The 72,089-nt window shown below is 38.6% G+C and overlaps 1 long non-coding RNA gene across 1 annotated transcript; it reads left to right on the plus strand.

Moving 5' to 3' along the window:
- Window positions 1-25,790: 25,790 nt before the first annotated feature.
- LOC138712578 (uncharacterized) lies at window positions 25,791-37,017 on the plus strand. The gene is made up of 7 exons (XR_011335746.1): window positions 25,791-25,895; window positions 27,614-27,722; window positions 29,038-29,181; window positions 29,371-29,480; window positions 30,821-30,929; window positions 31,124-31,219; window positions 35,438-37,017. It is a non-coding gene; the product is annotated as an uncharacterized lncRNA (long non-coding RNA).
- Window positions 37,018-72,089: the final 35,072 nt, after the last annotated feature.

Here is a 72,089-nt window from a genome sequence, read left to right on the forward strand (position 1 = left end):
GAAGAGAGGTGACAGTTAGAGCATGGACATGATATGAAAAGTACAGGGGAAACATGGAGAGTCACAGGGAGAGCACATAAGGACTTGGGATAGAAGAGAGGGAACAGGGAGAGAAGAGAGGTGACAGTTAGATCATGGACATGATATGAAAAGTACAGGGGAAACATGGAGAGTAGAGAGAGGTGACAGGGAGAGCACATAAGGACTAGGGAGAGAACAGGGAGAGATGAGAGGTGACAGTTAGAGCATGGACATGACATGAAAAGTACAGGGGAAAAATGGAGAGGAGAGAGAGGTGACATAGAGAGCACATAAGGACTTGGGATAGAAGACAGGGAACAGGGTGAGAAGAGAGGTGACAGTTAGAGCATGGACATGACATGAAAAGTACAGGGGAAAAATGGAGAGGAGAGAGAGGTGACAGGGAGAGCACATAAGGACTTGGGATAGAAGAGAGGGAACAGGGAGAGAAGAGAGGTGACAGTTAGAGCATGGACATGATATGAAAAGTACAGGGGAACATGGAGAGTAGAGAGAGGTGAGAGGGAGAGCACTTAAGGACTAGGGAGAGAACAGAGGAAACAGGGAGAGAAGAGAGGTGACATTTAGAGCATGGACATGACATGAAAAGTACAGGGGAAACATGGAGAGGAGAGAGAGGTGACAGGGAGAGCACATAAGGACTAGGGAGAGAAAAAGGAGAGAAGAGAGGTGACAGTTAGAGTATGGACATGACATGAAAAGTACAGGGGAAAAATGGAGAGGAGAGAGAGTTGATAGGGAGAGCACATAAGGACTAGGGAGAGAAGAGAGGGAACAGGGAGAGGAGAGAGGGGACAGTAAGAGAATGGACATGACAGGAAAAGTACAGAGGAAACATGGAGAGGAGAGACAGGTGACAGGGAGAGCACATAAGGACTTGGGATAGAAGAGAGGGAACAGGGTGAGAAGAGAGGTGACAGTTAGAGCATGGACATGACATGTATAGTACAGAGGAAAAATGGAGAGGAGAGAGAGGTGACAGGGAGAGCACATAAGGACTTGGGAGAGAACAGAGGCAACAGGGAGAGAAGAGAGGTGACAGTTAGAGCATGGACATGACATGAAAAGTACGGGGGAAGCATGGAGAGGAGAGAGAGTTGATAGGGAGAGCACATAAGGATTAGGGAGAGAAGAGAGGGGACAGTAAGAGCATGGACATGACAGGAAAAGTACAGAGGAAACATGGAGAGGAGAGAGAGGTGACAGGGAGAGCACATAAGGACTTGGGAGATAAGAGAGTTGACAGTTAGAGCATGGACATGACTTGAAAAGTACAGGGGAAACATGGTGAGGAGAGAGAGGTGACAGGGAGAGCACATAAGGACTTGGGAGGGAACAGAGGGAACAGGGAGATAGGAGAGGTTGCAGTAAGAGCATGGACATGACATGAAAAATACAGAGGAAACATGGAGAGGAGAGAGAGGTGACAGGGAGAGCACATAAGGACTAGGGAGAGAACAGAGGGAACAGGGAGAGAAGAGTAGTGACAGTTAGAGCATGGACATGACATGAAAAGTACAGGGGAAACATGGAGAGGAGAGAGAGATGACAGGGGAGCACATAAGGACTTGGGAGAGAAGAGAGTGAACAGAGAGAAGAGAGGTGACAGTTAGAGCATGGACATGACATGAAAAGTACAGGGGAAACATGGAGAGGAGAGAGAGGTGACAGGGAGAGCACATAAGGACTTGGGAGAGAACAGTGGGAACAGGGAGAGAAGAGAGGTGACAGTTAGAGCATGGCCATGATATGAAAAGTACAGGGGAAACATGCAGAGTAGAGAGAGGTGACAGGGAGAGCACTTAAGGACTAGGGGAGAACAGAGGGAACAGGGAGAGCAGAGAGGTGACAGGGAGAGCACATAAGGACTAGGGAGAGAAGAGAGGGAACAGGGAGAGGAGAGAGGGGACAGTAAGAGCATGGAGATGACAGGAAAAGTACAGAGGAAACATGGAGAGGAGAGAGAGGTGACAGGGAGAGCACATAAGGACTAGCGAGAGAACAGGGGGAACAGGGAGAGAAGAGAGGGAACAGTTAGAGCATGGACATGACAGGAAAAGTACAGGGGAAACATAGAGATGAGAGAGAGGTGACTGGGAGAGCACATAAGGACTAGGGAGAGAACAGAGGGAACAGGGAGAGAAGAGAGGTGACAGTTAGAGCATGGACATGACATGAAAAGTACAGGGTAAACATGGAGAGGAGAGAGAGGTGACAGGGAGAGCACATAAGGACTAGGGAGAGAACAGAGGGAACAGGGGGAGAAGAGAGGTGACAGTTAGAGCATGGACATGGCATAAAAAGTACAGAGGAAACATGGAGAGGAGGGAGAGGTGACAGGGAGAGCACATAAGGACTTGGAAGAGAACAGAGGGAACAGGGAGAGAAGAGAGGTGACAGTTAGAGCATGGACATGACATGAAATGTACAGGGTAAACATGGAGAGGAGAGAGAGGTGACAGGGAGAGGACATAAGGACTAGGGAGAGAACAGAGGGAACAGGGGGAGAAGAGAGGTGACAGTTAGAGGATGGACATGGCATGAAAAGTAGAGAGGAAAAATGGAGAGGAGAGAGAGGTGACAGGGAGAGCACATAAGGACTTGGGAGAGAACAGAGGGAACAGGGAGGGAAGAGAGGTGACAGTTAGAGCATGGACATGATATGAAAAGTACAGGGGAAACATGGAGAGTAGAGAGAGGTGACAGGGAGAGCACTTAATGACTAGGGAGAGAACAGAGGGAACAGGGAGAGAAGAGAGGTGACATTTATAGCATGGACATGACATGAAAAGTACAGGGGAAACATGTAGATGAGAGAGAGGTGACAGGGAGAGCACATAAGGACTAGGGAGAGAACAGGGAGAGAAGAGAGGTGACAGAGAATGAACATGACATGAAAAGTACAGGGGAAATATGGAGAGGAGAGAGAGTTGATAGGGAAAGCACATAAGGACTATGGAGAGAAGAGAGGGAACAGGGAGAGGAGAGAGGGGACAGTAAGAGAATGGACATGACAGGAAAAGTACAGAGGAAACATGGAAAGGAGAGAGAGGTGACAGTGAGAGCACATAAGGACTTGGGATAGAAGAGAGGGAACAGGGTGAGAAGAGAGGTGACAGTTAGTGCATGAACATGACATGAAAAGTACAGGGGAAACATGGTGAGGAGAGAGAGGTGATAGGGACAGCACATAAGGACTAGGCAGAGAACAGGGGGAACAGGGAGAAAAGAGAGGGAACAGTTAGAGCATGGACATGACAGGAAAAGTACAGGGGAAACATAGAGAGGAGAGAGAGGTGACAGGGAGAGCACATAAGGACTTGGGAGAGAACAGAGGGAACAGGGAGAGAAGAGAGGTGACAGTTAGAGCATGGACATGACATGACATGAAAAGTACAGAGGAAACATGGAGAGGAGAGAGAGGTGACAGGGAGCGCACATAAGGACTAGGGAGAGAACAGAGGGAACAGGGAGAGAAGAGAGGTGACAGTTAGAGCATGGACATGACATGAAAAGTACAGAGGAAAAATGGAGAGGAGAGAGAGGTGACAGGGAAAGCACATAAGGACTAGGGAGAGAACAGATGGAACAGGGAGAGAAGAGAGGTGACAGTTAGAGCATGGACATGACATGACAAGTACAGGGGAAACATGGAGAGGAGAGAGAGTTGATAGGGAGAGCACATAAGGACTAGGGAGATAAGAGAGGGAACAGGGAGTGAAGAGAGGGGACAGTAAGAGCATGGACATGACAGGAAAGGTACAGAGGAAACATGGAGAGGAGAGAGATGTGACAGGGAGAGCGCATAAGGACTTGGGAGAGAACAGAGCGAACAGGGAGAGAAGAGATGTGGCAGTTAGAGCATGGACATGACATGAAAAGTACAGAGGAAACATGGAGATGGGAGAGAGGTGGCAGGGAGAGCACATAAGGACTTGGGGGAGGAGAGAGGGAACAGGGAGAGAAGAGAGGTGACAGTTATAGAGCATGGAGATGACATGAAATATACAGAAGAAACATGGACAGGTGAGAGAGGTGACAGGGAGATCACATAAGGACTTGGGAGAGAACAGAGGGAACAGGGAGAGAAGAGAGGTGACAGTTAGAGCATGGACATGACATGAAAAGTACGGGGGAAGCATGGAGAGGAGAGAGAGTTGATAGGGAGAGCACATAATGACTAGGGAGAGAAGAGAGGGAACAGGGAGACAAGAGAGGGGACAGTAAGAGCATGGACATGACAGGAAAAGTACAGAGGAAACATGGAGAGGAGAGAGAGGTGACAGGGAGAGCACATAAGGACTTGGGAGAGAAGAGAGGTGACAGTTAGAGCATGGACATGACTTGAAAAGTACAGGGGAAACATGGTGAGAAGAGAGAGGTGACAGGGATAGCACATAAGGACTTGGGAGAGAACAGAGGGAACAGGGAGAGAAGAGAGGTGAAAGTAAGAGCATGGACATGACATGAAAAGTACAGGGGAAACATGCAGAGGAGAGAGAGGTGACAGGGAGAGCACATAAGGACTAGGGAGAGAAGAGAGGGAACAGGGAGAGAAGAGAGGTGACAGTTAGAGCATGGACATGATTTGAAAAATACAGGGGAAACATGGAGAGGAGAGAGAGGTGACAGGGAGAGCACAGAAGGACTAGGGAGAGAACAGTGGGAACAGGGAGAGAAGAGAGGGGACAGTTAGAGTATGGACATGACATGAAAAGTACAGGGGAGACATGGAGAGGAGAGAGAGTAGACAGGGAGAGGACATAATTACTTGGGAGAGAACAGAGGGACCAAGGAGAGAAGAGAGGTGACAGTTAGAGCATGGACATGAGATGAAAAGTACAGAGGAAACATGGAGAGGAGAGAGATGTGACAGAGAGAGCACATAAGGACTTCGGAGAGAACAGAGGGAACAGGGAGAGAAGAGAGGTGACAGTAAGAGCATGGACATGACATGAAAAGTACAGAGGAAACATGGAGGGGTGAGAGAGGTGACAGGGAGAGCATATAAGGACTAGGGAGAGAACAGAGGGAACAGGGAGAGAAGAGAGGTGACAGTTAGAGCATGGACATGACATGAAAAGTACAGGGGAAACATGGAGAGTAGAGAGAGGTGACAGGGAGAGCACTTAAGGACTAGGGAGAGAACAGAGGGAACAGGGAGAGAAGAGAGGTGACATTTAGAGCATGCACATGACATGAAAAGTACAGGGGAAACATGGAGAGGAGAGAGAGGTGACAAGGAGAGCACATAAGGACTAGGGAGAGAACAGGGGGAACAGGGAGAGAAGAGAGGGAACATTTAGAGCATGGACATTACAGGAAAAGTACAGCGGAAACATGGAGAGGAGTGAGAGGTGATATGGAGAGCACATAAGGACTAGGGAGAGAACAGGGGGAACAGGGAGAGAAGAGAGGGACCAGTTAGAGCATGGACATGACACGAGAAGTACAGGGGAAACATGGAGAGGAGAGGGAGGTGACAGGGAGAGCACATTAGGCCCAGGGACAGAAGAGACGAGACAGTTAGAGCATGGACATTACAGGAAAAGTACAGAGGAAACATGGAGAGAGGGAGGTGACAGGAAGAGCACATAGGGACTAGGGAGAGTACAGAGGGAACAGGGAGAGAAGAGAGGGAACAGTAAGAGCATGTACATGACAGGAAAAGTACAGAAGAAATATGGAGAGGAGAGAGAGGTGACAGGGAGAGCACATAAGGACTTGGGAGAGAACAGAGGGAACAGGGAGAGAAGAGAGGTGACAGTTAGAGCATCGACATGACATGAAAAGTACAGAGGAAATATGGAGAGGAGAGAGAGGTGACAGTGAGAGCACACAAGAAGTAGGGAGAGAACAGAGGGAACAGGGAGAGAAGAGAGGTGACAGTTAGCGCATGGACATGACATGAAAAGTACACAGGAAACATGGAGAGGAGAGAGAGGTGACAGGGAGAGCACATAAGGACTTGGGAGAGAAGAGAGGGAACAGGGAGAGAAGAGATGTGACAGTTAGAGCGTGGACATGACATGAAAAGTACAGGGGAAACATGGAGAGGAGAGAGAGGTGACAGGGAGAGCACATAAGGACTAGGGAGAGAACAGAGGGAACAGGGAGAGAAAAGAGGTGACAGAGCATGGACATGACATGAAAAGTACAGGGGAAACATGGAGAGGAGAGAGAGGTGACAGGGAGAGCACATAAGGACTAGGGAGAGAACAGAGGGAACAGGGAGAGAAGAGAGGGGACAGTTAGAGCATGGACATGACATGAAAAGTAAAGGGGAGACATGGAGAGGAGAGAGAGTAGACAGGGAGAGGACATAATTACTTGGGAGAGAACAGAGGGACCAGGGAGAGAAGAGAGGTGACAGTTAGAGCATGGACATGACATGAAAAGTACAGAGCAAACATGGAGAGGAGAGAGAGGTGACAGGGAGAGCACATAAGGACTTGGGAGAGAGCAGGGAGAGAAGAGAGGTGACAGTTAGAGCATGGACATGACATGAAAAGTACAGAGGAAACATGGAGAGGAGAGAGAGGTGACAGGGAGAGGACATAAGGACTTGGGAGAGAACAGAGGGAACAGGGAGAGAAGAGAGGTGAGAGTTAGACCAAGGACATGACATGAAAAATACAGAAGAAACATGGAGAGGTGAGAGGTGACAGGGAGAGCACATAAGGAATAGGGAGAGAACAGAGGGAACAGGGAGAGAAGAGAGGTGACAGTTAGAGCATGGACATGACATGAAAAATACAGAGGAAACATGGAGAGGAGAGAGAGGTGCCAGGAAGAGCAATTTAAGACAGGGAGAGAACACAGGGAATAGGGAGAGAAGAGAGGTGACAGTTAGAGCATGGACATGACGTGAAAAGTACAGAGGAAAAATGGAGAGGAGAGAGAGGTGATATGGAGAGCACATAAGGACTAGGGAGAGAACAGGGGGAACAGGGAGAGAAGAGAGGGAACATTAGAGCATGGACATGACAGGAAATGTACAGGGGAAACAGGGAGAGGAGAGAGAGGTGACTGGGAGAGCACATTAGGCCCAGGGAGAGAAGAGAGGAGACAGTTAGAGCATGGACATTACAGGAAAAGTGCAGGGGAAACATGGAGAGGAGGGAGGTGACAGGAAGAGCACATAGGGACTAGGGAGAGTACAGAGGGAACAGGGAGAGAAGAGAGGGAACAGTAAGAGCATGTACATGACAGGAAAATTACAGAGGAAGCATGGAGAGGAGAGAGAGGTGACAGGGAGAGCGCATAAGGACTTGGGAGAGAACAGAGGGAACAGGGAGAGATGAGAGGTGACAGTTAGAGCATGGACATGACATGAAAAGTACAGAGGAAACATGGAGAGTAGAGAGAGGTGACAGGGAGAGTACATAAGGACTTGGGAGAGAACAGAGGGAACAGGGAGAGAAGAGAGGTGACAGTTAGAGCATGGACATGACATGAAAAGTACAGAGGAAACATGGAGAGGAGAGAGAGGTGACAGGGAGAGCACATAAGGACTAGGGAGAGAACAGAGGGAACAGGGAGACAAGAGAGGTGACAGTTAGAGCATGGGCATGACATGACATGAAAAGTACAGAGGAAACATGGAGAGGAGAGAGAGGTGACAGGGAGCGCACATAAGGACTAGGGAGAGAACAGAGGGAACAGGGAGAGAAGAGAGGTGACAGTTAGAGCATGGACATGACATGAAAAGTACAGAGGAAAAATGGAGAGGAGAGAGAGGTGACAGGGAGAGCACATAAGGACTTGGGAGAGAACAGAGGGAACAGGGAGAGAAGTGAGGTGACAGTTAGAGCATGGACATGACATGACAAGTACAGGGGAAACATGGAGAGGAGAGAGAGTTGATAGGGAGAGCACATAAGTACTAGGGAGATAAGAGAGGGAACAGGGAGTGAAGAGAGGGGACAGTAAGAGCATGGACATGACAGGAAAAGTACAGAGGAAACATGGAGAGGAGAGAGAGGTGACAGGGAGAGCACATTAGGACTTGGGAGAGAACAGAGGGAACAAGGAGAGAAGAGAGGTGACAGTTAGAGCATCGACATGACATGAAAAGTACAGAGGAAAAATGGAGAGGAGAGAGAGGTGACAGGGAGAGCACATAAGGACTTGGGAGAGAACAGAGGGAACAGGGAGAGAAGAGAGGTGAGAGTTAGAGCATGGACATGACATGAAAAGTACAGGGGAAGCATGGAGAGGAGAGAGAGTTGATAGGGAGAGCACATAAGGACTATGGAGAGAAGAGAGGGAACAGGGTGACAAGAGAGGGGACAGTAAGAGCATGGACATGACAGGAAAAGTACAGAGGAAACATGGAGAGGAGAGAGAGGTGACAGGGAGAGCACATAAGGACTTGGGAGAGAAGAGAGGTGACAGTTAGAGCATGGACATGACTTGAAAAGTACAGGGGAAACATGGTGAGGAGAGAGAGGTGACAGGGAGAGAACAGAGGGAACAGGGAGAGAAGAGAGGTGAAAGTAAGAGCATGGACATGACATGAAAAGTACAGAAGAAACATGGAGAGGAGAGAGAGGTGACAGGGAGAGCACATAAGGACTTGGGAGAGAACAGAGGGAACAGGGAGAGAAGAGAGGTGACAGAGCATGGACATGACATGAAAAGTACAGAGGAAACATGGAGGGGTGAGAGAGGTGACAGGGAGAGCATATAAGGACTAGGGAGAGAACAGAGGGAACAGGGAGAGAAGAGAGGTGACAGTTAGAGCATGGACATGACATGAAAAGTACAGGGGAAACATGGAGAGTAGAGAGAGGTGACAGGGAGAGCACTTAAGGACTAGGGAGAGAACAGAGGGAACAGGGAGAGAAGAGAGGTGACATTTAGAGCATGCACATGACATGAAATGTACAGGGGAAACATGGAGAGGAGAGAGAGGTGACAAGGAGAGCACATAAGGACTAGGGAGAGAACTGAGGGAACAGGGAGAGAAGAGAGGTGACAGAGCATGGACATGACATGAAAAGTACAGGGGGAACATGGAGAGGAGAGAGAGGTGACAGGGAGAGCACATAAGGACTAGGGAGAGAACAGGGGGAACAGGGAGAGAAGAGAGGGAACATTTAGAGCATGGACATTACAGGAAAAGTACAGCGGAAACATGGAGAGGAGTGAGAGGTGATATCGAGAGCACATAAGGACTAGGGAGAGAACAGGGGGAACAGGGAGAGAAGAGAGGGACCAGTTAGAGCATGGACATGACACGAGAAGTACAGGGGAAACATGGAGAGGAGAGGGAGGTGACAGGGAGAGCACATTAGGCCCAGGGACAGAAGAGACGAGACAGTTAGAGCATGGACATTACAGGAAAAGTACAGAGGAAACATGGAGAGAGGGAGGTGACAGGAAGAGCACATAGGGACTAGGGAGAGTATAGAGGGAACAGGGAGAGAAGAGAGGGAACAGTAAGAGCATGTACATGACAGGAAAAGTACAGAAGAAATATGGAGAGGAGAGAGAGGTGACAGGGAGAGCACATAAGGACTTGGGAGAGAACAGAGGGAACAGGGAGAGAAGAGAGGTGACAGTTAGAGCATCGACATGACATGAAAAGTACAGAGGAAATATGGAGAGGAGAGAGAGGTGACAGTGAGAGCACACAAGAAGTAGGGAGAGAACAGAGGGAACAGGGAGAGAAGAGAGGTGACAGTTAGCGCATGGACATGACATGAAAAGTACACAGGAAACATGGAGAGGAGAGAGAGGTGACAGGGAGAGCACATAAGGACTTGGGAGAGAAGAGAGGGAACAGGGAGAGAAGAGATGTGACAGTTAGAGCGTGGACATGACATGAAAAGTACAGGGGAAACATGGAGAGGAGAGAGAGGTGACAGGGAGAGCACATAAGGACTAGGGAGAGAACAGAGGGAACAGGGAGAGAAAAGAGGTGACAGAGCATGGACATGACATGAAAAGTACAGGGGAAACATGGAGAGGAGAGAGAGGTGACAGGGAAAGCACATAAGGACTAGGGAGAGAACAGAGGGAACAGGGAGAGAAGAGAGGGGACAGTTAGAGCATGGACATGACATGAAAAGTAAAGGGGAGACATGGAGAGGAGAGAGAGTAGACAGGGAGAGGACATAATTACTTGGGAGAGAAAGAGGGACCAGGGAGAGAAGAGAGGTGACAGTTAGAGCATGGACATGACATGAAAAGTACAGAGCAAACATGGAGAGGAGAGAGAGGTGACAGGGAGAGCACATAAGGACTTGGGAGGGAGCAGGGAGAGAAGAGAGGTGACAGTTAGAGCATGGACATGACATGAAAAGTACAGAGGAAACATGGAGAGGAGAGAGAGGTGACAGGGAGAGGACATAAGGACTTGGGAGAGAACAGAGGGAACAGGGAGAGAAGAGAGGTGAGAGTTAGACCAAGGACATGACATGAAAAATACAGAAGAAACATGGAGAGGTGAGAGGTGACAGGGAGAGCACATAAGGAATAGGGAGAGAACAGAGGGAACAGGGAGAGAAGAGAGGTGACAGTTAGAGCATGGACATGACATGAAAAATACAGAGGAAACATGGAGAGGAGAGAGAGGTGCCAGGAAGAGCAATTAAAGACAGGGAGAGAACACAGGGAATAGGGAGAGAAGAGAGGTGACAGTTAGAGCATGGACATGACGTGAAAAGTACAGAGGAAAAATGGAGAGGAGAGAGAGGTGATATGGAGAGCACATAAGGACTAGGGAGAGAACAGGGGGAACAGGGAGAGAAGAGAGGGAACATTAGAGCATGGACATGACAGGAAATGTACAGGGGAAACATGGAGAGGAGAGAGAGGTGACTGGGAGAGCACATTAGGCCCAGGGAGAGAAGAGAGGAGACAGTTAGAGCATGGACATTACAGGAAAAGTACAGGGGAAACATGGAGAGGAGGGAGGTGACAGGAAGAGCACATAGGGACTAGGGAGAGTACAGAGGGAACAGGGAGAGAAGAGAGGGAACAGTAAGAGCATGTACATGACAGGAAAATTACAGAGGAAGCATGGAGAGGAGAGAGAGGTGACAGGGAGAGCGCATAAGGACTTGGGAGAGAACAGAGGGAACAGGGAGAGATGAGAGGTGACAGTTAGAGCATGGACATGACATGAAAAGTACAGAGGAAACATGGAGAGTAGAGAGAGGTGACAGGGAGAGTACATAAGGACATGGGAGAGAACAGAGGGAACAGGGAGAGAAGAGAGGTGACAGTTAGAGCATGGACATGACATGAAAAGTACAGAGGAAACATGGAGAGGAGAGAGAGGTGACAGGGAGAGCACATAAGGACTAGGGAGAGAACAGAGGGAACAGGGAGACAAGAGAGGTGACAGTTAGAGCATGGGCATGACATGACATGAAAAGTACAGAGGAAACATGGAGAGGAGAGAGAGGTGACAGGGAGCGCACATAAGGACTAGGGAGAGAACAGAGGGAACAGGGAGAGAAGAGAGGTGACAGTTAGAGCATGGACATGACATGAAAAGTACAGAGGAAAAATGGAGAGGAGAGAGAGGTGACAGGGAGAGCACATAAGGACTTGGGAGAGAACAGAGGGAACAGGGAGAGAAGAGAGGTGACAGAGCATGGACATGACATGAAAAGTACAGGGGAAACATGGAGAGTAGAGAGAGGTGACAGGGAGAGCACTTAAGGACTAGGGAGAGAACAGAGGGAACAGGCAGAGAAGAGAGGTGACATTTAGAGTATGCACATGACATGAAAAGTACAGGGGAAACACGGAGAGGAGAGAGAGGTGACAGGGAGAGCACATAAGGACTAGGGAGAGAACTGAGGGAACAGGGAGAGAAGAGAGGTGACAGTTAGAGCATGGACATGACATGAAATGTACAGGGGAAACATGGAGAGGAGAGAGAGGTGAAATGGGGAGCACATAAGGACTAGGGAGAGAACAGGGAGAGAAGAGAGGGAACAGTTAGAGCATGGACATGACAGGAAAAGTGCAGGGGAAACATGGAGAGGAGAGAGAGGTGACTGGGAGAGCACATTAGGCCCAGGGAGAGAAGAGAGGAGACAGTTAGAGCATGGACATTGCAGGAAGAGTACAGGGGAAACATCTAGAGGAGGGAGGTGACAGAAAGAGCACATAGGGAGTAGGGAGAGTACAGAGGGAACTGGGAGAGGAGAGAGGGAACAGTAAGAGCATGTACATGACAGGAAAAGTACAGAAGAAACATGGAGATGAGAGAGAGGTGACAGGGAGAGCACATAAGGACTTGGGAGAGAACAGAGGGAACAGGGAGAGAAGAGAGGTGACAGTTAGCGCATGGACATGATATGAAAAGTGCAGAGGAAACATGGAGAGGAGAGAGAGGTGACAGGGAGAGCAGATAAGTACTTGGGAGAGAACAGAGGGAACAGGGAGAGAAGAGATGTGACAGTTAGAGCGTGGACATGACATGAAAAGTACAGGGGAAACATGGAGAGGAGAGAGAGGTGACAGGGAGAGCCCACATGGACTAGTGAGAGAACAGAGGGAACAGGGAGAGAAGAGAGGTGACAGAGCATGGACATGACATGAAAAGTACAGGGGAACCATGGAGAGGAGAGAGAGGTGACAGGGAGAGCACATAAGGACTAGGGAGAGAAGAGAGGGAACAGGGAGAGAAGAGAGGTGACAGAGCATGGACATGATATGAAAAGTACAGGGGAAACATGGAGAGGAGAGAGAGGTGACAGGGAGAGCACATAAGAACTAGGGAGAGAACAGAGGGAAGAGGGAGGGAAGAGAGGGGACAATTAGAGCATGGACATGACATGAAAAGTACAGGGGAAACATGGAGGGGAGAGAGAGTAGACAGGGGAGGACATAATTACTTGGGAGAGAACAGAGGTACCAGGTAGAGAAGAGAGGTGACAGAGCATGGACATGACATGAAAAGTAGAGAGGAAACATGGTGGGGGGAGAGAGGTGACAGGGAAAGCACATAAGGACTTGGGAGGGAACAGGGAGAGAAGAGAGGTGACAGAGCATTGACATGACATGAAAAGTACAGAGGAAACATGGACAGGAGAGAGAGGTGACAGGGAGAGGACATAAGGACTTGGGAGAGAACAGAGTGAACAGGGAGAGAACAGACGTGAGAGTTAGAGAATGGACATGACATGAAAAATACAGAAGAAACATGGAGAGGAGAGAGAGGTGACAGGGAGAGCACATAAGGAATAGGGAGAGAACAGGGAGAGAAGAGAGGTGACAGTTAGAGCATGGACATGACATGAAAAGTACAGGGGAAAAATGGAGAGGAGAGAGAGGTGATATGGAGAGCAGATAAGGACTAGGGAGAGAAGAGGGGGAACAGGGAGAGAAGAGAGGGAACATTAGAGCATGGACATGACAGGAAATGTACAGGGGAAACATGGAGAGGAGAGAGAGGTGACTGGGAGAGCACTTTAGGCCCAGGGAGAGAAGAGAGGAGACAGTTAGAGCATGGACATTACAGGAAAAGTACAGGGGAAACATGGAGACGAGGGAGGTGACAGGAAGAGCACATAGGGACTAGGGAGAGTACAGAGGGAACAGGGAGAGAAGAGAGGGAACAGTAAGAACATGTACATGACAGGAAAATTACAGAGGAAACATGGAGAGAAGATAGAGGTGACAGGGAGAGCACATAAGGACTTGGGAGAGAACAGAGGGAACAGGGAGAGAAGAGAGGTGACGGTTAGAGCATAGACATGACATGAAAAGTACAGAGGAAAGATGGAGAGGAGAGAGAGGTGACAGGGAGAGCACATAAGGACTTGGGAGAGAACAGAGGGAACAGGGAGAGAAGAGAGGTGACAGTTAGAGCATGGACATGACATGAAAAGTACAGAGGAAACATGGAGAGGAGAGAGAGGTGACAGGGAGAGCACATAAGGACTAGGGAGAGAACAGAGGGAACAGGGAGAGAAGAGATGTGACAGTTAGAGCATGGACATGACATGAAAAGTACAGAGGAAACATGGAGAGGAGAGAGAGGTGACAGGCAGAGCACATAAGCTCTAGGGAGAGACGAGAGGTAACAGGGAGAGAAGAGAGGGGACAGTAAGAGCATGGACATGACATGAAAAGTACAGGGGAAACATGGAGAGGAGAGAGAGGTAACAGGGAGAGCACATAAGGACTTGGGAGTGAAGAGAGGGAACAGGGAGAAGAGAGCTGACAGTTAGAGCATGGACATGACATGAAAAGTACAGGGGAAATATGGAGAGGAGAAAGAGGTGACAGGCAGAGCACATAAGGACTTGGGAGAGAACAGAGGGAACAGGGAGAGAAGAGAGGTGACAGTGAGAGCATGGACATGATATGAAAAGTACAGGGGAAACATGGTGAGTAGAGAGAGGTGACAGGGAGAGCACTTAAGGACTAGGGAGAGAACAGAGGGAACAGGGAGAGAAGAGAGGTGACATTTAGAGCATGGACATGACATGAAAAGTACAGGGGAAACATGGAGAGGAGAGAGAGGTGACAGGGAGAGCACATAAGGACTTGGGATAGAAGAGAGGGAACAGGGTGAGAACAGAGGTGACAGTTAGAGCATGGACATGACATGAAAAGTACAGAGGAAAAACGGAGAGGAGAGAGAGGTGACAGGGAGAGCACATAAGGACTTGGGATAGAAGAGAGGGAACAGGGAGAGAAGAGAGGTGACAGTTAGAGCATGGACATGATATGAAAAGTACAGGGGAAACATGGAGAGTGACAGGGAGAGCACATAAGGACTTGGGATAGAAGAGAGGGAACAGGGAGAGAAGAGAGTTGACAGTTAGAGCATGGACATGATATGAAAAGTACAGGGGAAACATGGAGAGTAGAGAGAGGTGACAGGGAGAGCACATAAGGACTAGGGAGAGAACAGGGGGAACAGGGAGAGAAGAGAGGGAACAGTTAGAGCATGGACATGACAGGAAAAGTACAGGGTAAACATGGAGACGAGGGAGGTGACAGGAAGAGCACATAGGGACTAGGGAGAGTACAGAGGGAACAGGGAGAGAAGAGAGGGAACAGTAAGAACATGTACATGACAGGAAAATTACAGAGGAAACATGGAGAGAAGATAGAGGTGACAGGGAGAGCACATAAGTACTTGGGAGAGAACAGAGGGAACAGGGAGAGAAGAGAGGTGACAGTTAGAGCATGGACATGACATGAAAAGTACAGAGGAAAGATGGAGAGGAGAGAGAGGTGACAGGGAGAGCACATAAGGACTTGGGAGAGAACAGTGGGAACAGGGAGATAAGAGAGGTGACAGTTAGAGCATGGACATGACATGAAAAGTACAGAGGAAACATGGAGAGGAGAGAGAGGTGACAGGGAGAGCATATAAGGACTAGGGAGAGAACAGAGGGAACAGGGAGAGAAGAGATGTGACAGTTAGAGCATGGACATGACATGAAAAGTACAGGGGAAACATGGAGAGGAGAGAGAGGTGACAGGCAGAGCACATAAGCACTAGGGAGAGACGAGAGGTACCAGGGAGAGAAGAGAGGGGACAGTAAGAGCATGGATATGACATGAAAAGTACAGGGGAAACATATAGAGGAGAGAGATGTGACAGGGAGAGCACATAAGGACTTGGGAGTGAAGAGAGGGAACAGGGAGAAGAGAGCTGACAGTTAGAGCATGGACATGACATGAAAAGTACAGGGGAAATATGGAGAGGAGAAAGAGGTGACAGGGAGAGCACATAAGGACTTGGGAGAGAACAGAGGGAACACGGAGAGAAGAGAGGTGACAGTTAGAGCATGGACATGATATGAAAAGTACAGGGGAAACATGGTGAGTAGAGAGATGTGACAGGGAGAGCACTTAAGGACTAGGGAGAGAACAGAGGGAAGAGGGAGAGAAGAGAGGTGACATTTAGAGCATGGACATGACATGAAAAGTACAGGGGAAACATGGAGAGGAGAGAGAGGTGACAGGGAGAGCACATAAGGACTTGGGATAGAAGAGAGGGAACAGGGTGAGAAGAGAGGTGACAGTTAGAGCATGGACATGACATGAAAAGTACAGAGGAAAAATGGAGAGGAGAGAGAGAGGTGACAGGGAGAGCACATAAGGACTTGGGATAGAAGAGAGGGAACAGGGAGAGAAGAGAGGTGACAGTTAGAGCATGGACATGATATGAAAAGTACAGGGGAAACATGGAGAGTCACAGGGAGAGCACATAAGGACTTGGGATAGAAGAGAGGGAACAGGGAGAGAAGAGAGCTGACAGTTAGATCATGGACATGATATGAAAAGTACAGGGGAAACATGGAGAGTAGAGAGAGGTGACAGGGAGAGCACATAAGGACTAGGGAGAGAACAGGGAGAGATGAGAGGTGACAGTTAGAGCATGGACATGACATGAAAAGTACAGGGGAAAAATGGAGAGGAGAGAGAGGTGACATAGAGAGCACATAAGGTCTTGGGATAGAAGACAGGGAACAGGGTGAGAAGAGAGGTGACAGTTAGAGCATGGACATGATATGAAAAGTACAGGGGAAACATGGAGAGTAGAGAGAGGTGAGAGGGAGAGCACTTAAGGACTAGGGAGAGAACAGAGGAAACAGGGAGAGAAGAGAGGTGACATTTAGAGCATGGACATGACATGAAAAGTACAGGGGAAACATGGAGAGGAGAGAGAGGTGACAGGGAGAGCACATAAGGACTAGGGAGAGAACAGGGAGAGAAGAGAGGTGAGAGTTAGAGTATGGACATGACATGAAAAGTACAGGGGAAAAATGGAGAGGAGAGAGAGTTGATAGGGAGAGCACATAAGGACTAGGGAGAGAACAGGGGGAACAGGGAGAGGAGAGAGGGGACAGTAAGAGAATGGACATGACAGGAAAAGTACAGAGGAAACATGGAGAGGAGAGAGAGGTGACAGGGAGAGCACATAAGGACTTGGAATAGAAGAGAGGGAACAGGGTGAGAAGAGAGGTGACATTTAGAGCATGGACATGACATGTATAGTACAGAGGAAAAATGGAGAGGAGAGAGAGGTGACAGGGAGAGCACATAAGGACTTGGGAGAGAACAGAGGCAACAGGGAGAGAAGAGAGGTGACAGTTAGAGCATGGACATGACATGAAAAGTACGGGGGAAGCATGGAGAGGAGAGAGAGTTGATAGGGAGAGCACATAAGGATTAGGGAGAGAAGAGAGGGGACAGTAAGAGCATGGACATGACAGGAAAAGTACAGAGGAAACATGGAGAGGAGAGAGAGGTGACAGGGAGAGCACATAAGGACTTGGGAGAGAAGAGAGTTGACAGTTAGAGCATGGACATGACTTGAAAAGTACAGGGGAAACATGGTGAGGAGAGAGAGGTGACAGGGAGAGCACATAAGGACTTGGGAGGGAACAGAGGGAACAGGGAGACAGGAGAGGTGACAGTAAGAGCATGGACATGACATGAAAAATACAGAGGAAACATGGAGAGGAGAGAGAGGTGACAGGGAGAGCACATAAGGACTAGGGAGAGAACAGAGGGAACAGGGAGAGAAGAGTAGTGACAGTTAGAGCATGGACATGACATGAAAAGTACAGGGGAAACATGGAGAGGAGAGAGAGGTGACAGGGGAGCACATAAGGACTTGGGAGAGAAGAGAGTGAACAGAGAGAAGAGAGGTGACAGTTAGAGCATGGACATGACATGAAAAGTACAGGGGAAACATGGAGAGGAGAGAGAGGTGACAGGGAGAGCACATAAGGACTTGGGAGAGAACAGTGGGAACAGGGAGAGAAGAGAGGTGACAGTTAGAGCATGGCCATGATATGAAAAGTACAGGGGAAACATGGAGAGTAGAGAGAGGTGACAGGGAGAGCACTTAAGGACTAGGGAGAGAACAGAGGGAACAGGGAGAGCAGAGAGGTGACAGGGAGAGCACATAAGGACTAGGGAGAGAAGAGAGGGAACAGGGAGAGGAGAGAGGGGACAGTAAGAGCATGGAGATGACAGGAAAAGTACAGAGGAAACATGGAGAGGAGAGAGAGGTGAGAGGGAGAGCACATAAGGACTTGGGACAGAAGAGAGGGAACAGGTTGAGAAGAGAGGTGACAGTTAGTGCATGGACATGACATGAAAAGTACAGGGGAAAAATGGAGAGGAGAGAGAGGTGATAGGGAGAGCCCATTAGGACTAGCGAGAGAACAGGGGGAACAGGGAGAGAAGAGAGGGAACAGTTAGAGCATGGACATGACAGGAAAAGTACAGGGGAAACATAGAGAAGAGAGAGAGGTGACTGGGAGAGCACATAAGGACTAGGGAGAGAACAGAGGGAACAGGGAGAGAAGAGAGGTGACAGTTAGAGCATGGACATGACATGAAAAGTACAGAGGAAACATGGAGAGGAGGGAGAGGTGACAGGGAGAGCACATAAGGACTTGGGAGAGAACAGAGGGAACAGGGAGAGAAGAGAGGTGACAGTTAGAGTATGGACATGACATGAAAAGTACAGGGTAAACATGGAGAGGAGAGAGAGGTGACATGGAGAGCACATAAGGACTAGGGAGAGAACAGAGGGAACAGGGGGAGAAGAGAGGTGACAGTTAGAGCATGGACATGGCATAAAAAGTACAGAGGAAACATGGAGAGGAGGGAGAGGTGACAGGGAGAGCACATAAGGACTTGGAAGAGAACAGAGGGAACAGGGAGAGAAGAGAGGTGACAGTTAGAGCATGGACATGACATGAAAAGTACAGGGTAAACATGGAGAGGAGAGAGAGTTGACAGGGAGAGCACATAAGGACTAGGGAGAGAACAGAGGGAACAGGGGGAGAAGAGAGGTGACAGTTAGAGGATGGACATGGCATGAAAAGTAGAGAGGAAAAATGGAGAGGAGAGAGAGGTGACAGGGAGAGCACATAAGGACTTGGGAGTGAACAGAGGGAACAGGGAGGGAAGAGAGGTGACAGTTAGAGCATGGACATGATATGAAAAGTACAGGGGAAACATGGAGAGTAGAGAGAGGTGACAGGGAGAGCACTTAATGACTAGGGAGAGAAAAGAGGGAACAGGGAGATAAGAGAGGTGACATTTATAGCATGGACATGACATGAAAAGTACAGGGGAAACATGGAGATGAGAGAGAGGTGACAGGGAGAGCACATAAGGACTAGGGAGAGAACAGGGAGAGAAGAGAGGTGACAGAGAATGAACATGACATGAAAAGTACAGGGGAAATATGGAGAGGAGAGAGAGTTCATAGGGAGAGCACATAAGGACTATGGAGAGAAGAGAGGGAACAGGGAGAGGAGAGAGGGGACAGTAAGAGAATGGACATGACAGGAAAAGTACAGAGGAAACATGGAAAGGAGAGAGAGGTGACAGTGAGAGCACATAAGGACTTGGGATAGAAGAGAGGGAACAGGGTGAGAAGAGAGGTGACAGTTAGAGCATGGACATGACATGAAAAGTACAGGGGAAACATGGTGAGGAGAGAGAGGTGATAGGGACAGCACATAAGGACTAGGCAGAGAACAGGGGGAACAGGGAGAAAAGAGAGGGAACAGTTAGAGCATGGACATGACAGGAAAAGTACAGGGGAAACATAGAGAGGAGAGAGAGGTGACTGAGAGAGCACATAAGGACTAGGGAGAGAACAGAGGGAACAGGGAGAGAAGAGAGAGATGACAGTTTGAGCATGGACATGACATGAAAAGTACAGAGGAAACATGGAGAGGAGAGAGAGGTGACAGGGAGAGCACATAAGGACTTGGGAGAGAACAGAGGGAACAGGGAGAGAAGAGATGTGACAGTTAGAGCATGGACATGACATGACATGAAAAGTACAGAGGAAACATGGAGAGGAGAGAGAGGTGACAGGGAGCGCACATAAGGACTAGGGAGAGAACAGAGGGAACAGGGAGAGAAGAGAGGTGACAGTTAGAGCATGGACATGACATGAAAAGTACAGAGGAAAAATGGAGAGGAGAGAGAGGTGACAGGGAAAGCACATAAGGACTAGGGAGAGAACAGATGGAACAGGGAGAGAAGAGAGGTGACAGTTAGAGCATGGACATGACATGACAAGTACAGGGGAAACATGGAGAGGAGAGAGAGTTGATAGGGAGAGCACATAAGGACTAGGGTGATAAGAGAGGGAACAGGGAGTGAAGAGAGGGGACAGTAAGAGCATGGACATGACAGGAAAAGTACAGAGGAAACATGGAGAGGAGAGAGATGTGACAGGGAGAGCGCATAAGGACTTGGGAGAGAACAGAGGGAACAGGGAGAGAAGAGATGTGACAGTTAGAGCATGGACATGACATGAAAAGTACAGAGGAAACATGGAGATGGGAGAGAGGTGGCAGGGAGAGCACATAAGGACTTGGGGGAGGAGAGAGGGAACAGGGAGAGAAGAGAGGTGACAGTTATAGAGCATGGAGATGACATGAAATATACAGAAGAAACATGGACAGTTGAGAGAGGTGACAGGGAGAGCAATAAGGACTTGGGAGAGAACAGAGGGAACAGGGAGAGAAGAGAGGTGACAGTTAGAGCATGGACATGACATGAAAAGTACGGGGGAAGCATGGAGAGGAGAGAGAGTTGATAGGGAGAGCACATAATGACTAGGGAGAGAAGAGAGGGAACAGAGAGACAAGAGAGGGGACAGTAAGAGCATGGACATGACAGGAAAAGTACAGAGGAAACATGGAGAGGAGAGAGAGGTGACAGTGAGAGCATATAAGGACTTGGGATAGAAGAGAGGGAACAGGGTGAGAAGAGAGGTGACAGTTAGAGCATGGACATGACTTGAAAAGTACAGGGGAAACATGGTGAGAAGAGAGAGGTGACAGGGATAGCACATAAGGACTTGGGAGAGAACAGAGGGAACAGGGAGAGAAGAGAGGTGAAAGTAAGAGCATGGACATGACATGAAAAGTACAGGGGAAACAAGCAGAGGAGAGAGAGGTGACAGGGAGAGCACATAAGGACTAGGGAGAGAAGAGAGGGAACAGGGAGAGAAGAGAGGTGACAGTTAGAGCATGGATATGATTTGAAAAATACAGGGGAAACATGGAGAGGAGAGAGAGGTGACAGGGAGAGCACATAAGGACTAGGGAGAGAACAGTGGGAACAGGGAGAGAAGAGAGGGGACAGTTAGAGTATGGACATGACATGAAAAGTACAGGGGAGACATGGAGAGGAGAGAGAGTAGACAGGGAGAGGACATAATTACTTGGGAGAGAACAGAGGGACCAGGGAGAGAGGAGAGGTGACAGTTAGAGCATGGACATGACATGAAAAGTACAGAGGAAACATGGAGAGGAGAGAGATGTGACAGAGAGAGCACATAAGGACTTCGGAGAGAACAGAGGGAACAGGGAGAGAAGAGAGGTGACAGTAAGAGCATGGACATGACATGAAAAGTACAGAGGAAACATGGAGGGGTGAGAGAGGTGACAGGGAGAGCATATAAGGACTAGGGAGAGAACAGAGGGAACAGGGAGAGAAGAGAGGTGACAGTTAGAGCATGGACATGACATGAAAAGTACAGGGGAAACATGGAGAGTAGAGAGAGGTGACAGGGAGAGCACTTAAGGACTAGGGAGAGAACAGAGGGAACAGGGAGAGAAGAGAGGTGACATTTAGAGCATGCACATGACATGAAAAGTACAGGGGAAACATGGAGAGGAGAGAGAGGTGACAAGGAGAGCACATAAGGACTAGGGAGAGAACTGAGGGAACAGGGAGAGAAGAGAGGTGACTGTTAGAGCATGGACATGACATGAAAAGTACAGGGGAAACATGGAGAGGAGAGAGAGGTGACAGGGAGAGCACATAAGGACTAGGGAGAGAACAGGGGGAACAGGGAGAGAAGAGAGGGAAAATTTAGAGCATGGACATTACAGGAAAAGTACAGCGGAAACATGGAGAGGGGTGAGAGGTGATATGGAGAGCACATAAGGACTAGGGAGAGAACAGGGGGAACAGGGAGAGAAGAGAGGGACCAGTTAGAGCATGGACATGACACGAAAAGTACAGGGGAAACATGGAGAGGAGAGAGAGGTGACAGGGAGAGCACATTAGGCCCAGGGACAGAAGAGACGAGACAGTTAGAGCATGGACATTACAGGAAAAGTACAGAGGAAACATGGAGAGAGGGAGGTGACAGGAAGAGCACATAGGGACTAGGGAGAGTACAGAGGGAACAGGGAGAGAAGAGAGGGAACAGTAAGAGCATGTACATGACAGGAAAAGTACAGAAGAAATATGGAGAGGAGAGAGAGGTGACAGGGAGAGCACATAAGGACTTGGGAGAGAACAGAGGGAACAGGGAGAGAAGAGAGGTGACAGTTAGAGCATCGACATGACATGAAAAGTACAGAGGAAATATAGAGAGGAGAGAGAGGTGACAGTGAGAGCACACAAGAAGTAGGGAGAGAACAGAGGGAGCAGGGAAAGAAGAAAGGTGACAGTTAGCGCATGGACATGACATGAAAAGTACACAGGAAACATGGAGAGGAGAGAGAGGTGACAGGGAGAGCACATAAGGACTTGGAAGAGAACAGAGGGAACAGGCAGAGAAGAGAGGTGACAGTTAGAGCATGGACATGACATGAAAAGTACAGGGGAAACATGGAGAGGAGAGAGAAGTGACAGGGAGAGCACATAAGGACTTGGGAGAGAATAGAGGGAACAGGGAGAGGAGAGAGGTGACAGTTAGAGCATGGAAATGACATGAATAGTACAGAGGAAACATGGAGAGGAGAGAGAGGTGACAGGGAGAGCACATAAGGACTAGGGAGAGAACAGGGGGAAGAGGGAGAGAAGAGAGGGAACATTAGAGCAAGGACATGACAGGAAATGTACAGGGGAAACATGGAGAGGAGAGAGAGGTGACAGGGAGAGCACATAAGGAGTAGGGAGAGAACAGAGGGAACAGGGAGAGAAGAGATGTGACAGTTAGAACATGGACATCACATGAAAAGTGCAGGGGGAACATGGAGAGGAGAGAGAGGTGACAGGGAGAGCACATAAGGAGTAGGGAGAGAACAGAGGGAACAGGGAGAGAAGAGATGTGACAGTTAGAACATGGACATGACATGAAAAGTACAGGGGGAACATGGAGAGGAGAGAGAGGTGACAGGGAGAGCATATAAGGAGTAGGGAGAGAACAGAGGGAACAGGGAGAGAAGAGATGTGACAGTTAGAACATGGACATGACATGAAAAGTACAGGGGAAACATGGAGAGGAGAGAGAGGTGACAGGGAGAGCACATAAGGAGTAGGGAGAGAACAGAGGGAACAGGGAGAGAAGAGATGTGGCAGTTAGAACATGGACATGACATGAAAAGTACAGGGGGAACATGGAGAGGAGAGAGGTGTTAGGAAGAGCAGGGAGGGAACAGTTAGAGCACAGAGGTGACAGGAGGAGTCGAGAAGGTACAGGTAGAGCAGTGATGGGGGTAGTGCACTTGGGGATCAGTTAATCCACAGATGTGAATGAGAAAGCAGAGGTGAAGCAATTTCGCTCTATATTCATTAGTATTATCACTTTATTTCTCCTCCATTATCTCCTTCATAATACCCTTTAATTTTTACTTCATTTATCCCCTGTTTTTCTCTGTATCTCTACATTCCATTTTCCCCCCTCTATTTTGTTTTTTATTTGTGTGTTCTTTCTTTTGCTTCTAATATCTTCGCTATCTTCCCGTGTACTTCGCCCTCCATTGTCCCCAATATTTTATTCTACACTTTGCCTGCAATTCTTTTATTCTCCTCTGTTCGTTCCAATTTTTCTTCTGTTTGGTCCTCTACTTTCTGCTCTTTTTTCCCTCTATTTTGTCTTGTATTTTACAGTCTTTTTTCTGTCTTCTCTGCATTTTTTCCCTGTGTTCTCTCTATTGTTTCATCAGATGTTTGGTCAATTTTTTTCCTTGATTGTCCAGTGTAATTTCGTCTGTATATTGTCATCTAATTTCCCTTTCCCCGATTTTCTCTTATATTGCCTCTGTTTTCTTGTGCATTATCGCTACTCTGTAATTCTTTATTATTCCTTCTTTTTTCTCCTCTATTTTTCCTCTATTGTGTGATCTATATTATTATGTATTTTCACTCTATATTCTTCTCTATCTTTCCACTGTACTTTTAGGTGGATTTTCTCTTCCATTTTCAATCTATTGTCCCTTGAATGTTCATGTCTATTTCCCACTCTATTTTCTGTTTATCATCCCCCTTTTTCCTTACTAATTCCTATATTTTCTCCTTTATTTTCCTTGAATTTTCTCCTCTATATTTCCGTGTATTTTTTCCTCTATTACCTCTATTATCGTTCTATTTTCTCCACTTATTCCCGCAATTTTTTCCTTACATGTCTTTCTATGTTGTCTCTTTTTTGGGTCTATTTTGCCCTCTGTTATTCGTATATTTTCGCATCTAATTTCTGCTGTATTTGTTTTCTTTTTCCTGTATTTTGGCTTCTATTATCCCTCTATTTTCTCTTCTAATCTCCCTCCATTTTGCCTCTATTTTGTCCTGTATAGTTTCCCTCTATTTTCCTTGAATTTTCTCTTCTATTATCTTCTCTATTGTCTCCTCTGTTATCTCTTTCTAGAGTGAATAATAGAGGAGGAAATATAAGGAAAATAGAGACGTAAGAAGGTTGGAAATGGAGGTAGAATAAAGGAAAAATGTAGGGAAATTAGAGAGGACACAGAAGAGAAAATAGAGGTAAAGTAAAGGGCAAAGTGGGCAAAATTGAGGAGAAAAATAGAGTGGAAAATATAGAAGAACATACAGGGTATAATAGAGAAGATATATGAAACAAATATATGGATAATAGAGGGGATAATACGGGAGAAAATAGAAGGGACAATACACAAGAAAATAGACGGCTAATAGAGGAGCAAATAGAGGGGAGAATAGTACATAGAGTAGAGAGAAAGTAGAGAAAAAGGAGAAAATAGATGGATAATGGAGAGAAAATTGAGAGTACAGGTTAATAGAGGACAAAATAGAGGGTTAATAGAGAAAAAGTAGAGGAGATAATGGAGGAGGAAATAGAGGGAAAAATAGAAGGATAATAGAGAGGAAGTAGAAGGGATAATAAAGGAAGAAATGGAGGTGATAGAGGAAAAGTAGAGAAGAATGTGGTGGCGAAAATAGGGAGGAATATAGTGGAGGAAATGGAGGGAGAATAGAGAATACAGGGAAAATAGAGGGGAAAGTTCCTATAGGAGAAAATATTTTGAAGTAGAGAGAAAAATAAAGGAAAAAATGGAGAGAGAAAAACAGAGGGATAGAAGAATGGAAAATAGAAGGGAATATTAAAGGAAAGATGGAGGATATAATAGAGGGAATAAAATAGGGAATAGAGAGGATAAAGTAGAGGAGAAAATATACGGGAAAATAGAAGGGAAAGAGGGAAAATAGAGGAGCAAATAAAATAGAGGGGTAATGGAGAACAGAGAAGAAAATAGAGAGAAGAAAGGAGAAAATAGATTAAAATATAATTTAAGTTGGCTTCTTTGCGAGACGGCGTCTCGGAGAGTCCGAGATGAGCAGTACTGCCAATTGAGCTATTTTGTCGTTGAACGTAATTATTGAAAACTGTATTTTGCGAACAAGTTGTTTTTCTGTAATAAAGGTTTAGTAATTTTTTACACACCTTCAAGCGAAGAAATCACGGTTTTTTTGATGATAATAAACAATCTGACGACTTTTGACTGTACCGTTTAATAATTTTTGCTAACGTGTGTTGGCAATTCTGGCCGGCGACGATGTGAGATGTAAAACGAATATGGCTGACTTATGTGAAATGTATAATTTTATTAGGTGTTTTTGGTATACAAAATGGATATAAGTATGCCTTATGAAATGAACGAAACTAGGTGAGAATACTTTTACGACTGTGAGAGTTGCGAAATAATTAGATTTATTTAAACTATCTTGAGGATAATGATTTTCAAGAATGAAGTTGGGAGTATGAATGACGATGTGTAGTATAGATCTAATATAGGTAATTTGTATCGATGTTTCTGGAGCAATGGGTTATAATGCAATAGTTGCGATGGTATTGATGAATGTAATTTCGCCGGTTATGTTAGAGTAAGCAGGAACAGACTAACGTATAATTTAATTATATGACATGTATGCCTATAGTGTGCCATGTTCGTTGTAAGTGACTCGTGAGTAGACCTCGGATTTTTAGGTGATTAAAATATAATTGTAGGTACCTAAAATAGTTACGTAATGACGTATAGTGCAATAAAACTATACTATAATTGGATAAACTCCAGAACATGGATTGCACCCTTTCCCTCTTACTTCAAAATTGCAACCTTGTGCACACAAAATAAATTATTGGCACTGACAAGTGCCTTTTCGTAAATATGGAATTCGTTTGTTTTGTGTTCCTTTGAAATGTGGTCAATTAGGTAACAGTGATTGGAACACGATTTTCTTTGTGTATTTCCCTAATGTTAAGCCTTTTAACGTGTTGACTTAAATGTGAGTTTCGTTCAGAGTTTACCTGAAAGAATAGACTAAAATTAGTTTAATTAAATACCTGCAATGAAAATATTAAGAAAATGTTGTCAGTTTTAATAGAACTTTAATGCCTATTAATGGTTACACGAGAATTACATCCCATCACCCATTACTTTTATATAAATTTAACTTAAAATTAGGAGATAAAGTTGTCAAACTAAGAGCTTCATACTAGTGGCTGTATATAGATCTGGTAAATGTAGAAGCACTGTAATTTTACTATAAAAGTATTGCTAACATGATAGTGAAGATTCATGAAAAATGGAAATATTTAGTAACCTCTTTGTTACATATACCACAATAGGCAATTGAGCCATCTGTACAGAAAGTAGGAAATTCTTGTATCCACTGTGGAATTAATGACGACTTGGCTGCTGATATTTTCGGCATACTGGAACTTTTCACAAACACTAGAATGGATGCAATACTTGAAAGAAATACGCTTTAAAAGCTTTGTAACTGTTGATGTTAACTGTGAGACATTAAGAACTTAGCATGGACCAATATTTAAAGGTAATGTCCTGTACTTCCGGGTGTATTCTTTCACTGTTTCCAGATTCTCACATATATGTAGGTATTTTTAGGTACTACAAGTTTGGGGCCATATAATATAGGGGGCTAGAAAATATTGAGAATAGGATGCATGTTTATATGAAATTTTTTTTCGATTAATACACAGACACACACATGTAAACTGGGCTCTAACCTTTGGGAAATGCCACTGCCCCTGTACAGAAGTGAGCCCATTTATTTTCATATAAGTTACCTATTTTGTGAGGAACAGAAAAAGTTTTTACCTAAAATCCTAGGTCTACTCATGATTCAGCAGAGGTTGGAGAAGGTTTTTCTGGTGGATAGCCATTAAAAAAGGGGGGGGTGGTCAACGTTGGGATCATTTTTATTTTGGTGTGATTGTGATTTAAATTTGATACTTGGCAAAATTATCATAGTGAGTAAGTAGTATTGGGTTAATATGAGGAGGAAGTAAGAATAGTAATTATAAAATAGGGAGTGTATATTGCAGTTAAGATTGAGATATTATGTTGGAATTTGTTTACAGATTGTACACGGACCTGTGGAGGATGACTGCGTCTGCTTTTCCCGAGACGTGAGGAGGACGACTGGTATGAAGATTTGAAGATCTTTGACAGGACGGTTGTGCACTTAAGGTAGGATTTTAAACTATTGAAATGAAATAGATGTATATAAATGAATATGTTTAGGTAAATACCGTATATTTGAAATTTGTTACGAAGAAAATGAGTGTGGGCAGTTTTGCTAGGTTTTCTGGTCAATGTTACTTACGTCCCGCCGACTATAGAGACCCCGGCCAATTTTACACATATTTATAACTTGTTGCTTCTTTGACAGGTTAGGTTTGGTTAGTTTAGGTTTTTGTTATAGCCTACCTTGCATATATGATTATAGCGCAACATTGGCAGTGATAAAAGTGAAATATTCGTTCAGTGGGTGTTGTATACTCTACATTCACTGGTTTTCTTTCCACTTTGCTAGATTATGGAATTTGTTATGAAGAAAATGAGTGTGGGCAGTTTTGCTAGGTTTCCTTTCCGCTTTGCTAGATTATGGAATTTGTTATGAATAAATTGAGTGTGGGCAGTTTTGCTAGATTTTCTTTTCATTTTGCTAGATTATGGAATTTGTTATGAAGAAAATGAGTGTGGGCAGTTTTGCTAGGTTTTCTTTCCATTTTGCTAGATTATGGAATTTGTTATGAAAGAAATGAGTGAGGGCAGTTTTGCTAGGTTTTCTTTCCATTTTGCTAGATTATTGAATTTGTTGTGAAGAAAATGAGTGTGGGCAGTTTTGCTAGGTTTTCTTTCCATTTTGCTAGATTATGGAATTTGTTATGAAGAAAATGAGTGTGGGCAGTTTTGCTAGGTTTCCTTTCCGCTTTGCTAGATTATGAAATTTGTTATGAATAAATTGAGTATGGGCAGTTTTGCTAGATTTTGTTTCCATTTTGCTAGATTATGGAATTTGTTATGAAGAAAATGAATGTGGGCAGTTTTGCTAGGTTTCCTTTCCGCTTTGCTAGATTATGGAATTTGTTATGAATAAATTGAGTGTGGGCAGTTTTGCTAGATTTTTTTTTTTTTCCATTTTGCTAGATTATGGAATTTGTTATGAAGAAAATGAGTGTGAGCAGTTTTGCTAGGTTTTCTTTCCATTTTGCTAGATCATGGAATTTGTTATGAAGAAAATGAATGTGAGCAGTTTTGCTAGGTTTTCTTTCCATTTTGCTAGATCATGGAATTTGTTATGAAGAAGTTGAGTATGGGCAATTTTGCTAGGTTTTTCTTTCCATTTTCTAGATTATGGAGTTTGTTATGAAAAAAATGAGTGCTTTGTAGATTATAGAATTAGTAGTAGCAATGCAGTTTCCATATCTTGGTGTTTCATATGCTGCTGAATATTTAGACGACATGGAAAGAAATGTGATTGCCACGTGTCTTGTTTCAGGGCGTTTTGTGGCAGTTTAGGAGTAGGTGTTAGATTCTGTGGAGTAAGTGACAGAAGAAGAGATGGTGGTAGTGAAACAGCACTGCGAGAGGAGATGGGAGGCAACTGTGGAGCAAATTGCAGTCAGGATAAATGCATAAACTGGTAAATATGGATTACTAGCTAATGATGTAGTCACAGAATGTAGTTGTAGATTACAGAAAAAATATGGGAAAAAGAATGAAACATTTATGGATTTAGATTTGTGACGATGTGCATGTGCTGCTGTTTCGTAGGTTGCCGAAAATGTAAACCACTTGTAAAGACGTGTGGTTATGATGTGTCCTGTTCCAGGGTGTTTGGGGCAGATGCGGACTCTGGATGAACTGACACAGAAGATGGTGGCAGGAGATGGGAAGCGGTAACTGTGGAGGAAATCCTAGTCAGGATACATGCATAATCTGGTAAACATGGATTACTAACTAGTGTCAATATTTAAACACAGTAATTAGGAATAGTTGGACAGATAATTGAGAAAAAATGGGAGTATAAGGGTACAGTACATCAGTTATTCATAGATTTCAAAAAGGCATGTGACTCGGTTAAGAGGGAAGTATTATATGATATTCTTATTGAATTTGGTATTTCCAAGAAACTAGTTTGATTAATTAAAATGTGTCTCAGTGAAACTTACAGCAGAGTCCGTATAGGTCAGTTTCTATCTGATGCTTTTCCAATTCACTGCGGGCTAAAGCAGGGAGATGCACTATCACCTTTACTTTTTAACTTGGCTTTAGAAATGCATTAGGAAAGTTCAGGATAACAGGCAGGGTTTGGAATTGAACGGGTTACATCAGCTTCTTGTCTATGCGGATGACGTGAATATGTTAGGAGAAAATCCACAAATGATTAGGGAAAATACGGAAATTTTACTTGAAGCAAGTAGAGCGATCGGTTTGGAAGTAAATCCCGAAAAGACAAAGTATATGATTATGTCTCGTGACCAGAATATTGTACGAAATGGAAATATAAAAATTGGAGATTTATCCTTCGAAGAGGTGGAAAAATTCAAATATCTTGGAGCAACATTAACAAATATAAATGAGGAAATTAAACGCAGAATAAATATGGGAAAGGCATGTTATTATTCGGTTGAGAAGCTCTTATCATCCAGTCTGCTGTCCAAAAAATGTGAAAGTTAGAATTTATAAAACAGTTATATTACCGGTTGCTCTGTATGGTTGTGAAACTTGGACTCTCACTCTGAGAGAGGAACATAGGTTAAGGGTGTTTGAGAATAAGGTGCTTGGGAAAATATTTGGGGCTAAGCGGGATGAAGTTACAGGAGAATGGAGAAAGTTACACAACGCAGAACTGCACGCTTTGTATTCTTCACCTGACATAATTAGGAACATTAAATCCAGACGTTTGAGATGGGCAGGGCATGTAGCAGGTATATGCGAATCCAGAAATGCATATAGAGTGTTAGTTGGGAGACCGGAGGGAAAAAGGCCTTTAGACTGGATTAATCTTGCACAGAATAGGGACCGATGGCGGGCTTATGTGAGGGCGGCAACGAACCTTCGGGTTCCTTAAAAGCCATTTGTAAGTAAGTAAGTAAGTAATTAGGAATAGTTATAGTACAGTCACAGAAAATAGTAGAGAATATAAATGTAGTAGATGTAGGTGTGTGAAGATTTGCATGTTCTATTATGAGTGCAGTTTCCGTATATTGCTATTTGATAGGTTGCAGAGAATGTAAGCTACTTGTAAAGAAATGTGATTGTCATGTGTCTCGTTCCAGGGTGTTTTGGGGCAGTTGCAGACTCTGGATGAGGTGACGAGGCAGCTCTGGGACAGGAGAGGGGAGAAAACTGTGGATCAAATACCAGCCAGTAAACGTGCATAAACTGGTAAAGATGGATTACTAACTAATGTCGATATTTAAAGAGAATGATTTAGCAGTGGTAATAATACAGTGGCAGAATATACGTAAGAATTTAAATTTAGTGGATTTATGTTTCTGTATTATCTGTGCAGTTTGCATAGGTTGCCGAAAATGTAAGTCACTTACGAGGAAATGTGATAGTGATGTGTCCTGTTGCAGGGTATTTTGGGGCAGTTGCGGACTGAAGGCAGCTCTGGAACAGGAGATGGGATGAAGCTGAGGATCAAATACCAGTCAGGAAACATGCATAAATTGGTAAATATGAATTATTATGTTGAAATGTAATGTTTAGAAAGTTTTGGGTAGAACTTGGATCTGGATTATTGTTTCGTGGATTATAGATACTGTGTACAGGGTGAAAGGGGTATGAATACATTAATTTGAAGAACAGAATCTTTGGGTTGTAAGTAACCGAAAAGTCAAATATCATTTTGGTATTTGAATAATGGCTTAGGCAAAAGAAATAATTTCTGTGTAAAGTTTGAATGCCATTGATGTTAAAAGTAATGAGTTTTGAGGTAAGATATGAAAGCGAAGAAGAAGCAGCTGAAAAATTATTGCTTTTTCATTTGTTGGGAAAATAGTTCATTTGTGTAAAAACGTAGAAAATTAACTCATTAAAAGTGCATTTACAGTGTGGTGAAACTTTGTGAGATATTTTGCAAGTTTGGCAAGTGTATGCTGAAAGTGTGGTGATTAGAGATGAACAAAACTAACTGTGGTTCTCGCTTGCTGTGTTTGCCGCGTTTGCCTTTTGAGTCTTCGCTCGTCATTCTTGTGCGCTTTGAGTCTTGCTCATCATTCTCGAAATAGCATTTGGTCTGTGTGGAAAAATTTCGTAACTTTGAATAACATACATCATTGAAATAAATAACATAAATTTTTAAATGCGACAGAAAGACAAAACTGAAATAGTATCTTAGTTATTATCGTCGCGCTCTCGTGTTTAACATGTTGGCATCATACAATAATGTGTGGTTTACTTTTAAAACATAATTTTGCTGACTGATTGTTGCTCTGTAGGTTTCACTGTAAGTGTCACATTGTCACGTCTACTTCCTCGATGAGAACGAGCACTAGTTTGTTATATTGTTAAATGGCTATTATTATTTCATATACGAGTATGTTGACATTCTTAACTCCTAATAATAACTCTTTAATAATTATTTGTAATCACATACTTTAATGTTTGTCTTCATCACAAGACATTGCAACCTCGGTTTTAGTCCACGTGGATTAGACAAGTAGTCATGTAATAATGGAAGCAGCTTATTGGTTGCAACATTGAAATTGAGGCGAGTGATTCGAGTGGCGACGTAAGAAATTGAAAACAATAATGCAATTAAATTTCAAAGACCTGCTGAATGTTAACCATGAAAACGTGGCGATAATATAAGAATGTTCTGGTTCTATTATAATATGATATTATTTTCGCCGCTCGAGCCTGAGTAACAACTGGCAGATCAAAGAAAAGGTTAACAACAATAACAGACCTGTCGATTGCATACTGTTCTAAAGCGATGTTGTCACGTCTTTTTCAAACTGCAGGGTGTACAAACGAGAAACTCGACTACTTTATAACTAATATTATATAATAATAATGATAATACTTTCATGCCATCTAACTACATTAATTAAATAAATATGTAAATTACAGTTATTAATTACCTGACATCCTACCTCTCATCTGAACTGGTTCCTTCACTGTCACTGTCACCTACACTTATAATGAATGAGTGTCTTGTCCTGTTAACACACTTTGTCCACAATTCCGAATTTATTAGTTCAACACATTGTCATATAGTTCTGCATACACTGTCACTACGTGATGGAGTCACATTTCGTTTTGGAACTTGATGTTTTAAGCACGTCCAAATAAGTTCAATAGCATTTAAATTACAGTGATATGGGGGCAACCACAAAACCTCATGGCCGAAATTTCTTGCAATTTTGTCAATGACAAACTGTCTACTGATATTAGTTTCTTTTATGAGTTGAAGCAATACAGATATAGTGGGGAGTGGATTGGGTACTTCTAGATTGTATTGTACCATGAAGCTAATAATATCATCCTTTCTTGTGGATCTATTTGGTAGCCTGAAATGATAAGCAGCGTTATACGTGGAGGGCTTGTTGGAAGATTTTTTTATTAATTGTTTGTAAACCAGTCCTCGAAAATTTCAGAATTAATTTTATCATGTGAATCTGCTTTGGAGTCACCTATATTTCTAGCTGAAAGGAACAAACAATTTGGAACCCAGCCGTCACTACTATCTGCGTGCAAAACCATAATTCGTTTCCCATGACATACAGGGGCATTGAAGGCACATGAGCAACTCCCATCATCCCAACCTTTTTTGGGGACATCATGTGTGTCATACCATGTCTCGTCCAAAAATATAATTTTATGGCCTGCCAATCTTTTAGAACGAAGTGTGTTCAAATATTTGTACCTCCACATTACTATTCTCGAAGACTCCATTATTACGTGTCTTTTGTTAAGAATTCGGAACCTGAATCCTAACTTTTTCAATAATTCTCTCAGTCTTGTTTCTTTGTAGGGGAATTCACACTTGTTTTGAAGTTCTATTAATATTTCATTAACTGTTGGTGACTGTCCATTTTTAAAAAAATCATACACTGTTTGACGAACCAGATTGTAAGTGAAGTTATCAACTTTTTCAAATTTCTGTTTTTTATTTTTACATTTTTGTGGGTGTTTTAGGACCTCTTTCTACAACTCTGCTTATGGCTTGCCTACTTAATCCAACAGCTTTTGTGGTCTCTGTAATTGGTCCCTTGCCCAATTTATTACTTTTGACGTAGGCATACACATTACAAATTATTTTCTGAGACTGTTTATTCAATGTCCCCATACATTTGCTACCTGTAATTGTCTTACTTGTACTAGTTGAAGGAACACACGCATTTACATTACTTTCAACTTCATCATCGCCTTCCCACGGCCTCCACATCTTAAATATTAACACCAACTTATAATAACTCCCACTTGAAGTGCTTTACTAAACTGAACGAACATTTGTTATTAAGAATGGCAACCTTGGTTCTTACTCCACGTGGACTTGATATGTACACGTCAAAATTCAATCCTGGATTGCCATTGGCGGCAACCGTTTTTGTAGAATATGATTGGAGCGGTGGGACTAAAAGAACCACAATCACAAGCGACAAACAATGACTTATAAATATGAAAGACTCGCCGGTTGTTACTCTGGCTAGCGTGGCGATTATACCTATGATTATAAAAAAATAAATTTGCATTTCTAAGAAACATAAAACATGACATTAATATATTTTTACTTGAGATTGCACACTTGATCTTAAACACATGAAAAGAAAATTCCTAGCCTTTTAGTAAGGGCCTAGTAATGAAATTAAGACTGGGGAACAGATTATTATACACTGAAAGGTAGAGATGATGTTTCAAATAGGCTACTTGATTGTTTATACCTATATAACAGTTGCCAAAGTAGATGAAAGTTCAGTCAGGTATAAAGAACTGTGGTGATTCAAGGCTGCTTGACTTCGAGAGTCATCAGTACCGAGTCTTGGAACACTGACAAACAGTCTTTATGTCAAGGACGCCACGTAATACAACATTGTCGTGCAGGTTTTCTGCTTTGCGGGCGCTGTTAGTCTCGTTTTCTCGATTGTTGTACATGCCTAATGGTTATGTTAATAAATAAGTATTCTCCCTTCTGTGACTTAAACAGGTCATAGCTGTACATTGGATTTAAGAAATGTTAGAAATGGTACAATTAATTTAAAACCGTAAAAGAAAAGTTCAGAGCTGACTAGTCGTGGATATTGTTTTCAGTGTTGCCGAGATTTTTGGAATTTGGCTGCTGACTTGAATATGTTTAGTTAATGTGGAACAGTGTTATGGTACAGTTGAAATCCATGTGCCTGCATACAATTGTAAAGGAAACTCGTTTTGAAGTTTACTTATGCCTGTTGGTAGAGTGTTTTAAGATTAGAGAGGAGGGTTGACAAATTAAGTTTGTTGGTATTGTGGCAATTGTTTCCACCTGAGTGAAGTCCTGTTAGGTGAAGTAACAATAAGAAATTTTGTGGTCGCACGGGTATGAAATTGATTTTCATCTCATTGCACTGCTGTTTAGTGAAATATTCTTTGGATACCTTATTGCCTTGTGAAAATAGACAGTTTTATAATGATCTTGAATTCTTGTGCCGCTGGTAGTGATGAAATGAAATAATGGAGGAAATATTGTATTTTGCATCTGTACTGAAGTCTGGAAAATGCAAGTGTTTTGAAGTTTTTGTTGGGACAATAGTGTGAAAACTGGAAATGTCCCAGCAAAACTGGGATGTCTGTTTAGACTAAGTTAATAGTACAAGTAATGAGGAAATAGGAAAAGGAATTGTAATGTAAGATAGCCTATGACATTTTAGGTAACAGTGAGCTGACATTGTTGTGAATTTCTCCTCCAGGTGTTCTGTCTGCCGGCCAGGGGAGGACCACAGCTTTTCCTGAGACCAGTGAGCAAGATTGTTAAGAAGCGAAGGATTTGAAGAGGACATTGGGAGTGAAGGACTTGAAGACATCAGAAGGAGTGAAGAATTTCAAGAGGACATCAGGAGAAGTGAAGGATTTGAAGAGGACATCAGGAGTGAAGGATTTGAAGACATCAGAAGGAGTGAAGGATTTCAAGAGGACATCAGGAGAAGTGAAGGATTTTAAGAGGTATGTCACCAGCTGAAGGTTGGAAAGAGTTATAATGCATAGTAGTTACTTGTTCATTAGAATAGATTATATACATGGTGAACTGTGAGCAATGTAAATAATTCTGGTAGGTGATTCCTTGAGTAAAGAGCAACAAAAAAAGTCAAATAGCAATTTGCTATATTTAGAATAGTTTTCGAGAGAAAGGTGCATTTTAAGATACATGAATTATGAGAAGTTGCTATGCTGTGCGCTACAATCAGTTTGGAGTAACACATTAAGTTGTGTTGCTCTGAAAAAAGCCCTCCACCCGAGTTGTTGAAAGTCAATGCCATCATGCCATATACATTGCATTTAAAGTCATAAGAAAAAATACAGATGATATACTGTAAAATTTTCGTGTTTAAACTGTCTTAGATAATGGAGAATGAACACTTGTTTTTTTCAAGTGAAACAAAATCTTGAACAATTTAAAATAAACCTATAACCTTATTTTAATTAAATATCGAGAGAACAAAGGCGGTAAGGCACGCTTCTTTCAAAGTAAATGGATAAGATTAAGAAATATGTCTATTTTGTAGAGATCGTGAAGAATAATGATGCATATTTCACGTTATGAAAACGAAATTTTAAAACGTTTAGGGGAAAAATGAAAATACGATATGCTTATTTGACGTTGAAGTAAGGAACAAAATTGAAATAGTAATAGTATGAAACAAGTGTATAATAAATGAGTTTCATTTGCTTTTTTTGTACGATAGTGTTGTAAAAGAATATTAATAAATAAAATCGCATTATTGTAAGATACAGTAGAATTCCTCGTATCTGGGAACTGTGGGACAAAGGCAGTGTGGGATAATTGGAAAATACATTTATAGGTTATGTAAAGATATAATGTTCCGCACAAACATGTTTTTTCCGAAATATGTAGTACTGAATACGGTAAAGTACATTCACCATTATTGTAATGCATAATAGCGTAAGAAATAGTAGATATTTTCTTAACCTTATGACAATTTTAAATAGCGGCTTTGTGACATGAAGAGCAATGTAGCGAACGTTGCAACTATAAAGATGAAGTAGCGCTCGATGATTTGAACCTCTTGAACATATCTGTAATGTCTGCTTGTTTATGTATACTATCTAATTTCACACTTTCGTATTTATACTTGTCCAACACCCCTTTGAAACGGCCGAGTTGAAGTGGTAAATGAAAAGATATCTCTGCGCATTGTTTGCAAAGCCCAAGTGACAGTTTACTGATGCTACGTGATCTATTCGAGGGATATAATGGGGTTTTCTGTCTATGTTTTGACGTGTATGTGGCATGTGTGATCCGCGAAAATGACATCACATATTCGTCTAAGTCTTCCCTTTTGCATGAATGACTTTTTTTTTTTTTTTTTTTTTTTTTTTTTTTTTTTTTTTTTTTTTTTGCCTAGCCAAAAGAAGTGCCATTGTTTCAGTATTGCCAGTTATTTGGGTGCGAGATACGAGGGATTTTCCTGTATGGAGTTTATCATTGTCTTAAAAAGGGGGGGGGGGGGTTTGCTATGACATGTGATATATGAAATATCATGACATTAGCAAATCATTCCAAAATGTGAACTTTATGATACAGGTTATGCATTTTTAATGGAATTCATGGTAATATTTTACGGCACTAGTATGATAATGTATATTCAGTAGCTATAAAGAGTGTTTGTAATGCTGATGTAGACAGAATGTTATTTTGAAACTCTGTGACTTAATTTTAATTACATATTTGGTGAACACAGCCAATAAGAAAAGTTTACTTTACGTTATACAAATATAATTAATGATACACAAAATCTCCTTTAGTTGTACTACGAGCATTTTCTTCAGCCAGTTAGAAATAGTTACCTCCCACAAAAATTTTTAAAGCAGTATTGAGTAAACTTACATGGAAGAAATTAAATTTTCCGAGTCATATCTAAAAGCAATTGTGTTATGTTCCTTTTTTTCGTTGCATGTGCAAGCTGCATCTATCCTTGCAAGCTTTACAGTGTTGTCACAGCAGAATGAAAGCTTCCATTGGTTTGGATCAAATTTCTATACATTTCATTTATTATCATAGTACACTCGTCTGTTAAATCAACTGAGCAGATTGGGAATGAATTGTACAACTTTCTCAAAATATGTTATGAGAAGTTTCATATAAAATAATTTATTTCTCGAAAAGGAAGCAGCATGGGGCAAAATTGTTTTAAACAACTGAAAGAATGACGTGTTGAAATTAATGACATTACTCATGGTTCACCGTGTAGATGTAAGAGCACCTATAGTCGACAGGACCCCTATAGTTGGCATAAATTGTTAAAATGAATTTGTGTTTTCCCTAAGGTTGACAGCTATGTCAACTTCAGGTTCTCAACTTAATATTACATTTTATAACTAGTTTAACATGCTTCCCACAGAGTGCATGAATGTCCAAAATTTTTTTCGTCTGCAACTCTTAGAAGCTGTAGTTGACAGGGGCTGTCAACCTTAAGTACCCAATGTGTCAGTTTCAGGAGATAATACTGAAGAAACTTTTTTAGTCAAAACAATTCAACAATATTCGCAGCAATCAACAGGTAAAGGACGTCTGTTGGATGGACAATTGAAAACTTGCCAGGGTAATAATGGAGCCTGCTCCACAGAGGATTCTCTGGAAGAAAGTAAAGAGCCTACAGCTACAACAAAACACAGCAATAGATATGAATGTATTAGAGCTACAATCTCAAACAGAACCACCTATGCTCATGATACCAGGGCCAGTTGAACCAGAACCACTTATGTCCATGATACCAGAGCCAGTTGAACCAGAACCACCTATGCCTATGATACCAGAGCCAGTTGAACCAGAACCACCTATGTCCATGATACCAGAGCCAGTTGAACCAGAACCACCTATGTCCATGATACCAGAGCCAGTTGAACCAAAACCACCTATGTCCATGATACCAGAGCCAGTTGAACCAGAACCACCTATGTCCATGATACCAGAGCCAGTTGAACCAGAACCACCTATGTCCATGATACCAGAGCCAGTTGAACCAAAACCACCTATGTCCATGATACCAGAGCCAGTTGAACCAGAACCACCTATGTCCATGATACCAGAGCCAGTTGAACCAGAACCACCTATGCCTATGATACCAGAGCCAGTTGAACCAGAACCACCTATGTCCATGATACCAGAGCCAGTTGAACCAGAACCACCTATGTCCATGATACCAGAGCCAGTTGAACCAGAACCACCTATGTCCATGATACCAGAGCCAGTTGAACCAGAACCACCTATGCCTATGATACCAGAGCCAGTTGAACCAGAACCACCTATGTCCATGATACCAGAGCCAGTTGAACCAGAACCACCTATGCCTATGATACCAGAGCCAGTTGAACCAGAACCACCTATGTCCATGATACCAGAGCCAGTTGAACCAGAACCACCTATGCCTATGATACCAGAGCCAGTTGAACCAGAACCACCTATGTCCATGATACCAGAGCCAGTTGAACCAGAACCACCTATGTCCATGATACCAGAGCCAGTTGAACCAGAACCACCTATGTCCATGATACCAGAGCCAGTTGAACCAGAACCACCTATGTCCATGATACCAGAGCCAGTTGAACCAGAACCACCTATGTCCATGATACCAGAGCCAGTTGAACCAGAACCACCTATGTCCATGATACCAGAGCCAGTTGAACCAGAACCACCTATGCCTATGATACCAGAGCCGGTTGAACCAGAACCACCTATGTCCATGATACCAGAGCCAGTTGAACCAGAACCACCTATGTCCATGATACCAGAGCCAGTTGAACCAGAACCACCTATGTCCATGATACCAGAGCCAGTTGAACCAGAACCACCTATGCCTATGATACCAGAGCCAGTTGAACCAGAACCACCTATGCCTATGATACCAGAGCCAGTTGAACCAGAACCACCTATGTCCATGATACCAGAGCCAGTTGAACCAGAACCACCTATGTCCATGATACCAGAGCCAGTTGAACCAGAACCACCTATGTCCATGATACCAGAGCCAGTTGAACCAGAACCACCTATGTCCATGATACCAGAGCCAGTTGAACCAGAACCACCTATGTCCATGATACCAGAGCCAGTTGAACCAGAACCACCTATGCCTATGATACCAGAGCCAGTTGAACCAGAACCACCTATGTCCATGATACCAGAGCCAGTTGAACCAGAACCACCTATGTCCATGATACCAGAGCCAGTTGAACTAGAACCACCTATGTTTAGGACACCACAGTTAATTGAACCATGATCACCTATGCCCACAACATCACAGTCAGTTGAACTACAACCACCTATGCCCACAACTATTGGAATGTTGTTCACTGTTGAAAAAGGACTTTATTTTGACCTCGCCCCAAAAAGAAAGATAGAAGGAATTCCTGCTGTAATTACCTGACCATATCTAGATGAAACTAGAGAAAAAGAAGAAGAATGGAAGAGAGCAAGAGAAGGAAAAGAAGTAGCAAGGGAAGAAAGAGAGAGAAATGGCAGAATCGGAAAGTTGAGATGAAAATGTGGTTTCATTTGTGAATACTAGTGACTCTCAATGGTTAGAAGGAGGATTCAGATGAGATGATGGTAGAAAGTTTCTTAGAGGGAATTTGGTAATTTGTGAATTTATTGGGGGTTAAGAGAAATACATTCAGGTTTAGTTATCTCTGTATTGTTGAAATTAAAGTAATGGGTTTGAGAAGTGTTAATGCAAGTAAAATGGAATTTGAAGCAGATTAAAATGACTTTCTTGTGTATATTTGAATCAAATAATTGGGTATGTGGAGACTGTAAGGGGGGGGAAATGGACAGTATATCTATTGGAAAAAGCAACAATCTCGAGGAGAAAGAACTGGTGTTTTAAAGTATTTGTATTGAATTAAAGTAATAATACTAATACAATAAAAGCTTAATAAGTTATATAAGGTGTTTTATTGTGTATCCCACATTATTTGTTGAGGGTATAAAAAAATGTCAACTATAGGTGCATGTGAAGGGGTTATTGTTAAATATAAATATATTAAGAGATACGTAGACCAAAGTAGAGATTTGCAGGTGTCAGGTTTTTAAATTTTTTCTTATGGTAAAGTATAGTCAGAGGATTGAGAAAAAAAAAAGCAGTACATGTTGACTACTGGTGCTCTTACCTTATAGGAAGTAGAAAGTAGATACATTTTCTACTTACTATATGCCAGCTGATTGTGGGGAGATTTAACAACATCAGTATCAATCATGGTGTGCCTTAACATTTGTGTATTTAGGTCCCATCATAAGTCTGTATTTAAAATTTACTGGTATTTTACTATTTCTTTGTACTTCTCGTCGTACATTCCTTTAATTACTTGCTATTTATGCAATGATTTTAATATTTGCTCTTTCTAAATTCCATCTTTAATAGTGTCTACTTGTTTCAATTGTCTAATTACTGAATGGCTGTTCTGAAATATTTAGCTGAAGATGAGGTGTACAAGTGATTTTGAAAGTGTTAGTGAAACTTGGTGACTTAAAGTGTATGATATACTAATAGACTTGTTGGAACGTAATAGTACATAACAGGTTTTCCTTCTTTGCAAAAAGTATTGGAAATTGAAATTCCTGCTGCTTTTGCGAATATAGTTTATTGTTGATGTTCATATTTGGGAATAGTTGAAAATATCAGCTGGCATAGTGTAGTGGAAAATGAAATTGTTTGTGAAAGACATGAAATGAATTGTATTGTGTACATAAGAAATATGATTTGGATGCAATTGAGTGCTTCTGGAGAGGCAGTGAATTTTGTTTAGTGTATAATCTTGGTGTGTCTTTGTGATTGTAAATGATTATTGGCAGTGTCATTTGTTGGCATTAATGATATGCGCTACATCTATTGGAAAGTGAATGTAATTGTGGAAATGTCTTAATGGAAGTTGAAAGTTGAGTGAAAAATATACAGGAATTTTTGCTTGATTGTTGTAAATTGACAAGATTACTTCATAATTACGATATTTTGAACGAAGCACGGGTTTCACATAGAATTAAAGTTTAGATGCATATTTGTGCATATTTCATTGTTGAACATTACATAATACAGTGTGATCTTTGAGTTGCTCCACAGTAGTGGAATAAGTGGGAACCTACTAGATACGAGGAATGTAGTGGTAACCCTGGTTATATGTAGGCGGGTCAGCATTCAGTGGAATTAAGCATTCACGAATGAGTACAAAGCTCTGTTGGTATTGGGACAGTGGCGGACTGGGGGGAATGAATGAATATAGAGGAAACTGTAAAGAGGGAGAAAAGAAAATATGGTATTAATGAATTATGAGAGGCAACGAAATAATAATAAGTTTCTTTTGTCACAGAATTTGTATAATTTCTTATTGGCAATTTTAGGGTTGCCTTGATATACTGTCGACTTAGTAGCACCCCAAAAGAAATAATCCGGTGGCGTCAGATCAGGGGATCTTGGAGGCCATAGTTATTGCGAAATTATCCTCTCTCCAAAAAATGTCTTGTAAGAAATTCATCGACACATGAGATGTGTGAGCTGTAGCATCAGCAGCTCTTGTTTGTTCAACTGTTGAATGAAAGGAAGCAATATTGGAACAGTAAACTTGGGAATTGACGGTCTCGTTAAAACAAGTTGGGCCAATAATTATTGATGGGGATATAGCACACTACATCTATTTTCTCTGGATGCAGTTTGGTTTCTTTTGCAGAATGTGGAATTTCAGATGACCAAATTCTGGTATTTTGGGAATTAATGTAACCCGACAGGTGAAACTAGGCTTCATCCGTAAAAAGAAGTCCTATCCAACACTTGAACACCATGGCACTGAATCGTCCTTTGCAATAATGAATATGTTTCTCGTGGTTGGCAGGTTTTAATTTATGCACGACCGTCACTTTATAAGGACACAAATTAAGTCTTGTTGCACTGCTTTATGTGCCGTAGTAAACAAAATCTTTGTCTGTGGAGTTTCCTCAATGGTTTTGTTGGACTTTTAAGCTTCCTAACAGAGATATCTAAAAGCTTATTTTCTGTTAACACAGGGGGGGCCTGCCAATCTTTGCAGCATCTTATTCAGAATCAGTCTCACGAAATTTATTTATGAAATTGTAGACAGTATCCCGATATGAAAATTTGGAGTTTAGAAACTACTCTAAAAATTGTTGTTGAATTTTTGCCGTGTATTGCCCATCGTCTCTAAACACATCCAGTATAAAAAAACATGTTCGAACGTGAACATTTCAACTCTGTTAGAAGACTCATCTTACACTCTGGAAGAGAGTCTGCATGACCGTTATCTGCAACCCTTGTCACACTGGGGAGGTTGAGACGGTATAAACTTGCTTGAACTTGGCCAAGTCTTAAGAGCGTTACCAACTGCTTTTTGGGTGCTTGACCACTATTCTACCTGCGGCACTGTGGAGGGACTAAAAGATCACACTGTATGTGTGGTGTGTGACAATGATGTATGCATAATTTGGAAGAGTACTGGAAGCAGAGAATGATAATTTGTCTTTCCTGCTGATGTAGAAGTTAAATGAGATTGAATTATGAGTTTATTTACTTAATGATGGGAAGAATGTAATGTTAGTGTGAATAATTATTTGTTAATTTGGGTGAGGGTGCGAAAAATGCAAGAAATTGCTTGTTGTTGGTGTAGGAAATATTAACTGAAATGAAAGTATTTTCATGTCCCGTGCTGTGGCATTGCAGTCTAAGGCATCCCGCCTAGGACTTGTGTTACGGAATGTGTGCTGGTTGAAGTCCTCATGGGGGAAGAAATTTTGTCATGAAATTTCGGCCAGTGTATGGGACTGATGCCCACCCAGCATCGTGATGCACTTGGGAAGCTATGATAGGTAGCAAAATCTGGTTCCGAATACCAGCTATAATGGCTGGGGGGATCGTCGTGCTAACCACACGATACCTCCATTCTGGTTGGATGATCGTCCACCTCTGGTTCGGCATGTGGGCATGAGGCCAGCAGCCGGCTGGTTGGTCTAGGCCCTTCATGGGCTGTAGTGCCACGGATTATTATTATTGTTATTATAAAGTATTTTCATGAGTAAAGTGATTGTAAAGTGATTATAATGAAATGACACTGCTAATGATTATTTTTCATGTTGTTGTATTACACTGTATCTGAGTTCATACTTTACTGTATATACTCACATAATAGACGCCAGTGGATAATGTATGCAGGCCAATTTGTGGCAGTAATATGTGGGGGGGGGGGGGGGGGGGAGAATTTGTTCATAATGTATGGATTACATTTTCAGTTGCTACATGTGGTATTGTTGGATGCACTTGTGATGTGAAAATTTGGTCAGTTGGGATAGGTGCATTTGGAATATTCTTCAAAATTGAAATACATATTACAAATTGTATAAATTGAAATTTTTGAGGTTGGGTGTGACTCAATTATGAAAGAGGATAGAAGGAAAAAAAAAATAAACAAGTGATAATGGCTATTGTGTTTTACTGTTAACTGTAATCACACTTGGGGGGGGGGGGGGGAAAAAAAAAAAAAAAAAAAAGGGAGTTACTTTATAATGAAACTTGATAAGTGTAAATATACAAGTTGAATGGCAGATTGCAAGGTGAAATGAGTTCTAGTTGTTGAAGTTGCAGAATCGGTCATTTTGAATATTACTGGAATGTCTGATTTGGAAATGAGCTGTGATTATTGAGTGGAATAAGGTTTTTGATGCAAAGATTATGGGAAAAGTGCGTCTATAATGTGAGTAAATGTGATGATTTGTTATTGTGTTAAGCTAGATACACACACAACAATGAATTGTAACAATTAGGTACCTATAATGATATGTAATGTGTGCTTATTGACATTGGTGAAGATAGGAGTTTTAGGTATAGTTGATTGTTGTTGTTGGATGTACATCTTCTTGGGTTGTCGTGTTCATTCTAGAAATGTAGTAGATGAAAGTGGCACAATGTGGGTTGTTAGGTATTGTTGTCTGCTGCTGCTGCTTTTGGTGATTAATTCGTTATTGTCAGTAGGTTTCTGTTGTGATTGGGGTGCGCATCTTGTGTTTTGCTGCCCTTGTCTCCCCCTGCCCCCTTTTTTTGGATGAATTTGTTTCCTTCAATAGTTTTCTGTTGGCTTTTGTCGAGTTTCCTTTTTCAGTGAATGTCTTATCTGTTGTGATTGGCGTGTATATATTATGTCTTTGTTTCCCAACTTTTTTAGATTCATTTTATTCAGTATTCTGTTGGCATTTGTAGATGAGTTTATATTTTTGATTCAGTGTCTTTTCTGCTGTGGTCAGGGTGTATGTCTAGTGTATTTGTTTTAGTCAGTTTTGTTGGTGGGTTTATATTTTTCAATTGATATCATTTGAGTTGTGATCAGGGTGTATATCTAGAGTGAGGACACAACATCGTATTACCCCTATAGGCTCGTCTCCACTATTAAACATTTAACAACAACATGTTAATGCCAATTTCATTTAACGCTTTGTCCCCACTGTTAAACATGACTTTCTTTGCGTAGTCCACCATAAACAGTGTATGAGATTTTAATGTAGGTAGTGTCTTATTTTCAAACCTTGGACATTGGATTCAGATGATGATTTGACTTTTGTAATTCCTCCTGTGTTCCATTGGAGAATTTGAAGGATGTTCTGTAAATGACGTCCTGCAGATGTCCCCGCCCGGAGATCCGAATGGGGGACTATTTTACCTCCGGAAAACTTATCTGAAGGATTTGCCATTAGGTTGATTAGCATAAGTGTAACCGTTTTTTAAGTGGGCACCAATTGATGATTTGACTTTTGTAATAAGAAGAAGAAATGACTGAAGATCATCTCATAACCTGTGAAGTTCTACCTGATGGATCCACCACAGAGAAATATTGGAGAGCAAGAATGCTAATGGCTTCGTTGCCAAAGCCCAGCATTAGATAACAACAACTTTTGTAATTGCCTCTATTGCTTGTTATGAGGCCTTGAAAAGGAAGAAAATGAGAATGTGGGTGTGGCAATATCTTAGTAAAAGACACAATGCAGAAGACATTCTAAACGAGCTTAAAGTTGAAGATTGATTTGGATTCAAAAACTTTGTGAGAATGTCAGAACACGATTTTAATATGGTGCTGCAAAAATACTTCCTCTTACATGAAAGAAAGACACAATTTAAGAGCAGCCATTTCATCTCAATAAAAAAAAAGAATAACAGCGCAATTGATGAACTATTATAGGACCTACAACATGATAGATGTTGAAAGAGCGGGTAATATTGTATAAATATTTGTTTCCTAAGTTTTACAAATGTTAACATACTTCACCAAATATGACGATTAGTAACATCAACATAGCATTAACGTTTAGTGTACAACAAGAGTGTGGAAACTCTATAGTATTCTCGAGAAGAATTAAATATAATTGCAGTTCTCTAGAACAGTCGGTCTTCTCTGTTTTGTGTCTGTATTCTTTTGCAGACACATCCCACAAACGAGGCATTTCCATTAGTGCATAAATAAATTTTATTCTAATGATATTTTGTTTCGTCCACTCCACTACTTGGAATAAATTAGAGCCAATACCAAGGATTGTATAAAAATTATCAAGAGGTACTCCTAGTTATGTGACACAAAATCGAAAGTTAGTTGCTATGGAAATTATATGAAGTTTGCCAAATTGTACTGACATTGAACAAGGAAATGAATTCACTTGACACATGTTAAATTTAACATGTTGTTGTTAAATTTCTAATAGTGGACATGAGGCTTATTATAAACAAAGAAACAAAATGAATGGCAATTCTTTATAGTAGTCTGCCACTTGTTTTTTTGTCCTTTACATCACCTGTGGAGAAGAGATTGTGTTCCCATCTGAAAGTTGTTTGTTTTGGAGGAGGATCCTGTTGAAATGGTGCAAAAAGTGAGAGTGCATCTATGTCCTCTTCGATTTCTTGCATGGACTCAACAACTTGCAGTAACACGTTGCTCAGTGGTGTAATTAGATGTATCAGCCATCGTCTAATTTGTATGATCTGAAACAGAAAGAAAGTAACTTAAATTTACATATGGGGTAATGGGACTTTGTGGCCTCACTGTAGTGTATTTGTGATAAATTGGTTTTGTCGATGAGTTGATATTTTTCAATCAACGTTGTGTCAGTTGTGATCGGGGTGTATTTGAGTGCCTGCAAGGTTAGGTTAATTAGTTTTCCTCAGTTTATGTGTTGGCTTTCTTTGGATGGGTTGATATTTTGGAATGAATGTTTTTTTTCAAATGTGGCCAGGGTGTATAATTTTGGGTATTTCTGCTCCTACCTTTGAATCGATGTTGTTTGTGTTGTGGTCAGGGTGTATTTCTGTCCCTACTTTGTTATATTAATTTGTTTTACTGAATTTTGTGTTTAGTTTTGTATTTGTGAATCAGTGTCTTTTGTGTTGTGATCAGGATGTATATCTTGTGTATTTCTGACTATTTCTTTTAGATTACTTTGTTTTATTCAGCTTTCTGTTGTGGAGAGGTGATATTTTTGAGTTTGGGTTCGTGTATTTTGAGATAAATTCGTTTTACCCAGTTTTCTGTTTGCCATGGGTTTATATTTTACAATCGGTGTCGTTTGTATTGTGTATTAGTGGGTATACTTTCTGAGATTAATTCGTTTTCGTGAGTTTTCTCCTTGCTCTTGTTGATGGGTTAATATTTTTGAATCGACATCATGTCTGTTGTGATCAGGGTGTATATCTAAAGTTACTTCTGTCCCTACTTTATTAGTTGTGTGTTGACTTTTTTCGATGGGTTAATATTTTTGAATCGACATCATGTCTGTTGTGATCAGGGTATATATCTAAAGTTACTTCTGTCCCTACTTTATTAGTTGTGTGTTGACTTTTTTCGATGGGTTTATATTTTTGAATCAATGTGTGTTGTGTTGTCAGGGTGTATATCAAATGTACTTGTATCCCAAATTTGTTAGATGAATTCGTTTTAATTAATCAGTTTTCTGTTTGCTTTTGTCATTGAGTTTATATTTTACAGTCATTGTAGTCCTATGTTTTAGGGATTAATTTGGTTTATCGAAATTTCCGTTGGCTTTCCTTGATGAGTTAATATTTTTAATTCAGTGTCTTTTCTGTTGATGACAGGGTGTATGTCTTGTGTATATTTGGCACTACTTTTTGAGATTAATTAGTTTTACTCAGTTTTGTTTTTGCCTTTGTCCAGGGGTTTGTATTTCCGAATGAGCATCTCTTGTGTTGTGATCGGGTTATATATCTGTTCATAGTTTTTAACATAAATACGTTTTACTTCTGTCCCCACCCCCCCTCCCGATTGGTTTGTATTTCTGTCCTTACGTTGTTAGATAAATTCGTTTTAGTTGGTCTTCTCTTTGTTTTTCTTGATGGGTTTATGTTTTTCAATCGATGTCTTTTCTTTTGTGTTCAGGGTGTATATCTATTGTACTTGTGCCCCTACTTTGTGAGATTTTGGTTTTACTCAGTTTACAGTTGGTTTTTGTTGTTACATATATATTTTTCAATGAATGTCGTTTTAGTTATGAATAGGTTGTATGTCTCGTGTATTTGTGACTGTACTTTTTGAGAATTTATTTATTTATTTATTTATTTATTTATTTATTTTTTTGACATTTGTGGATGAGGTTGTATTTTTCGATCAGGGTGTATTAGTGTCCCAACTGTGTTAGATTAATTAGTTTTGCGCAGTTTTCTGTGGCTTTATATTTTCTGTTGTGTTTGGGATGGATATTTTGTATATTTGTGACTACTTTGTGAGATTAATTCGTTTTACTCAGTTTTCTCTTTGGGTTTGTATTTCTTCAAAGAATGTCGTTTGTTTTGTGATTAGGGTGTTTTTTTGTAGTGCGTTTGTGGTGCTAATTTTTGAGACGAGTTGGTTTTGCTTTTGTGATTGGGGTATATATCTTGTCTATTTCTTGCCCTGCTGTGTGACATTAATTCGTTTTACGGTTTGTTTTCGCCGCTGGGTTGATATTTTTTAGTCAAAGTCTTGTCTGTTGTGATTAGTTTGTGTATTTATGCCCCTACTTTGTGAGATTAATTTGTTTTAGTCGGTTTTTTTGTTGCCCTTTGTCGATGAGGTTATGTTTTTCACTGTTTGTCTTTCCTTTTGTGGTCAGGGTTATATATGTTGTGTATTTTGGTCACTACTTTTGAAGATTAGTTTGTTGTAGTCAGTTTTGTTGTTGATTTTCCCCATGGATTAATATTTTCGAATCGACGTCTTTTCTGTTGTGGGTATCTTGTGTATTTCTGTCACTACTTTGTTAGATATAATCGTTTTAGTCAGTTTTCTCTTTACTATTCTTGATGGGTTTGTTTTCCAATTGACGTCTGTGTTGTGATGAGGGTGTACTTCTGCCTCTACTTTGTGAGATTAATTCGTTTTATTCAGTTGGCTGTTGGCTTTTGTCGGTGAGTTTATACTTTTGATTGGTGTTTTCTGTTGTGAGGTTGTATATCTTGTGTATTTGTGGCCCTGCTTTTTGACATTAATTGGTTTTATTCAGTTTACCATTCATTTTTGTTGATATGTATATATTTTTGAATGAACGTCGTTTCTGTCATGATTGGGGTGTATGTCTCGTGTTCTTCTTTCAGAGAATAATTGGTTTCAATCAGTTTTGTTCCTGTTGTGATCAGGGTGTATATCTTTTAGGGATTAGTTCGTTTTATTGAAGTTTCTTGATGAGTTGATATTTTTGATTGTGTCTTTTCTGTTCATGTGAGGGTGTGTGTATTTCTGGCACTACTTTTTTAAGGTTAATTCGTTGTACTCAGTTTTCTTTTGCCTTTGTCCATATATTTCCGAATGAACGTCTTTTCTCTTGTGATTGGGCTGTATCTTGTTAGGTTAATTCGTTTTCTTCAGTTTTCTCTTTGCCTTTGTTGATGAGTTTATATTTTTCAAGGATCATATTTAGTTTGCTGGAGACAGGGTTCATTCCCCTAGCTATGGATGAGTGCTTTCAAAATAAATATTAGCGATATTTGCTTTGTTGTTTGCTTACATTCATTGTTTAGGAGGAAAGCTTTATGATTTATTGTTGTGCGTGTGTGTAACTATGTTTTGTGAAATGACAGCTGCAATAGCAGTTATTACGAGAATTGTGTGTATTGTTTTGTGATACCATATTTACTCACATAATAGACGCTGCCGCGTAGTGTACGGACTGCAATTGTTGCCAGTAATATGTAGAACGAAAGAATCGTCGCGTAATGTTAGCAGTATCGTCTTGTTTTCTGAATTTATTGTTTTGCTTTATAATGAACTGTAATAGGTGTAAATATGTAAATTAGTAAGCAAATTTGAGGGTGAAAATTAGAAAATTTGAAGAAATTGACGGAAATCGGGTGGCAGGTCGTGAATTTTTGTAATGGGGAATAGGCACTTTTGTCATTTTCAATAGTAGTAGCATGGCGTAAATTGCGTCTATTACAGAGTGAATTTGGTATTGTGTATAGATTGCATTAGAACTTTGCTTTGCCGGGTAATATACACGAAAATGACACGCAAAATAAAGATATATGTTGTTTTCTTTTCAGGTTAATTTCATGTATAAAATTGTGTATTGTGTGCGTTCCTTGTTGTATAAATTGTTGGTTTAATAATAAAGAAATGTTTTTAATAATGTTTTGTGTGTTATTCCTTCCTATATTGTTTTGTGTGTGTTTTTTTTTTTTTTTTCCATGTGTATATTCTTTATTTTGCGTGTTTAGTCATGTAATAATAGTGTATATTTTTTTCTAAGTTTTTTTTAATGTATTATTTGTTGTATGTTTTTTTCTTTGTTTTATTTTTGTATATTTTTTTCTATATATTTGTATATATATTGTTTCTATATGTTTTCCTTGTGTATATCTTTGTATATTACGTTCTTTGGTTTTTTTCTTGAATAAATGGTTTATGTTGCACCCTCTATGTCTTGTTTTTTGTACTAAAAATTTGAATTTGCCCACATACTGTTACCTGGTTTCAACCAAAACTTTTTCCCGCCAAAATACTTAATATATAAAAGGGTTGTCCAGGCCTGGACAACCCTTTTATATATTAAGTCCTAGCGCTTGTGCTGTACTGATGACGTCAGATGTCTAGGCCCCGTTTATATAGGCAGAGGTGGCTCGCCCAAATGGAGAGAAAAGGAACTAGAAAAGTTCCTTTTCTCTCCACTTGAGCGAGCCACCTCTCGCCTATACAAACGGAACCTAGACATCTGACGTCATCAGCACAGCACAAGCGCCAGAAACTTGTGAAAAAAAAATTTCCCTCGCCAAATTATTAGACGCACGTTTATTTTGTAACATAACGCATATATTATTGAAATAACACAAGTTAAAACATTTTGAAAGCAAGATAAACATTTGAAAAGTAATACTTGTTGAAAATATTTTAAAAATAATTATTTTGAAAGGTTATTTCGAAAACAACATAAATATTTTTGAAATAACATGTTTAAAATGATGTTTTTAAAATAATAGTTATGAAAAAATCGTTTTAAAACTTGGAAAATATTTTTAAAATTATATTTTTTTTAAATATTTTTATAATAATTGATTAAAATTAATAGCTTTTGAAAAAAAAAACATAAGTATTTTTGAAATGATATGAAAAAAAATATTTTTTAAAATAATTTTTATCAAATAATATTTTTTTGAGTGTAGAAAAGTAGTTTTGAAAATAATTTCTATGAAACAAAATACTTTTAAACTTTGAAAAATATTTTTAAAAAATATTTTTACAAAATATTGTTTTAATAATTTATTTCAAATAATATGTTTTCAAATATTATTTGAAAATAAATTATTTAAAAAATATTTTGTAAAAATACTATTTTAAAAATATTTTTCCAAAGTTTAAAAATATTTTTTCACACTAATTATTTTCAAAAATATTTTTCTCTACACTTTAAAAATATTATTTGACAAAAATTATTTCAAAAAATATTTTTTTTATATATCATTTCAAAAATACTTCTGTTTTTTTCAAAAACTATTAATTTTAATCAATTATTATAAAAATATTTTTAAAAATATATTATTTTAAAAATATTTTTCAAGTTTTAAAACGATTTTTTCATAACTATTATTTTAAAAACATCATTTTAAACATGTTATTTCAAAAATATTTATGTTGTTTTCAAAATAACCTTTCAAAATAATTATTTTTAAAATATTTTCAACAAGTATTACTTTTCAAATGTTTATCTTGCTTTCAAAATGTTTTAACTTGTGTTATTTCAATAATATATGCGTTATGTTACAAAATAAACGTGCGCCTAATAATTTGGCGAGGGAAATTTTCTGTATATACAGAATATTTGAGAAGAAACAGTAAATATTTTAGGAGGTGATAGTATGGACTGCTCTGAGTAAAAACGTTGATATAAACATGTGTCCAATTTTGATTGGGTACAGAGATACAGCTGTTAGAATGTAACCCAAGAAAATGTTAAGCAAAGGAAAACGATCACGTTCAATGCACTTTCGTTTCGTGTGTTGCTACTCCAGCTGCTATGGACTTATTTATCCATTATCATTCTTGTTTCCAAGCCCAAATTATGAAGTAATGCTTTAATTGACATAATTGAAAATTTTCAACTGTGATTGTGATTGCTGGACAATTCTAAAGTACCGTTTAAGCATACCACACGCATTTACAAATGATGAGTATGCCAATATGGAATATATTTTGTAATGGAAACCCCATACACAAAATATACCATACCAGCATAATCAGCATTTGTAAATACATGCGGTATGCCTAAACGATACAATAGAATTGACCAACAAATCACAATCACAGTTGAAAATTTTCAATTATGTCAATTAAAGCATTACTTCATAACTTGGGCTTCGAAACAAGAATGATAATGGATAAATAAGTCCATAGCAACAGGACTAGCAACACACGAAAAGAAAGTGCATTGAACGTGATCGTTTTCCTTTGCTTAACACCTTCTTGGATTACATTCGAACAGCTGTACCTCTGTACCCAATCAAAATTCAACACATGTTTATATCAACGTTTTTACTCAGAGCAGTCCATACTATCACCTCCTAAAATATTTACTATTCCTCCTCAAACACTCTGTATATACATGCACAGACATAGACAACAGCAGAGAACACTGATGGACTGTACACGAACTTCCGGATGGTCCGCATACAACCCACCATAGCTCTCCACTGTTGCCTACATCGTGCAAACATGGGAAGGAAGATGTAGACAACAGAGAAAACCCTGGTGGACTGTACATGGACTTCCGGATAGTCCACATACAGCCCACCAGGGTTCTCCACTGTTGCCTACACCTGGAAAATGGAAAAAAAAAAAATTTTTACAAGTCCAACAGGTATAGACAACAGCAGAGAACCCCGATGGATTGCACAGGGACTGTCGCATAGTCCAAGTACAATCCACCAGAGCTCTCCGTTGCTGCCTATACCTGCTGGACTTTAAAAATTTTTTTAGGGCTCAGGTACAGCTTACAGCAGTAAAATTTTCGAAATATTCAACACTTTTTTCCTCCATTCCTGTATCCTGCACAATAATGGAAATTATGTGTCAAACACTGTAATTCTGCTTAATGAAAAAAAAAAAATTCTTTCATTATTTAAATATTTTTCAAGTTATTTAAATATTTCTTCAATTATTTAAACAATTTCTTTCATTATTTTCAATTTCCTTTAATTACTTTAAAACTTCTGCAATTATTTCAAAACTTCTGCAATTATTTCAAAACTTCTGCAATTATTTAAATATTTCTGTAATTATTTAAATATTTCTCCAATTATTTCAATATGTCTGCAATTATTTAAGTATTTCTGTAACTATTTAAATATTTCTTCAATTATTTCAATATTTCTGTAATTATTTAAAAATTTATCCAATTATTTAAATATTTCTGTAATTATTTAAATATTTCTTCAATTATTTCAATACTTCTGCAATTATTTAACTATTTCTGTAATTATTTTAATATTTCTGCAATTATTTAAGTACTTCTGTAATTATTTAAACATTTATGCAATTATTTAAATATTTATGCAATTATTTAAATATTTATCCAATTATTTTAATATTTCTGTAATTATTTTAATATTTCTGTAATTATTTCAGTATTTCTGTAATTATTTCAATATTTCTCCAATTATTTTCATATTTCTGTAATTATTTAAATATTTCTCCAATTATTTCAATATTTCTGCAATTATTTAAGTATTTCTGTAATTATTTAAATATTTCTGCAATTATTTAAGTATTTCTGCAATTATTTCAATATTTCTTGCAATTATTTCAGTATTTCTGTAATTATTTTAATATTTCTTCAATTATTTAAATATTTCTGCAATTATTTAAATATTTATCCAATTATTTAAGTATTTCTCCAATTATTTAAGTATTTCTGTAATTATTTAAATATTTCTCCAATTATTTAAATATTTCTGTAATTATTAAAATATTTCTCCTATTATTTTAATATTTCTTCAATTATTTCAATATTTCTCCAATTATTTTAATATTTCTGTCATTATTTAAGTATTTCTGTAATTATTTCAATATTTCTCCAATTATTTAAATATTTCTGTCATTATTTCCATATTTCTGTAATTATTTTAATACTTCTGTCATTATTTCAATATTTCTTCGATTATTTTAATATTTCTGCAATTATTTAAGTATTTCTGTAATTATTTCAATACTTCTTCAATTATTTTAATATTTTTTCACTTATTTCAACATTTCTGTAATTATTTCAATATTTCTTCTATTATTTAAATATTTTTTTAATTATTTAAATATTTCTGTAATTATTTCAGTATTTCTCCAATTATTTAAATATTTCTGTAATTATTTCAATATATCTCCAATTATTTAAATATTTCTGTCATTATTTTAGTATTTCTGTAATTATTTAAGTTTTTCTCCAATTATTTAAATATTTCTGTAATTATTTCAATATTTCTCCAACTATTTAAATATTTTTATTCAATTACTTAAGTATCTCTTCAATTATTTTAATATTTCTTCAATTATTTTATTATTTCTTCATTTATTTCAATATTACTTCATTTCTTTTCATATTTATTTATTTATTTATTTATTTATTTCTTTCCTCCTTCTTTAATTGTTTCATTTTTTTTTTTCCATTTTATTTGTCATTAATAACTTTTTCTTTAATCGTCAAACTATTCTTTTCACATAGCAGAAGGACAGTATTTACACATACTAATTTCCATTGTTGTACAACATACAGTAATCAAGGAAACACATGTTCAAAATTTCAAAAATTTTAATCCTGTAAGCTGTACCTAACCCCTCAAGTCCCACAGATGTACACCACAATGGAGAACTCTGATGGATCCCACATGGACTTCCGGATAATCCATGCAGAATCCACCACAGCTCTCCACTGCAGCCTACATCGGCAGAACACAAGGAATAGAATCAAAGTCCTACTGATATAGAAAACAGCGGAGAACTCTGATCAATTCCACACAGACTTCCGCTTAGTCCATGTAGAATCAACCAAAGCTCTCCGCTGCCGCCTATACCGGCAGGACTAGACTCCGGACAAAGCAGGTAAGGTGGGGAAGAGCAGGCCAACACTACTCTACAAACACATGCAACTACAATCATGCTGTTATTTTCTTCAAAAACTACATACATCATGCAAATGCAAAGTCACTACACTTCAACAAAGCACAATCCTAACACTATTCAAACCTACAAAACCCTATAACGAAGCTGCTGAATGGGATTGACAAACTGCAACAATAGAAACCAATGCCATAGCATCATTACTGCCTGCCATATCACATGAAATGGCGTCCTATTTCACGATACAACAATGAATATGCAACAATACACCAGGCGACTATGACGACAACAACAATATCAATAAACTCAGAAATATGGTCAAAACCAGTAACACCAAACAAATAAAATACAAGACTGAAAAATATCAAATTCACAATACTAAGTGAAAATGGACATATAAACTGCATAACAGAGGACTGTCGAGAAGACAATTCCAAATTTATATCATTTACAACAAGTAAAAAAAAACCATCCTATGCCACCAAACAACTCAAATCAATACAAGACAACAAACTCAATTGTGTAACCTGTACTCCTAACAGCAGTAATGCAACTAAAATCCATCCATCAAGTAATGATTACTGATAACATCAATAAAACACCACAATTCAAAATGTATCACTTAAAACAATACATTCTTCAAATTAGAGAAATGAAGACTAAGTTTCATCGATTCAAAACTATGATCAAATTTGCAATTCACAATTCACGTGCACAAGCCAGCTATCAATGTCAGAAATTAGAAACCTGACACCAAAAACGAATATTTCAGGTCCACCATAGCACCCAAAAGGGTATTAAAATCATCAATCGCCTTCTAAGAAATGCTTATGAAGAAACAAATACCACAGAGGACAATAACAATACCAATTAATGCACAAATATGGTCAAAAACCATTTATACCATACCAAGAAAACACATTATTGTCTATAGAAGACTCAAATAGACAAACACACTTGGTATTCTAGTGAAAAATATCTTATTCACACCAAAGACCAAACCTACACATTCAAAAATCACGAATCATGACCTAAATAAGAACAGTGTATCTCAAATGAACCTTTACAAACAATACCAAGTCATAATACACGTACAAACAGCAATTAACTCCGTAACACAAGAACATCGGCAAGACAATTCCAAATTTACGATAAATATTATGTCAATAAACGATCCTATGCCACCAAACAATTGATACCAATAGAAGACAACAAACGCAATTGTGCAACCTGTTTTCCTAACAGCAATAATGCAACTAAAAGCCATCGATCAAGTCATGAATACTGATAACTTCAATAAAACACCACAATTCAAAGATAAGTGCAACTAGCGAAAAAAAAAAACACAAGTAATACACGAAATGTATCACTTCAAGCAATCCATTATGGAAATTAGAGAAACAATTATAGAAATAATAATTCAAGAACAACACAAAACCATGTACAAGGGACTGATACTTGCATTACACAGCAAGCAAATAATAAACAGTAGATATCTAGATATGATACAATCATTACAAACTGTGTACGTTATCAATGTAAGAGATTACAATCCTGACACCAAAATCAATACTTCTGATGCACCATTGCACTCAGAATGTATTAAAAAAATCGATCACCTTGTAAGAAATGCTTATGATGAAACAAATACTATAGAGGACAACGACAGTACCAATAAATGCAGAAATATGCTCAAAACCAACCACACCAAAGGAATAAAGCACATTACTGTCAATAGAAGACTCAAATAGACAACCACACTTCATATTCAACTGAAAAATATCCAATTCTTGACCAAAGAGCTAACCTACAGACACAATAATCACCAATTATAACAAAGTATTCTTTGTAAAGATCGATTTCACATACAAAGTGAAAATGGACGTATAAACTGCATAAGCTAACAGAGAACTCTCAAGAAGATAATTCTAAATTTATACCATTAACAACAAGAAATGATCCTATGCCACCAAACAATTCAAATCAATAGAAAGCAATAAACTCAACTGTGCAACTTGTACTGCTAACAGCAATATCAACTAATGGCTACTGATCACTTTAATTATATACAACAATTCAATAACAAACTACAACTAGCAAAACAATGACAAGTAATACACAAAATCTATCACTTTAAGCAATTACTTATTCAAAATTACAGAAATTAAGGGTACTTTCAGATATTGAAAAACAATTATAAACATAATAATTCAACAACAACAACAGAAAACCATTTTCAAAATTGGACATCACACATGCAAGCAAACTATCAATGTAACAAATTACAATCCTCACAGCAATCACCTTGTAAGAAATACTTATGAAGAAACAAATACCACAGACGACAACAACATCAATACCAATAAATGTACAAATATGGTCAAAACCATCAATACCACAGAAATAGAACAGATTATTGCCAATAGAAGACTCAAATACACAAACACACTTGGTATTTAAGTGAAAAATATGGAATTCATACACAAGACCAAATGTACAAACAGATAACTAATTCAATCATCACCACAGTGATCACTACAGTGTACCTGCAATCAACTTCTACAAGCAGTACATAGTGAAACCTACAAAAATTAACTCCATTAGAGAGTCACACCACCATGAAGACAGTTCCAAATTAACACAATTTACTACAAGTAAATGATAAATATTACGTCAATAAACGATCCTATGCCATCAAACAATTCTAATCAATTCAAGACAAACGTAAATGAGAAACCTATACCGTACTCCTAACAACTATAATGGAACTAAAAGCCATCTATCAAGAAATGAATATTCATAGCTTCAATAGAAGACCAAAATTCAAAGACATCCTGCAACTAACAAAGTAATGACAAGTAATACACAAAATGTATCACTTAAACCAATTAATTATTCAAATTAGAAAAATAAAGACTACTTTCAGCAATTGAAAAACAATTATAGAAATTATATTCCAAGAAAATAAAACCATGTACAAGGGGGCTAATACTTGCATTACACAGCAAGCAAATAATTGTGCAAATGTACAATAAACATTATGAAGTAATTGCAAACTCTGTACTCACTCCAACCAAGTATCAACATAACGAATTACAATCCTGGCACCAAAACCAATATCTCAGGTCCACCATTGCATCCAAAACATATTAAAACCATCATTCGCCTTCTAACAAAGGGTTTATGAACAAACAAATACCAATAAACGCAGAAATATGCTCAAAACCAGCAACACCAAAGCAATAAAACAGATTACTGTCAATTCAAGACTCAAAAATATCCAATTCACATCAAGGACCAAACCTACACATTCAATAATTACGTACCAATTATAGCCTGAATCATAACAATGTATCTCAAATCAACCTCTACTAAGTACAATATAGTACTATAAACTGCATAACAGAGGACTGTCGACAAGATAATTCTATTTTATACCATTTACAACAAGTAAATGGTAAATATTGCATCAAGAAACCATCCTGTGCCACTAAACAATTCAAATCAATAGAAGACAATACAGTCAACTGCGCAACCTGTAACCTACTCCTAACAGCAATAATGCAATGCATGCTGGTACTGATAACTTCAATATAACACCAAAATTCAAAGATAAAGTGCAACTAGCAAAACAATGACAAGTAATACACAAAATGTAGTCTATCACTTAAACCAATAAATTCTTCAAATCAGAGAAAATAACACTACTCTCATCGACTGAAAAACAATTATACGAATAATAATTCAACAACAACAGACAACCATTATCAAAATTCCACATCGCATGTACAAGCCAACTATCACTCCAACAATTTACAAACCTGGCACCAAAATTGATCACCTTCTAAAAAAGGCTTATGAAGAAACAAATACCACATAAAACAATACCAATAAATGCAGAAATATGGTCAAAACCATCAATACCCGAGGAATAAAACAAATTTTTGTCAATAAAAGACTCAAAAAGACAAACACACTTGATATTCAAGTGAAAAATATCTTATTCACACCAAAGACCAAACCCACACATTCACTAATCATCAACCTTTACAAACAATACTACACAGAAAATAGACGTACAAACAGCAATAAACTACACAACAGACAACAGTGTTTCCATTACAAAACCCCCTACACAAAATATACCATATCAGCACTACCACCATTTGTAAATACATGCACCTTGCCTAAATGATACAGTACACTTGCCCAACAAATCACAATCACAGTTCAAAAATACCATTATGTAAACTAAACCACAACTTCATAACTTCACCTTCAAAACAAAAATGACAATCGATAATTAAAGTTCTATCTCTGTACCCAGTCAAAATAGGACAGTGTTAATATCAACTTTTTTACTCACTACAGTCAATACTATCACCCCTAAAATATTCACTATTCCTCCTCTAATACTCTCTACATACATCCACCAACATACACGACAGGGGAAAACCCTGGTGGAAGTTGCATGGGTTCCGGATAGTCCATGCATCCCCCACCAGGGTTCTGCCCTGTCGCCTATGCCGGCAGAAAACAAGGAAAGATGTAGACAACAGCAGAGAACTCTGATGGATTGTATATGAACTTCCGGATAGTTCGTATACAACCCACCAGAGCTCTCCACTGTTGCCTACATCAGGAAAAAACATGGGAAGATGTACACAACAGCAGAGAACTCTACTGGATTGCATATGAACTCCCGGATAGTCCATATACAACCCACCAGAGGTCTCTATTGCCGCCTACACCACAGGAAGGCATGACAAATTTTCAAAGTCCCACAGGTATAAACAACAGCAGAGAACCCTAGTGGATTGCACAAGTCGCATAGTCCAAGTACAACCCACCAGAGCTCTCCACTCCTGCCTATACCTGCACAACTTTCAGCATTTTTAAGTCTCACAGATGTAGACCACAGTAGAGAACTGTGATGGAACCCACATGGCCTTCCGGATAGTCCATGCAGATTCCACCACAGCTCTCCACTGCAGCCTACATCCACAAAACGTAAAGAATAGAGTCCAAGTCCCACTGATATATGATTTACCATTTGTTCCTAAAATTTGCTAATACATCTTACTCCAGAAAATATATCAATATTTTCGCCTATATGGCATCACCAGATATTCAAGTGTTATAACGATGTTTAAAACCTAAGTCCAATATAGTTCACTATCATAAACATTACAATAATTAAAATGAGTACACAGAAAACCCACAAGGAGAACACATCACCACACACTTCAATGCACTCATACACATAATATGCCATCAAACTTTTCATCTCTTCAAATACTAACATGAGTTCACCTTCACGTAAGTTCATCACATGTACACACTGGTTGTAAGGGAAGGAAAATGGACAATCCAATATAATCATGAATTATACACCTTGTACAATCGTATAGCTTTATCAACTTTCATACAGATCAGTAGAATGCAATGGGCAGAACATATAGTCAGGATGGAGAAGGGAAGGATACCAAGGACAACTTTAGAGAGACAATATGGAGGAAAAAGACCTGTTAGAACAGCACACAATAGATGGCGGGATATGGTTCAAGAAGATACTGCCACTTTCCTCAGATTGCCGAACTGGAAGGTGGCAGCAAAGGATAGAGAAGAATGCAGAGGAAGAATTGTAGAGGCCATGGCCCGAAAACAGGCCAAAGACCCATACATACATACATACATACATACCGAACACACAAAATACATACACACACACACACACACACACACACACACACACACACACACACACACACACACACACTGATTACAAATCTAAAACAACCAACATACTTTAAAATGTATCAATATGAATAAACATTGCACTCATCTCACACGTACATAATACAAATCAACAATCATCTGATAAACAATCATACAAATATACATACATACACACACACACACACACACACACACACACACACACACACACACACACACACTGATTACAAATCCAAAACGACCAACATACTTTAAAACGTATCAATATGAATAAACGTTGCACTCATCTCACACGTACATAATACAAGTCAACAATCATACATACGACATTCCAACAAAACAAATTCTATTACATACAAAAACATACATTATTATGACATTGTAAGTATTAATTACATCGGCAACATTTGCATAAAATTTACGCCAACTGTATCTCATATACACAAGCACAAACTTTTTTATATTTCATCAATTTTATATAATTATACTGCTATGCAACAAACACAAAATATGTAACATCAGTTCTATGCATTTTATATCTGTATTTTATTTTTTACATATTACATTTTCGACAAGTTAGCAAAAATCATATACAAACCACTCAAACTAAACACATTTCTTATTTTATTTTTTCACTTCTGTGCATTTCATATCTATATTTTATTTTTTACATATTACATTTTCCACAAGTCAGCAAAAATCATATACAAACCACTCCAACTGAACAAATTTCTTACAACGATATTACACTCTCATTACATATAACTCATGATTTTAATTATTGTAATTTATTGTTATGTTTATCACAGTCAACTATATTGGACTTAGGTTTTAGATATATCTTTATAACATTTGAATATCTGTAAAAACATTGATATATTTTCTTTAGTAAGATGTATCAGCAAATATTAACGTGCAACAAATGATAAATCACCTCATTGACAAATTTTACATAAATTTATGAACAGCGTAGAACTTTGATGACTTCCACACGGACTTCCGCTTAGTCCATGCAGAATCCACCAAAGCTCTCCGCTGCCACCTAAACCAGCAGGACTTAGACTCGGGACAAGGCAGGTAACATAGGAAAGAGCAATAAACATTATGCAACAACTACAATGTGTTGTGCAACATAACATTCAAGGGCTCAAAATCTTCTGTCATACAAAATATTGCACTAATCTACAAACACATGCAACAACTACAATCAAACTATGTTAGTAGATACATCGTGCAAATGTAAAGTCACGCCAACAAAGTCAAAACGTCCAAAGTCCAATAATATAAACGAATCCTATAAGGAACCTGCTCAATGTGTTTGGCAAACTGCAAAATGTCGTCACTGCTTTTCTATGTCGCCCATACGCATCCTACAACTGTCACATCGCATACCGCATGCAATTGGCATCCTATTCCTGTTCCACGATACAATGAATATGCATCACCAATCTATTTCAACCATCAATTGAGGACAGTTTTAACAAAACTCAACAAACGCCATTTTTTTTTCCAATTGCGGATTTTGACGGATTCTGGTCAATTGTAATGAGAGGAAAATGATGCACTGCTCATAATATCACAAAACTCAATATTTTCCGTTTAAAAGAGTGCCTCAATGTAGAGAGTTTTTACAAAACTCAACATTTCACACTTCTATCCTGTTTCACAAGCGACAGTATTTTACAATAATGTAATACATTTGCATTTTGACAACAGTAACACATTTCGGAGCTCAAATATTATACAATATTTTGTTGCTTGCTGCATTAATTCAGTATAAATCTGGCCGCTGTTTTAAGTGCATGTATTTTGTGAATACTGATGAAAATTGGATAAGAACCCTGAGTATTCTAAATCCGTTCAAGCTACTGAAAGGAGCAGGAAGAGTAGAAGCAGAGTACGTTAAACTAAGTGTAAGAAATGTACAGTTGCGCCTAAAAATAACGCCATACATCCTAACTAGACTGTAATCATTGAGAACAGGGGAAAAAAAGAAAATATGCTGCAGGTTCTTTCTGCTTAACTGATCTAATTAATTTTCGAGACAATTTATACAGAGATAGCACAAAAGTTGAACAGGATAATTATTTGCTAAGACATATGAAAGTTGATCTACCTAAACGGCATAGAAGGACTTCAAAAAGTTAGAAAGATTTGTGTCTATTTTATATTCCATAAGAGGTGAAAATGGAGACTATTTCCTAATAGGCCTATGTGCTGCTACGTTTAGAAAAGTGACAGGTATGTTATTACGACATTGAAGGATTACATAGGTAATTTAGGAAAAAAATATGTTTACTCACAGAAAAATCCTGAAATTTAACTCTTACATATTGTTTTCAGATTCTTGTGAGTCTCAGAATAAAAATTGCATAATGATTGCTATGCTTGTTGGTTGTCTGGAAAGCTCTCAAGTTTTTAAAGAAATTAAACATTTCTTTCCTAGCCGTGACCATAGCTATATGCCTCCGGAACATGTCTTTCAATTGATAGAGAAAGAGCTGAGGACACATGAACACATCATATTGCCATCATATCATTGTGAAATTATGACAATGTTTGGGGACGTAAAAGTTTTGGGCAAAGACTGGCATACTTATGATTTAAAATCGATGACAAAAAATATTGTAAAAGTCAAATTACCATTTCTAATATCTGAGATGAGAGTACTTACGTACCAAGAACTTGTAAGAATCATGTAAAGTGTTATGTACAAAACACATATTTTTCTGCACCAACAGAAGTTCAAGTGTTTAAACCAAGAAAGACAAGTGCTTCTGTAATGTCTAAAGCATCTGACCTTTCACTGGTGAACCATGTGAGTAAAAACAAAGCTAATGATATCAGGAAGTTAATGATTTACTTCCATAATGATATTTCGGAGAGGGGAAGCAAGGTATTTTATGGTTAAGTTTTAAAGGGATGTGCCAAAGATTCTGACAATAGAATGGATTATGATGAACCATTGCACTGAGATTATTGTGCACGATTTTGATATTCAGTGATCTGTGTAATGTATTGCACAAATAGAAATAGTTAATTCGTGCAAACAAAGAGTTCTTGTAAATCAATAAAAAAATTTTGAAAAAAAAAAAAAAGCTTGAAATTAGGTTTCTGTGTCTTCAATTACCAGTTTTTAATTCAGTAGTACTTCAGCACTATTTTAAAATACGTATTTATGATTTTGATGAGGATTTTTACAGCTGCGAATGAAAAATAATTTAACATTTTAAGGTATGTGCATTTAAAAAAAGTGGATATGTTGAGTTTTGTAAAATTCTTAACTTTTCTCATATTTTTTTCCAATAAAATAAGATAACAATATTAGTTGCACTTCATATCAATTAATGCATCTCTGAAAGAGGAACAATGTCCAATTTTTTTCAGAATTATAGCATCAAAGGTCTGAAAATAAACTAAAAAAAAAAACCGTTTCCTGTAAAATTTTTAGAGTGGCGTTTGTTGAGTTTTGTGAAAACGGTCCTCAGTTGCCATCTATGAAATGCTTATGAACAAACAAATACTGCAGGACAACAACAATACGAATAAATGCAGAAATATTGTCAACACCAAATTAATAAAACATATTTCTGTCAAGAGAAGACTCAAATAGACAACTTTGATGACTTCCACATGGACTTCCACTTAGTACATATAGAATCCCACCTACACCAGCAGGACTTGGACTCAGGACAAGGCAGGTAACTTAGGAAAGAACAATAACCATGATGCAACAACTACAATATGTTGTACAAAACAACATTCCAGCCTCAAAATCTTCTGTCATACAAAATATTGCACTTGTGCCAACACTAATCTACAAACACATGCAACAACTACAATCAAACTATGCAAATGTAAAGTTACTACACGTCAACAAAGTCAAAACGTCCAAAGTCCAATAACACAAAAGAATCCTATAAGGAACCTGCTCAATGTGTTTGGCAAACTGCAAAATGTCGTTATTGCTTTTCTATGTCGCCCATACGCATCCTACAACTGTCACATCGCATACCGCATGCAATGGTGTCCTATTCCTGTTCCACGATACAACAATGAATATGCATCACCAATCTATTTCAACCGTAAACTGCCATCTAAGAAATGCTTATGAACAAACAAATACTGCAGGACAACAACAATACCAATAAATGCAGAAATATTGTCAAAACCAACAACACCAAATGAATAAAACACATTTCTGTCAAGAGATGACTCAAATAGACAAAACCACTTGGTCTTCACACCAAACAGAAAACCTACAGACTCAATAATCACCAATTACAGCCTAAATGATAACAATGTACTATCTCAAATGAACCTCTACGAACAATACTAAGTGAAAATAGACCTGCTAACAACAATCAATTGCATTAAAGAGCAACATCGACAAGAAAATTCCAAATTTATACCATTTACAACAACTAAATGATAAATATTACGTCAATAAACGATCTTATCCCACCAAACAATTCAAATCAATAGAAGACTATAAACTTTATTGTGCAACTGTATTCCTAACAGCAATCCTGAAACTAAACACCATCTATCTACTAATCAATACTCATAACTTCAATAAAATACCAAGTGCAACTAGCAAAAGAATCACAAGTAATACACAAAATGTATCACTTAAAGCAATTTATTATTCAAATTAGAGAAATAAACGCTACTTTCAGCGGTTCAAAAATAATAATTCAAGAAGAACAGAAAACCATGTACTTCCATTACACAGCAAGCAAGCAAACAAACAAACAAACAAACAAACAAACGTACAAGTCTACAATCACAATCAAAATCAAACAATATGCAATAGATACCTATACATAATGAAATAATTGCAGACCCTGTACTCCAACCAAGTATCAACATCATAATTTATAATCCTCACACCAAAACCCAATATCTCAGGTCCACCATTGCATCCCAAACATATTAAAAACCATCCATCAGGCAAATTCTTACTAAACAACAAACATACAGACAGAAAACTACCTAATTAAATAATCACCAATTATAGCCTAAATGACAATATACCTGAAATTAACCTCTACAAGCAATACGTAGACAAACCTACAAAAATTGCCATACAAACACCAATAAACTGCAAACAGAGCCAGACCAACAAGACAATTCCTAATTAATACAATTCATAACAAGTAAATCTATACTAGTCTACACTAATAATAAATCTGTAGCCAACATTTTTCTGGTAATTTTCGATTTTCCAAAAATAATTGGTGTTAACATGTATAATTAACCATCCTGAAACCGAAAATCGCTTTTTTGATTTTTTTTTTTTTTTTTTTGGTTACCTTTTCACGACATAATAGCTGAACCAATTTATATGAAAATTTAAATGTAAATTAAGGTCGTTGTAACTTAGATTTTAGGCTATATGGCATTCAAAATACTTTATTTAAAAGGGAGGTTATAAGGGGGCTTGAATTAAATAAATCAAAATATCTCCCTTATTATTAATTTTTGTGAAAAATGTTGCTTCACAAAAGTTTCTTTAAAATCATTTCCAATACATTTCATTCCAAGCAAAATTTTGATGGGACCAAATTGCACCAAAAACGGATATTCTCTCAATCAAATGGTCATATTTCAATTATTTGCATGTAATAACAATTAAGAAATATGTGAAAGGAATTATCATTGCACTAAATGAGTGGTCTCTGGACTAAAATGATCGCATTTCAATTATTTAAATACAATTTAAACTAAGTGACATAGTGATATATATTACATCAATAAACGACCCTATGCCACCAGACAATTCTAATCAATAGAACACAACACATTCAATTCTCCAACCTGTACTCCTAACACCAATAATAGAACTAAAAGCCATCCATCAAGGAATCTATACTCATAACTTCAATAAAATACCTTGTGCAACTACCAGTACCAAAGGAATGACAAGTAATACACAAAATGTATCACTTAAAGCAAGAAATAAACAGTAGGCCTACCCTTTCATGATTGGGAAACAATTATACAAATAATAACTCAACAAGAACGGAAAACCTTTATCAACATTGCACATGGCATGTACACACCACATACCTATATATGGTCAATTAATAATTACAAACTGCCTACACCAACCAGTATCAACATAATAAATTACAATCCTCACACCAACAACCAATATCTCAGGTCCACCATTCCATCCAAAATGTATCAATCACCTTGTACATGAACAAACAAATTCTGCACAGGACAACAATACCAATAAACGCACAAATATGACAAAAAAAAACAACTACTAATATCAAACGACTAAAACAGATTACAGTCAATGCAGCACTCAAATACACAAACACACTTCGTAGTCAAGTGAAAATTTAGCCTATTCACACTGAAGACCAAACACACAGACAGAAGACTAATTCAATAATCAGCAATTATAGCCTAAGTGACAACAGTGTACTTCAAATGAACCTCTACAAGCAATTCTCAGTCAAAGCTACAAAAATAGGCGTACCAACACCAATAAACTGCAGACCAGAGTAAGGTCAAGAAGACAATATTCCAAATTTCTACCTCTGTCACCAAACAATTGAAATCTAAAGACAATAAACAACAATAACGGAACTAAAACCAGGAGCGGCTTTTGGGGTAGTGCCAGTGTGCCATGGCACCACCAATGAAAGAAATAAAAATAATATCCTAGAAAGCAGTTGTAATAGTTTACACATTTTATTCGTATTTCATCTGAACGAGCGCGCGTACAGATCCAGACGCACTCTTGCAGCGTTTTTCCGAACGTTGGAGCCACTTCACTGAGGCATACCTGCGTCCATGTAACACTGTACAAAAGGCTACTGCTTCTAGTTTATATGCGTTTCTTATGGCAGACTTTGAGCCGAATTCAGTTTGACTCAGTAGTTAATATTCCACCCGCTAGAGCACAGTAATGCAGAAATTTCGCTAGATGGCAGACGTTATTTGTCTATGAGTTAGAGTTCCGCGCCAAATGTTAATGTAATGTTGCCAATTCAAAACAAATGCACATAACTTGGATTTGAATCTGTAAATTATTATCCATTTAGCTATATTGAACGCAGAGATAGTCATGGTTCTTTTTAGAAAGATAAATATTTTGTCATATTATGTAAAACTGTTCGTTAATGTTGTATAATATTTGTTTTATTTTGCGGCAACTAAATATCGCTACACCGTTGCTATAGTATTGATGCTTCTGTTAATGATACATGACATCTGTGCAGGACATGAACATGTGTTATTCAGGCCGCTGCCTTGGATTCATCGGCCTGTTAAATAAAGTGCAGACGTGTTTGTTTATTATCTATGTCATTGTTTATCTCGTGTGTTTTTGCCAGTAATTTTACTAATTATAAAAGTTATTTGTATTTGACTAACAATACTGTGAAAGTTTTGCATTATCTGTATCTGTAAATTTCGTTATTAGTTTCGGAAATGTTATTGTAACTGTTACTAGATGCATTATTAACTGTACACCTGGTAAAATAGCTGGTTTAATTAATGTGTTTTATTTAATATAATGTAAACGTGAACTGTGATTATTAATTTCACTAGGGTAATTTGCGTACAACATTTTTCATTTTTGGCACCACCACCACCACCACCAGCAGAATGTCTCACCGGCCGCCACTGACTAAAACCCATCTATGAAGTAATCAAGACTAATATAAAGTGCAATTACTAAAGAATAACAATACACAAAATGTATCACTTAAACCAATAAATTACTCATAAAGAATAGGTACTTTCACCCATTGGAAAACAATTATACAAATAATAATTCCAGAAGAACAGAAAACTGTTGTCAGAATTGCACATCACATGTACAAGGGGCTAATACTAGCATTGCATAGCAAGCAAACACATGCACAGGTGTACAATGACAATAAAAAATCAAACAATACACACCAGATACCTCCACCACATGAAATAATTACAACCTGCATTCTCCAACCAACTATCAACTTCATAAATTACAATCCTCACACCTGAGGTCCACCATTGCATCCCGAAAAATTTCTCCACGAAAATAAAACCCTATAATGTCATATCACGTATCTACAGACTTCACTCCAAAATTTCTAAGCTCAGTCAGTATGCAGCTCTCTGAATATTAAGTAAACTCACTTACTATCGAAACCCACGAAACGAAACTACTCTGACATTTTTACAACTCCTACAACGAATCTAACAACTTTTCAGCAGCAGTATGACGCATTTGCAGTTGCCCTAGTGTCACTGTAGCGTACTCAACTATTATTCAACACCACAAACACCATGACAATGTACCAAATCTCACTAAGGAATGTCCATTTCGTCCCTATTACTCGAAAATACCTTCACATTTCTCAAAGTCCTGCCACGAATTTCATAATCATTATTCAACATCAAATACTCTATTACACCTGTCCAAGTAACACTGTAATAAAAAATTTCGATACTATAACGTTGCAACATCATATGCTGTGCATATGCAGCTTAATACAGGAAAAGAAAAGTCAACAGCAGACAACAATCACGGTTTCCAAGTCGTGTTAGACCGTACAAACTCACTCGCATCACAACAGGCAATTTTTTTTTTTACCAGTGTTTCCTTGCTTTAACAGCTTTTGAAACTTTTCCTGCTTCAAGAGCTTCTGAAACGTTAAAACCTCAATGGAATTGTCAAACACCGGTCTCCTTGGTCGTTCCTCTCCTGAGACGCGTAGTCGAGGTGAAGAGAGGTTAAACAGGAGAGGCAGAGCAAGGTGGCTGTAGCATGTGGGCGGGTGAGGTATCGATGTTATGTGACATTTAAACAAAAGATTGTTTTTAAAGTAACATTACTTTATTTCAGAGATAACAAACGCAATATAATTGTGTCTCCTTTATAGTTCTGTGGTAGGGGAAACGGGAGAGGTGTCATCAGCACTGATGATATTTGGTTGACTAGTACAAAAATTTATGTGTACAATTACTTTATATAACATAGCTGCCTCTATATCCATAAGAGATTTCATATATTATAATAAATTTTTTTTCTTTTTTTTTTTTTCTTTTTTTTTTTCTTTTTTTTTTTTTTAAGCATTCATTTACATCATGTTCCATTACAATTAAAGTAATACTACATGACTGGTTGATTAGTACAAAAATTATTTTATATAACATAGCTGCCTCTATATCCATAAGAGATTTCATACATTATAATACATTTTTTTTTTCTTTCTTTTATTTTTTTTTTTTTCATTCTTTTTAAGCATTCATTTACATCATGTTCCATTACAATTAAAGTAATACTACATGACTGGTTGATTAGTACAAAAATTTATGCATACAATTATTTCATTGTATATTTGTATTGTATATTTATTATTATTTTTTTTTATTTATTTAAATTTACATATACAGAATAAAGAATATAATTACAAAAGAAACCAGAGAAATAGAAATAAAATAATACAAGCAATATAAAAGGAAGATACAGTAGTATTAACAAAATTTGAGAGCGAATGAGCAGCGCTCGTGCTCTGTCGCAGTTCAGATATAATATTAAAATTTAAAAAAATTATTATAATAACAAAAATAAATAAGTAAAATAAAAATAGGAACTAAAATTTAAATTACACCGGCTATGGAATTATATAATATAACATATATTATATAATATAATATTTCATATAACATAGCTTCCTCTATATCCATAAGAGATTTGATATATTATAATATAATTTTTTTTTTTCATCTCATCACCTCTATCATTGACAGATCAAAGAGAGCAAACTCGCGAAATACGGTATCGATTGTAGAGGAGGGGAGGGGGAGCTGAGGAGATGGGTTTTTTTTTAAGCATTTATTTACATCATGTCCATTACAATTAAAGTAATATTACATGACTGGTTGATTGGTACAAAAATTTATGCGTATAATTATTTTATATAATACAGCTTCCTCTATATTCACAAGAGATTTGATATATTATAATAAATATGCTCACTTATCCTATTCCACACTACTTCTTACTTTATACCAGTTCTATTCTTAATATTGTTCTAGTTGTAGTTACATTTATATTACTTATATAGTCTACCTTCTAATTACTACATACATACATATATACATACATAACATTACATGCATACATTACATTATATTACATACATACATACATACATACAAACAAACATACATTACATTATATTACATACATACACACATTACATTATATTACATACATACATAACATTACATGCATACATTACATTACATGCATACATTACATTATATTACATACATACATTACATTATATACATACATACATAACATTACATGCATACATTACATTATATACATACATACATACATAACATTACATGCATACATTACATTATATACATACATACATACATAACATTACATGCATACATTACATTATATTACATACATACATTACATTATATACATACATACATACATACATACATAACATTACACTACATTATATTACATACATACATACATAACATTACATGCATACATTACATTATATTACATGCATACATTACATTATATTACATACATACATAACATTACATGCATACATTACATTATATTACATACATACATACATACATACATAACATTACATGCATACATTACATTATATTACATACATACATACATTACATTATATACATACATACATACATACATACATAACATTATATACACAACATTACATGCATACATTACATTATATTACATACATACATACATTACATTATATACATACATTACATTATATACATACATTACATTATATACATACATTACATTATATACATACATACATAACATTATATACATACATACATAACATTATATACATACATACATAACATTATATACATACATACATAACATTATATACATACATACATAACATTATATACATACATACATAACATTACATGCTTACATTACATTATATTACATGCATACATTAATTACATACATACATAACATTATATACA

Source organism: Periplaneta americana, chromosome 13, assembly GCF_040183065.1.
Source record: "Periplaneta americana isolate PAMFEO1 chromosome 13, P.americana_PAMFEO1_priV1, whole genome shotgun sequence".
Classification (NCBI taxonomy): Eukaryota; Metazoa; Arthropoda; class Insecta; order Blattodea; family Blattidae; genus Periplaneta; species Periplaneta americana.